The sequence below is a fragment of the Perca flavescens genome, chromosome 7 (assembly GCF_004354835.1).
Source record: "Perca flavescens isolate YP-PL-M2 chromosome 7, PFLA_1.0, whole genome shotgun sequence".
NCBI classification, from domain to species: Eukaryota; Metazoa; Chordata; class Actinopteri; order Perciformes; family Percidae; genus Perca; species Perca flavescens.
The window spans coordinates 14,647,729-14,718,127 of record NC_041337.1 but is presented as its reverse complement, the minus strand read 5'-3'; the positions used below and the strand labels follow the sequence as shown (position 1 = coordinate 14,718,127).

Genomic DNA, 70,399 nt, shown 5'->3' with positions numbered 1-70,399 from the left:
AAGTTCTGACATAAGATGAGCCCAGTTCTGTTCAGCTATATTGGGTATAAACACTTGTCTTTATTTAGTAAGGGCAGCACTCATAGGGCTCTGTTAACAGATGACAGGCTGGGCTGATAATAGTCATTTTCTCCAGTCAGCCATCTTGACAGGATGCTCAAAGAGGCTGCATTCTCTCTCATCCAACAGGGGGTACAGGCAATTGTAGCCTCCTGTTGCTTTCTTAATGCATTTGAATATAATGATTTTTCAGCTTGTCACTTTGAGTTTCTCTCCGCACAATGTCATTAATGTGACTACAATTTTAAAAGAAAATCAGTATTTCATGCATTACAGTTTATCGAACTCAAAATTGGGGTTCAGAATTGGGGTTCAGATACAGATACAAACTGTATCAGTATAATATTATCTAAATAATACTTTATATTATTTATATCATATTTTGGTGGGATAGAGGCTCCCATAATTTGAAACAGAGCTGAGACTATCAATTAATCAATTAGTTGATCAACATTAAATTAAGCGGCTACAATTTTGATAATTATCATTAAAGTCATTTTCTATGCAAAAATACCAAAAACTCACAGCTTCTCAAATGTAAATGCATGCTGGTTCTCTCTCTTCTATGATAGTCAATTGAATACCTTCAGATTTTGGACTGTAAGTTGGACAAAATAAGCGCGCTCTGGGAAATTGCAACGAACATTTTTCACCAGAAGAGAAACAATTAATTGATTAATCGATAATGAAAATAATCATTAGTTGAAGCCATAGATAAGTTTTCCATAAGCTTAAAACACAGAAGAGCTGTTAAGGAAAGTGTTTTTGCAGCCAGATAAAATACAAAAAAAATGCTGTATGAGACTGAATATTCAGTGACATACTTGGACTTGAACTTTAAAGCTTACTTGTTTCCTTTTATAATAAGCTCTCCTCATGTGAAGAGGCAGATTCGGGAGAAAAGTTCTTCACTTCAAATAACCCTGACTTGCAAACCTGGCCTAAGGCTCGGTGCCAACCTCTACAGCCACAGCATAGAATAGAACAAGTATAGAGAAGCTGAGGGGCAGCAATCAGAGACGTTCCTTTCCCTCTCGCCCTCCACCCCACTGATTATGTAAATTGGTTCACAAAAACCTCAGCAAAATAGATCTTTACACTGCACTGAACACTAGACCACTCAGTGTCACAGGCTGTTTTACTGAAAATCAGACACAAGTGACAAGATTGCTTTCCTTTCTTTGAGTGTTTACTTCTTAAACACCAATCAGGTTTTCTCTATTTCACCCGCTAACTTACAAAAATAAAAGGAGGTTCAGGCCGCAGATACCAAGTCCTACTGTATCGTTAATTCTAACTGTAATACTAGCATGGAGATTTCCTTTAAGGAATACGAATATAGCTGTTAAAAATGTGGAGCACCTGATGTTGTTCAAGGTTGTGTCTGCAGCAGCAGCAGCAGCACAGAGCTCATTGTGCCACACTTTGAATCCCAGACACTAATTTCCAAGGGCAGCGATGATGGAGGGCAAAGCAAAAACATATTAAATTGGCATGAAGACCATGATAAATTCATCTCAAAGTAATTTTAGATTCATTTAGGTGGGTTTGTCACCATGAATTAATGAAATAATGTAGATTATGTAAACTAGACTACCTTTAACACAACATAATGTACCCCGTTACCACTGTGCAAGTCAGCACTATATCTTACGCAAAGTGGCTGTAATCAATATATTTTATATTAATAATATATCACACATTACTTACTAAATTGTATTTAAAAGGTGTCTTTGTGTGCATCTTTCAGCTCATTGTTAAGATTTTCCAGCCATACATGAACTGTTTTGGTTCACTCTCACTGCTTTATCAGCTGTTTTCAGTGGAAAAACCTTTAAAACGGCATAGAGACAAAGTTAGCGACTAGCATAGTGGAGCATTTAGCAGATAAAGAGACAAAACTTTATCTGAGGATAAGTGGAAACCAAAACAGCTAAAAAGAGAGTGACACATGGCCAGAAACACAACTTGAAATGAATGCTAATGTTGCTAACAAGTTTGTCATCTCAACTTTATAAAGCGAAGATATGTTACTGTTATTTACAGTGGCCAAAACATAAATGAATGCCGGTTTAATATTTGAATATCACCACATGTTTGATGTTGTTTCAGGTGCATCAGTATTATAACGCCTTACCAGAAGAGAAGGTCCCCTATATAAACAGCCCTGGAGAGAAATGTCGTATCAAACAACTGCTTCACCAGTTGCCACCACATGACAATGAGGTAAAACAGTTTTAACAGCAAATTTTTACACGTTTACTTTGTTATGACTTTGAGTAGTTAGCATTTTAGTTTGTATGATGATGCCTGATGATGAATCGTGTTATCAGATGCGTTATTGCAACTCGTTGGACGAGGAGGAGAAGCGAGAGCTTAAGCTCTTTAGCAACCAACGGAAGAAGGACAGCTTGGGCAGAGGCAACGTCCGTCCTTTCCCCCTCACCATCAATGGGGCGATCTGTGAAAAGGTAAAATCAGCAACTAGCCCGTTGTTCTCCATTTCACTTATTGAAGATATCAATGGACAACCCAACAACTTTTTAAGGCTTCTTTCTGTCTAAAGAAATTGCATGATGTAATATATCTGTATACTTCAGCCCATTTCTCAAATTATACTCTCGGTTGTGCTGGCTTGTGCTTCTTTTTAATGTTTCATCATATGGATGAAAGAGATATAAAAACAGGAAACATTTAAATCTTTAAAAGATCACAAGTTATTTCAAATATCATCTTCTTACCCTCCCTCTCCACATCTTACAGTTTGTACTAAATGCTGCCTCTTGTCCCACACCTACTTTAACCTTTTCCTTTCTTTACCTTTAAAGTTGTTGTGTTCTCTCCTTTTCTCTCCTCTCCTCTCCTATTTTTTCCTCCCCTCTCATCTCTCCTTCCCATTCCTTTTCTCTCCTCTCTCCCTTTCTCTTTTTTCCTCTTCTCTGCTTTACTTTCCTCTCTACTCCTCTCCTCTTGTCTCCTTTCCTCTCCGCTTTCTCCTCTCCTACAGTGTGGTGGTCAAATAAATGGAGGGGACATTGTGGTTTTTGCTGCAAGGGCAGGTCATGGAAAATGCTGGCACCCAAATTGCTTCGTCTGCAGCATGTGTGAGGAATTGTTGGTGGATCTCATCTACTTCTACCATGATGGCAAGATCTTCTGTGGCCGGCATCATGCCGAGAGGCTGAAACCCCGCTGCTGTGCTTGTGATGAGGTGCGCCTGTCTGGGCCTAGAGCCCTTCAGCCCAGAGACTTGGATGTGGTTAAAAACTGGCCTGGAGACAAAAGATCTTTCAGTATTCTTGCCATGTCTCAGAAAGTCTGCTTGTTTTCTAACTGGAATGTGTGGAAATCTGGCCTGAGATGATAATAATAATAATAATAATAATAATAATAATAATAATAATAAAAACTCTGGCCACAGTGCTCTGCACTAATTAAAGACTGGTCAGGTTTGTTTTGGGATTTTTAGTTGATACAAATTATTTGATTTTCCTTACTCATAAAAAGTTCTGTAGGACTGAGATCACTAACCCTAACCCTTTATTAACAATAGTTTGGGATTACATGTCATAAAATACATTTAGGAGTAATGTGTAGATCATCATTGTTATTGGATTAATTATTAGGGTAGGATATGTCAGATTTTCTAAAGTTATCCAAATAAAACAATGAGAGGGGGGAAATAATTTGGTGGAATTGCAAACAACTCACTGACATATGCAACGTGTAACCAGGAGTTGCTCTTAAAAGTTAAGAGCCACTTTTATGTTACAGGGGTAACATAAAAATATTATGAAAATAGTAATGAGCCAAGGATGGAGCCCTGAACATCATCACCACCCAAGATGAATTTGCTTCTTCAGCAGCGATAATAGTCATCTTTGAAATAAGTGTAATGGAAACTAGTTTAAAGCCAGTTAAAATCTTCATTGAATCTCTGTGTAGAATATTCTCGCTGATGAATGTAATGTCTTGATCATGCAGATAATCTTTGCTGATGAGTGCACTGAAGCAGAGGGCAGGCACTGGCACATGAAGCACTTCTGTTGCTATGAGTGTGAGACCACCCTCGGCGGCCAACGCTACATCATGAAGGACGGACGGCCACACTGCTGCAACTGCTTCGAGTCCCTTTATGCAGAGTACTGTGACGCATGTGGAGAACACATAGGTATAGCACATGTTTTACTGCAGCTTTAAATCCTCTAACATATATGAACTGTTACCAAAACACATGGACATGGTTTTAATCATAGAAAACCTCTAACAGGCATTTATTGTAAGTGTGGGTGTTGTCAGCTAAGTGAGCCTTGTGTGCCACAGCTGTGTGGAGGCGGAGTCAGTGCAGTGAGATGTGGATGGTTATTATCATCCCAAGCTCCAGTAACAGTGAAAGAGTGTGTTTCAGAGGATGCTCCCATGTTGAATCCAGATGGGAGCTTTGGAAGATGATTCCCCAGCTGGGGAGCAGGGCTGGTGAAATGTATCTTTCATATCAAGCGATCATGTATGGGCACAGAATCACAAATGTTTTTGTGGAGGAAAAAAATATTTTTATACTTTTACTCCATTTCAGCACTAAGTGACATAACCTACTGACTAATGGCTAAAACAGAATGTGGACTGTTCATTAACCACACAGACTTTGTAGAATAAGTATAAGCAGTATAAGAGATAGCTGCCATCACAACATTATAATTTTTAAGCAGTTAAAGCTAGACCACTTGTGTATTCACTAATTAACTTGCTTCTGGTATGTCATGTTATAAGATGATGCTTGTTTTTCCCATTTTACCAAAGGCAATGACCAAGGCCAGATGACGTATGATGGACAGCACTGGCACGCAACCGAGGAGTGTTTTTGCTGTGCCCGTTGCAAGCGCTCTCTGCTGGGCCGCCCCTTCTTGCCAAAGCAGGGGCAGATCTTCTGCTCACGGTCCTGCAGCGCTGGACAGGTGGGTCACCAAAATTATGACTTATTTTTATATTTTTAAAAAGTGACCTGTAATGGTAATTTACATTTGTCTGGTTTAATTAAAACAGTTTGTCTACATATCCACAGTTTAATAATTGTACTAATCTGTTTTATTTGAACCGTCAGGATCCAGATGAGTCTGACTCCTCAGACTCGGCATTCCAAAGTGCCCGTTCCCGTGAATCCCGCCACAGCACCAAGATTGGCAAAAAGGAGCGCAGGAACGCTGAGCAGGAGCGGCGGAGTGCCGAAGCCCGCCAGACAGCTCCTCCGCCCATGCCTGACCGTCTGTCTGCTGAAATTGATCCTCTCTCTGTTCAGATGGACCGGTTAAGCCTCTCATCTAGCCAGACCCCGAGCAGGACACCAAACCGCACTCCGAGCCGCACTCCGAGCCGTGCCCCGAGCCTTAACCAGGTGTGGATGAGCCGGGATGACCCCTACGTCCCTGCAGTGTATGAGGGCCCCCAGGGTGAACCCTCCCCCACACCAGCACCTATACATCTGCTAGGTCAGTGTAACCCCAGGCAGGGCTACAATCCCAACGCAAACGCTCACCCTCCAGCTCAGACTGCTGCCAACCCAGGGAAGAGGCCTGACTCCTGGGGGAAGGAACAAGGCAATGCCAAGAGGACCCCTATGGCTGCTCTGAGGGGCCACTCCTTTAATGAAAACTGGACCCACCAAAGCCAGGATGAATTCAGGCCCAACAAGCTACGCACCCAGATGAGTTTCAATGAGATGTCTAGCCAGAACCAGGGATTCTCTGACAAGAGGAGCATTAGCCTGCATGGATTCCAGAGAGACGGCAGACCCCCGCTGACCAGGAGGAATCCCATCAATGCCATGAGCTTCAATGAGCCCCTCACTCCTCTAGAACAGACTCCTCGTGGATCCATGGATTCCCTCACTATGTCCAACGCTACAGGTGCAGTGATGTAAATGATACAGTATGGTATGATAAGATATAATAAGATATAATGCCAAATTACATGAAAATGTGACATGTGATTTATGGTTTCAACAGGTAACTCTTTGGACGGCGTCAGTAAGCGTCAGGAGCATTTGTCTAGGTTCTCCATGCCCGACCTGAGTAAAGACTCAGGTGTGAATGTGTCTGAAAAGAGCAACATGGGCACCCTCAGCTCATCCGTCCAGTTCCACAGCACAGAGTCGCTGTCCTCCTCTCGCCCCTACACCAATAACATGTATGCTCCACTGAGAGTCGGCTACCCGCTGCAGTACTGGGATGGCCCGCAGCCACTGGGTTTTGACGGCAAAGGTCGTGTCGGGGTGATGGGCAGCAGTGGAAACCTGCGGATGGCTCCAATGAGCGACAGAATGCCCCGCCGACGCATAAATGGACAGGAACCGGTGTCGCAGCAACAGCAGCCACAACCAAGGCGCCGCAAACACCACCGTGGAAACCACAGTAACAGTCAACACCGCAGTGGCCGCCACCACAAACGCTCTCGCCGCTCCCGCTCTGACAATGCCCTGCACCTGGTGGCGGACCGGCCCGCTCAAATGGTAGAGCTGCCCTACCGTCGCGTCCAGGAGGATTACGATCGCTTCCCCTCCGGTAATGCTGCTCGGGAGTTGTTTGGTCTTGAGCCAGGTGGGTACAGACAGCAGCCCCAACGGCCCTGCCCCCGCACCACTTCTGATCTCACCCTGCAGAATGCTGGCTGGCAACCTGTTGGGCTGGGTGGGCCATGCTGGGGCGATGGGTACATGGAGGCTGCTGACCCTTGGTGCTCCAGCTGCTCCTCTTCTTCTGAGTCTGAGGGAGATGAGGGTTATTTCCTGGGTGAACCAATCCCTCGGCCCGTGCAGCTTTGCTACATCAACAACGAAGAGCTGCGCCATCGCTACAGCCCCTCTGGGATAGCTGCCCATCACGGACCTCTGCACGGACCTCTGCACGGACCGATTCATGGCCAGCTGCACACCCGCCAAAGGAGGAAGAGCAAAAACTGTATACTTTCATAGATATAGAGCAAAGATATGGTAAGGGATGAACAGGAGAGTGAAAGAGATGAGAGGGAGAGAGGTAAGGAGACCGTTAAAGCAACAGAGAGGTGGAACAGAGGGAGTGGGAAGGTGAGAGTGAGACAGTTGACAGTGTGTGTGTGTGTGTGTGTGTGTGTGTGTGTGTGTGTGTGTGTGTGTGTGTGTGTGTGTGTGTGTGTGTGTGTGTTTGTGTGTTGGATTTGAAGAAAGAAAAGGCCTATTTTGTGTGCTTGTAAGCTTACACAACTCTACACCGGGTAGTGTTTGTGTACACCTACACAAAATGATCTAATCATAAGAGGAAGCTCAGCTGGCTTACACAACAGTAATGTTTACAATGATAGAGATCAACTCATCTGATGGTACCAGGAAGCACGATGATAAATTTGACAACTAAATATACCAAGGTCAAGGTAAATACCATGATGTATGTATGTGTATGTGTGTGAATCCATGTTACAAAGAGATTGAACCATTCCTTTACAGTTTCAAAAAGGAAGGTAAAACTGGTCGAATTGCAGCAATCTGACTGTTCATGTCGCAGCTCAGTGATTCAAGCCCTGGGCTGTAAAACTTATTCTATATGGACAAACCAGAAATTGTGTTGGGATAGTGAAAGTTACGTGCTAGATTCCAAGCTATGTCATTGTTTACCTCAGTGGAATTCAAACGCTGCTGGAATATAGTGTTGGCTCGCTAGCCCTGTTATCACTTGTACAAATAGTCTGTTGAACTTTGTGCTCTACATAGTCAGCTCTCCATGCTTTACCAAGGACAGAGCGCTGGACAGCCTCTGCTCCTTGAACCATTCAGGCACAGTAACGTCAGGTATGGTCCCGTTTTCTCTTCTGCAACATGCTTGTTTTTTGAGTTACCCGTAGATGATTAAGAATGATAAAAAATAATAATGCTTACAATAATAATAATAATAATAATAATAATAATGAAAAAATAATTATGAGAATATTAAAGAATAATACCTGTTAAATGTATATATAGTAATAAACTTAATAAACTAATGGATGTAGTAATGTAAATGTTCTGTACATATGGTCTTAAATATTTATATATTTTGTAACTAAAGAATCATTATTTGTATAACATGATGTAGAGATAGGGAGACTTGCATGTTGATTTGTTGTTGTTGTCTCATACTGAAAATAAAGTGTACTTCAATGAACAACCAGCAAGTTGTATCTATAAGTCATTCTGATTGGTCAGCTTGAGTGACACATTTGCTGTTCCACAGATCCATACTGCATACTATTTCTAAGCAGGTTTTGTAAATGCTCACATTGGAAAAAAGAAAATACTTTGTACACTGTAGACTTTTTTTACGGTAGACATTTTGACTTGTCATAGCAGGGAAAGCACAGATCAAACAAATTTCCTCAACACTCACTTCCATGAGGTGTCCCAGTGAGACAGCATGCACAATACCAGGACCCTGGAACTGGCTCACCTAAATGGAATGCAGTCATTTTTGATTTGATCAATTACACCTGCTGCTTTTCTTTCCATGACATGCCAAAATGTATGCTGTAAAAAAGGTCTATTGTCCCACAATTCAATGCTCAAGGGAAATGGAGGAGCTGCTTACAGGTGCAAAAAAAGCAATAACCACTAAGTACAGCTGAGGATGATGGGAATGTCATTACTTTTGCAGGTATTTGGCCTTAAACCAAAGATAGTAGGATTCATCCTCTAGTTACTATCGATATCTGTACCAAATTTCATGGCAATCCATTCAATAGTTGTTGAGAAAAACACAATGTCTTACAATTCCCATAATGCAACTGGATAGCATCATTTATTAAACCCTCAATGACCAACTGACCTTCAAGTGCCACTTTAATAATTGTGACCAAGATATGTACAGAGTAGAAGATTGTACGTTGAAAAATAAAGTTGTCCATCTGGTGTGTTCCTGAATAACTTCAAAAATATCTTTGGTATTTCTGTGCTGCAATTTTTTATCGGTTGACATTTATAACGATATATATAAATTGTTTTTTATGATGAGGCAATATTGGCCATGCTGATGTATCTGTCGGGCTTTAGGCCGAATATCAAAAAAAGACTTAAGCCTAAACATGTGGCCTACTTTACCTACTGATGCATTAAAATATGCTTCCTCTAGGCAATATTATTAGGAAACAATATTAACTTTCACTGTTATGCAGATGATGTATTGCTCTGCACCCACCGCAGACCAGGCCCTCTCCCAGTTACAACTTGTTTTTAACACGCTTCAACAGAATCTTTATGATTTAAAACTCTCTTCAATCCTCACTTCCCAGGGTACAAAAATGTAATGTGTTTCTAAGTACAGATATCTTGGTATTTATTTGATGAATCTCTTTCTGTTACCCTTCATATTCAGCAGCTAGCAAAAAGATTAAAACTTAGGCTAGGATTTTATTTCAGAATCAAATCAAAGAGGCTGGTCGCTGCCACTTTTATTTCTGTACTTGACTTTGGTGATGTTTTATACATGCATGCTTCATCTCAAAGTTTACATGCACTGGACACTGTATACCATGGAGCTCTGAGGTTCATCACTGGTATGAAAGCCCTGACTCACCATTGTGAACTGTATGAACGTGTTGGATGGCCTTCTCTATCAACACGGAGACTTCAACATAGGCATACCTTCATATACAAGGCTATTTTAGGTCTCCTTCCATCCTACCTTCTGACCTATATCATTGTAAATAGTACCGGGACTTACAATCTTCGTTCCCAGGATCTTTTCCTTCTGTCTGTCCCAAATGTTAGAACTGAGCTGGGATAAAAAGGCCTTTAAGTTTGCTGTTCCCTCTGCCTGGAACAAGTTACAGAAATCCATGAAACTTCCTGAGCTGGTCTCATTGGTCGCTTTTAAGAGGATGTTGATTGACTTGGAGGCAGCCACATCTGGCTGCAGATGTTTTGCCTGATGTGTTTAGGATTGTGGTCGACTTTGAAAGATTTGCTGTGTCAGTTGTTTTATGTTTTTGGTGTTTTTGTAACTACTGTATATATATATATATATATATATATATATATATACAGCCCCACTGTAAGAAATCTCAGAGTTATCTTTGTTCAGGATTTATCTCTAAACGCCCACACAGAGGTGTCAAAAGTATTCACATTCATTACTCAAGTATAAGTATAGATACTAGGGTTTGAAAAGACTTCTGTAGAAGTTGAAGTATCAACTCAACCTTTTTACTCAAGTAAAAGTGTAAAGGTACTGGTTTCAAAACTACTTAAAGTATAAAAGTAAAAGTAATGTAAGGGGAAAAAAAACCATTAAAGACAAAAGCTTAGCCTGCCCCAAAGGGGCCTATAGTGCACTACCCCACCTCCACAAAAAAAGGAAGCACCTTGTTCAATTGTCTGTTCTGTATGTTAAAAAATATAAAATAATAAAAAGGTGATCCAAAAAAAAAGAACAGCTTGTGTATTGCTAAGGCCACAGGTTCAAAATTAAATGATTTATTAAAAATGTAATAACAATAACTTATTTCAGACTGAGTCTGTGTTTTTCAGACAACGGCAGCTACAATCTGGTGTTACAATCCTCTACAGTGAAATACAGACACTCTTTTACACCGTTAGCTGTCAGCATTTTAACTGTGTTTACTCCAGCTGCTAGCTAACGGTAGGCTAACGTTACCTGCTGTCGAGTGTAGTGTAAACTAGCGTCCCGTGCGGCGATGTTTCAGTTCCCTCTAACGTCCGTTTTCGGAGCATCAGAGAGAAGTGCAGATACACCAGGTCTGTACAGGTGCGATGGATCGCGAAAAACCAATAGGGTCGGAATGGTATACTGTATGTTTATACTTCTCATCCAACCACAATCAAATTCACTCTACCCGGATGGCGCGATTTATCTGGATATGTTGGTTTTCTTTGTGTGTTTTTTTGAACGATGACAAGCCGGAATGAAAACACACCTGAAATAGGAGTAATGAGGCTATTTTTTTAAAATGTAGTAGAAAGTACAGATCATTGAGTGAAAATGTAAGGAGTAGAAGTAAAAACTCTGCTGTAAAATTACTCCAGTAAAATATAGATACCCGAAATTCTACTTAAGTAAGGTAACAAAGTATTTGTACGTTACTTGACACCTCGGCGCCCACATAAAACAAACTTCAAGGACTGCCTTTCACCTGTACGATATTGCAAAAATTAGGCACATCCTATCTCAAAACAATGCAGAAAAACTAGTCATGCATTTGTTACTTCGAGGCTGGACAATTGTAATTCCTTATATCAGGTTTTTCAAATAAGTCTCTTAAGACTCTTCAGTTGATCCAAAATGCTGCAACACGTGTACTTACAAGAACAAGGAAAATAGATCATATTTCTCCTGTATTAGCATCTCTGCATTGGCTTCCTGTAAAATCCAGAATTTAATTTAAATTCTGACCTACAAAGCACCTAATGGTCAGGCACCATCATATCTTAAAGAGCACATAGTACACAATTGCCCCACTAGAACACTGTGCTCCCAGAATGCATAATTACTTGTGTTTCCCAGAGTCTCCAAAGAGAATGGGAGCCAGAGCCTTCATCTATCAGGCTCCTCTCCAATGGAACCAGCTCCTAGTTTTGGTTCGGGAGGCAGACACCGTCCCCACATGTAGGAGTGACCCCAATTTTTCAAAAATGTTTGTCCTTTGCCACATCCATACCACACCAGGAGTGTCTCAGAAGCAGAGCGTCTTGCCTGCCTGACTTGCAAAAAATGTAATATCTCTACAAGCACTTTACAGAACAATCACGTTTATTTAATTATCCATCCATCTTCGTCCGCTTATCCGGTATCGGGTCGCGGGGTGAGCAGCTCCAGCAGGGGACCCCAAACTTCCCTTTTCCGAGCAACATTAACCAGCTCCGACTGGGGGATCCCGAGGCGTTCCCAGGCCATGTTGGAGATATAATCCCTCCACCTAGTCCTGGGTCTTCCTGCCTCCTCCCAGCTTATTTAATTATAAGCTAGAATTTACCTTTCACTCCAAGCACTCCTGTAATTAAACTCCATGCCTTCTCTTTTCATGGAGTTGTCTTGATAAAATGGATTTGTGATGTCTATTATGTTTTTTCACCTCCAAGATGAATCTCTTGTTGTCCGTGCTGTTGTAGAGAAGACATATACGATATTGGGGTGTGTGTTGTGAAAATAGACCTAGCGCATATCTTTAGCGGAGCAGAGATCCGCCTCATGCACACTTCTGGAACGCGCCGTGAAGCGGGTGGTTGAATATCAAGCATTGACTTGAATGGAACCGCGCCCGGTGGAAAATAGGGGTAAGCTTAAAACTCTCCTCTTTGATAAAGCTCATAGTTAGGGCTGGCTCAGTTTTGCCTTGGATGAGCCATAGTTATGCTGTAGGTTTAGTTGCAGCTCCTGCCGTGATCCTGCTCGACGCCGTGCACGGCTACTATTATTATTAGCCATGGTTCTATTATCTTTATCTTCAATATTACTATAATTGCCACTGTTCGTGTCATTCCATTACACTCAGTCATATTTCTGTATCTCTCGCTTTCTCTCCCAATCGGTAGCGTAAGATGGCCGCCCACCTAGGGCCAGGTTCTGTCCGAGGTTTATTTAAGTTTTTCCTCGCCGCTGGTAATTGTCTAGGGAATTGTCTCTGTATAGTGTAGTTTAGACCTACTCTATCTGTAAAGTGTCCTGAGATAACTTCTGTTATGATTTAACGCTATAAATAAAATGTAATTGAATTAATGTATTTCCTGCTAGGACTTGATTTTATCTTGCCCATATAGCCATGAATAAATTAATGAACATATTTTGACCATGTATAATTTGATGTACACAATTAAATAATTAAAAAGCAAGTTCTAAAAAAAGAAAAAAAGACACGTCAGTTATAATTAAAATCAATATTTTTGACTTTTTGATAAGGACATTTAAACCAATGTATCCAGTGTATTATTTTTATCATAATCATTACATTCTCAACATTAGAAGCAGTATCACATGTCCAAGTCACAGTCAAGTTAACCTTTACATATACAAGAATGTGCGAATGTATTACTTCTACTGGCAAACAAAGAAGAAAAGCAGCATTCAATCACATGAAATACAATTATCAACAAAGCAGTAGGATTAATGCTAGGAGACTGTTTCTCTGATTAGTGAGACAGCTCCCTGGAGTCATAGTCCTCTATAAATTTCTCCATGCCCTCCACACAACGCTTGCCGATGTCCCTTAGGTTCTCCTGCAGCGCGGACTGGATGGGGCGCTCCAGGGTCGGATCCTTTGCTATCAGCATCTTTGCCACAAGGCCAAACATTTCACATTCCTGATGGTACACCTGCAAGACACACACACATCTGTGGTTTTAGGGCAAATGGTATTAGGAGGCAAAGAGTAAGAGTGAGTGGGAGAATAAACGAACAGAAGAGAAAAGTACAGAAAATCACAACAAATGAGCTAGTGGGATTACCAATCCACGGAAACGCACACATGCAAACTGTTCATTAGTATTGTGTGTGCCTGTATGCCGAGTTTTGTGGAAATGTTCTGCATCAGCTACCTGTTGCCAGAGTGCCTTTTCTCGCAATGCATCTATAATCTTGCAACCATGGAGATATGAAAAGCAAGAGGCCATGTTTCCCGTCAGGTGGGTGGAAACACACACACTCTCACACAAACACACCGCCAATGAGCAGTGCATCATGTGCTTCATTTTGCATTTTTGCCCAATTAGATAACTAAAACACCATCAATCATGTCAAACGATGAATAGGACCTTCCTTGTCGAGCTCAGCAAAGTGAAGACAATAATGACACTGTTGCCTCAGGCTCAGCATTTCAAAGTTGTCTCACGTCTCCCGGCGATCTTTTCCTCGGTCACTCATTCTCTAATCCCAGCTTCTGTTATCTGTGCTCTTCTTCTATCTGTTTCTAACACTTCTCCCAAGGTGTGTGTTTATGGAATGACTCTCCTCTACCTCATCTATCTCTCTCCTCTTCTTTTGGATGGCTCGGTCTCGTGTCGCCGTATGGCTCGCAGTTGAAGGGAGCTCCCGGTCTCGGCTTCGTTCTCGTTCTTTGCTTTTTGTCCCCCTGTGATCTCTCTCCCTGCTTTGGTTCCTGTCGTTCTGACAAACCTGCAACAGAGGTAATCAGAGACAGCTGGCCAAAAACATGATGATGGCTGAGCTGCTAATGGCCAGAAGATGACTTAAGTTCCACACGTCAACTTGTAACACTGCAGAGACTGAAATATTAATTCAGAATTTGTTCTGTATATATATGCAATGGCAAAACATGTACATTTCAAAAGGAGTGTTAAGGAACAAAAGTAAAAGTCATAAATAAATGAAGAAAAGTATAATAAATTGCAGCAGTTGGCTATATTAATATATTAATTACAAATCATTTGTTCAAAAGTATGTAGCCATAAATGTATTACTCACAACTCTATTAAAGCTGCTATAATGTTTACTTTTAAATTTAAAATGGATCAAATGTGTACATGTAATGTGAAGAGCATCGGGAAACAATGACTAACATGCTTTGAAGATTTAGTTGTCTAGTGTTAGTCCTTTTGTATTTAAAGACCTGTTAATAACACAAATTGTACCTTAATGTAAGCTGATGTTGTCAACAGCTCACATTTGTTAACACTGATTAGAAAACTGAAAATCTAAAAACAAGTCATTCTTGGATTCCTCTTCCTCTCTTCACTTTAACTTCACTGCAGCAGTGACCAGCAGTGATTCATCGTGTGTGGCTCCGCTCCTCGCTGGGATTAGGTCAGCCAAGAAATGCAGCACCTGGGCTGTTTGCATTATAGCCAAGTCATTCTCTGCTATGAGGTCATGTTTACGAACAAACAAAAACACCGTCTACGTGGATATATTATATATATATATATATATATATATATATATATATATATATATATATATATATATATATTAATCAAGTGATGCCCTACATCACATCCATATTTTGGAAGGAACATTTTTTATATTTGGTCATTTCTGAGGAATTGGTGGATCTTTTTATCTTTAGTCAACATGGTAAACCGGAAGCGGGGAAAGCAGAGAAGGTCTTTTTGCTAGTGAACTTACGATGTACTGCATGTCCTTGTCTCTGCTGGACGTTGATCTGGGTAAGAAAGGTCTGGTAGCTGGAAAACATACAAATCCCACGGTCAACACAATAACACAACAAGAGAGTAGAGAGATGGCCTGGCTTTTCTATTGACCACGCCTATAGGCACCTACAGCATCTACAGGTGTATCTTTAGACCACCATTGATGGTTAAAGCCCTCTAAGAACTCTCTCTCTCTCTTCAGCCTCCGGTTAGAAAAATGTGTGTTTTTTGCAAGTATCGGTATCTAAAAATCAATATATCTTTAAGCCAAATTTGCTAATATTTGCCAATTTTGCCTTGTAATACTGGACTGCAGTTATCCTATGTGAAGCAATAGTTTTGTTATGGCTCATTATATACTGCTGGCTAGTCTCTCCCTCTCTTATTCACACAAATCAGCGATGAGTCACCATCATCGCACCATCACTCAGGCACACAAAAAACCTGTTCCACACTCACACGAACACACACCTCCACAGTGCTGCAGTGTGCGCACAGATACAGTGCCTGGGTGCAAGAGAAGATAAAAACATACAGTACCAACAGCTCACTCAATACAAACAACACAACATACAGCTTTATACCAGGAGAAGATCAACAAAAACATTCACAGTTTGTGTTTAAACCAAGGAAACATGATCGTAACACATTTTAAACCCCTCATGTTTACTCCCACTGACAAATGATGAGGTAATTTGCAAGTATCTAATAAATCTACCTGTAACTAAATTAAACAGTTTACATTCTGAGACATATAATGACTAATGCATGGACTACTACATCACATCACTACATAATCCATCTACTGAGTCCAGGAAAAGCTTTTGAGTGGTCAGCATTATGTAACACTGGTTTGTTGCTACCAGAGTGTGACTACCTACCAACCACCAGATACCACAATGAGCAAAATACCCTCCAAATATTTGCAATACAAAGTGTCGATGAAAATGTGCATGTGTGTGTGTGTGTGTGTGTGTGTCTCTGCTTGGTTACACTGCCACCCAATGGTCAATTAATAAAGTGCACGATGATATTGTATAGCTTGTAAAGTACATTATTTAAATATACTGTATATGCATGTACAGGAGGCGGCAACAATCACATGAAGATTTTGCAGTTCATAATGTTTCTGTTAGGAGTGTGTCAGGGGGTTATTTGTTTATGTAACCCTATGACAATGTTTCAGGCTGTGGATTTTGTTGTGTTAAACTATATTAAACATAACCACTGTGTGTGTGTGTGTGTGTGTGAGAGAGAGAGAGAGAGAGAGAGAGAGAGAGAGAGAGAGAGAGAGAGAGAGAGAGAGAGAGAGAGAGAGAGAGAGAGAGAGAGAGAGAGTTCTTCTGTTTAGGCATTAGTCAGTGTTTTGTATGGAAATATACTCCATGCAACTCATAAATGTGCCCAAACACCATGTGACCAAAAGTATGTACACACCCAAACATCAACATCTCATTCCAAAAACATTAGCACTAAAGGAATAGTTCTACATTATGGGAAATGTGTCACTTTCTTGCTGAGAGTTAGATCAGAAGATTGACTATCTTGTCTGTACTGTGGATATGAAGGTTAGCTTAGCTTAACACGAAGACTAGAAACAGGGGAAACCGCTAGCCAGGCTTTGTCAAATGTTAGAAATCTACCTATCGGTATCTTTAAATCTCACTAATTCACTAGCTGTAGCTTGTTCATTTTAAAAGAGTAACGACAACAAGTATACAAGAGTTTATGTGCCAGACTATTTTATTGGGCCAGTCTAGTCACTTCCTGGAGTCACTGGTGGTTTCCTGGCAGCAAAATTACGAATCCCACTGTGGCCACATCAAGACCCGCCCAACAAAGCAGCTTGATTGGTTAGGGTAAGGCATTTCACCTCAAGTGGTTAAGGTTAGGATGGCCGATTGGTCAGGGGATAGGACCTGTACAAATCAGGTTACATTGCTTGGCATGGCCATAGTAGGAAAAAGAATATCGCTTCACTCTTCTGGGAAGGTTCTCCACAACATTTGGGAGCCTGGCTATGGGGATTGGTTACCATTTAGCAACAAAAGCATCAGTGGAAAAACTAGTGAAGCCAGTCCAGTCAGTGCACTTATGGCACTTACTTGGTTGCTTAACAAGCAGTTGGAACAGAGCTTCTCTTCTTAAATCTATCATAATTCCGTTTACATTTGTAAGTTAGAGTGTGTGTGTGTGTGTGTGTGTGTGTGTGTGTGTGTGTGTGTGTGTGTGTGTGTGTGTGTTACTGTAGGTAAAAGGGTAGGCTATTGTGGTAGGGGTGTGGGGTTGAACCAAAGTTATGACGAAATAATATCACAGTATTTTTTTCTTCATGCAGTTTAGCAAGAGGTCTTTTTCACAGCGGACATTTTGACATGTCACAGTAGGAAAAGCACAGGTGTTACTAATAACATTAAAGATGGAATTCAGCCATCATTCATTTCATTATTTATCTGCTGTGAAACCTTATCTGTAAAGTCTGTAAATCTATGTGTTCCTCCAACTCATTGGAGAAATCATTAGCCTGTAATATTCTTACAATATTCCAACAGTTTTAATGCCATTGTCTGTACCGCCACACTTTAATTTTTTTTAATTTTTTGGTTATAAGAGTCTTTACAATTGAATTTACCACATTAAAAGTCTGTAATAGCCTGGTTGGAACTTTCATTGTCTATAAAGTCCCAAACTCATACCTAAGTTCTTCCACATCCCTATCGGAAAACCATTTCTTTATGGATCTCACTTTGTGCATGGGGGGAGAGGTCACGTTAACAGGAAAAAGCTTTCCCCAAAAAGTTATCTTAAATATTACTGTATGTTGTAGCATTAATATTCCCTTCAATTGAAACTAAGGAGCACAGTCCAAACCATAAAAAAATAAAAATAAAAAATGTTGGTCCGGTAGCGAACATATTGTCTCTTCATTAAAAAGGTTCAAACGAGATGAAGGATTATCCTTGTTTTCACAGACTTTTGCAACAGACTTACAGATTACAAACTTACGTTTTGAATTTGAAGGTGAAGTTCTCTCAGCGCTTTCTCTGTGCTCGTACCGCTCCTTCTCCTTCTCCCGTTCCCTCTCCTTCAGTGCGATGTGGTGAGGTTTAGGCTGGAAATGATCTCTCTGGTGGAAGGAACCCCGTGGGTTGAAGTGGTGGTACCTCTGGTTGCCAAAGCCAGGTTTGTAGAATGAGTGGTCATCCTTTATAGAACTGCACCATTTGAGACGGGGAAAAAAGCTTTTAGGACAGCTAGAATCGCCCTCGACGTCGTCATCAATATTTTGCAGGTAACTCAGCAAAAAAGTCAATTGTTGCAAGGAAAACAAAATACAAAGTGCTCCATGTTCTCGACCAGTCTGTCTTACCGCGGTTTGTAGAATGGCCCTCCAAACTTCGGTTTGTAAGAATTGGACAGCCATGCCCTTGGTCTTGATGGACTTCGCACTCTTCTGATTAGCCTCTTCGTATCCTGTATCCACATGGGTAAACCAATGTATCACACTGTGGTGCTTTATAAAAGAGAGCAGAGCAATCACACAGTCTAAATGGGTAATTTTGAGCTGGACATCTGAGAACAGGATGTACCTGAGGGGGAGACGCAGAGCTGTCAGTGGGCCTCTTTTCGGGAGACTCATCGCTGTGTTCCCTGTGCCGCAACGTGGAGCCCTGAGGAAATAGCACCATGTAAATCACAGTTAATAAGGTTTTGCAGTGCAGGTAGTGTATGGTTATTGTTAAGAGGGGACAAAATTAGGTGATTAGAAAAATAATTGGCAACTTTTTTTGATGACGAATTAATCATTTTCACACATCCCCGTGTTCCAGCTTCACCAATGTGACAGTTTGTTAGTTTTCTTTGTCTTATGTGACAGTAAACGGTTAACCAGACAGAACAAGTAAGAGGTCACCTTGGACTCTGGGAGACTGTGATGGACATTTTCCACTATATTCTGACATTTTATAGGCTAAACTAATAATAGATGTAGTATCGCAAAAACCCTTGGGGACTGAAATCTAATTTACATATGGTTGTTGTAACTTCTAAGTAACACACAAATCCAAGATAACAACAGAGAGGAGAGTGATACCTATTTCCAAAAATAGCCAACTCACATTTTCTGTCATTGTGGAGGATATTGTGAGTCAAATTGTAGTAACATATAGTATCATTATTATTATCATCATCATCATTATTATTATTATTATTCAGTTTCTTGAAAATAAACACCATTGTATATTTCTACTGTGTGTGTGTGTGTGTGTGTGTGTGTGTGTGTGTGTGTGTGTGTGTGTGTGTGTCAGTGGTGAAGAGGGGGGTGTTATCAGAGCACATGACGAACTTGAGACAACGGGAAGCTCTTCACTCCCAGGAAATGTTTTTTTCCTTACCTTGTTTTGCTTGGTTTCCTGCGGTCGTACATTATCCATTCTGTCTGTCTGTAGCGTTGTTTGATCCGTGTGTGTGACTGACTGACTTTCTTTCTAGAGACTCCAACAAACCAGGAAGCGCGTGTGGCCAAATGATTCTCTTCGTTACATCTGGAAAGTGAAATATGTAGCCTACATTTCTGTATTCCTCGCGGTTGATTCGCCTATCTCATCGTGCTGACAAGTGTAAACGGGTTACCTTGTAGTTGAATAGCTCACTATGTCGACAAACCTGCGTTTTCTCTGGTATCTGCTGAAAAGTAAATTTACTTCCTTTTTCTACAGCCACCCAATCAGGTTAGGTCTGTAGTCATAAAAGCTTGTCAAAAACGAAAGCGGAGAACACGCACGCGCAGCCCACTTTATATGCTGACTTGTTGACAAGTGGTAACCATATAGTTATACTTTACACCTATGTTTTACACCCAGGCTGCGCGTGACTGCACGTATACGAGTGTACCCAGTGGTGGGAGACGTACTCCGATCTTTTACCACAAGTAGCTAGGCCTCTGTTACCTCTGTTACCAGTAAATGTCCTGCATTCAAAATGTTACTCAAGTAAAAGTACATTAGTATTAGCGTCATTATGCAGAATGTCTCATTTCAGAATAATAATAAATATTATATTTTAGGATTAAAATTATTGATAGGCCTACATTCATGTGTTCACTTTAATTTTGCAGCTGGCAATGTGGAGCAAATTTGAATTACTTTATATACTGCTGGGTAGCTTAATCTTTATAAATATATCATAATGTATTATTTGATTTATATTAAGTATAAATCTGCTAAATAGCTGCGAAGCTGTCATATAAATGTAGTGGAGTAAAAAGTATAATATTGGCTTCCAAAATGTAGTGGAGTAGAAGTATAAAGAAGCATGAAATGAAAATACTAATAATAATAATAATAATAATAATAATGATGCACAAGTTACTACAAATTCTACTTACGTACAGTATTTGAGTAAACGTACTTAGTTACTTTCCACCAAATGATGGCACACTACAATGGCAAGTGTGTACTGGAAACTAAAAATAATTTTGTCTATGTTCGGCACCCCACAAAATCTGATGTAGTCTGGTTGTTGAACTCTGAGTAATAAGTAATGTAGGCTAGTCCTACCTCAAACAGTCAACCTCATCATTCCTGCCATGACACAGTCTCTTGTTAGTGGAATTGTAGTGAAATAAAACTGATTATTATTACTCAGGACATCCTGAAGGACCTATGATGGTCCCCAGACCCCAGTTTGGGAATATACTTTAATTCCATGTTTTTTTTTTAGTGATACCCACAGTTCATGTTGTACAATTTGTTTTGTTTTTCAGCCAGGGTTCACATATATAGAATAGAAAAAGTAAACATCAATGACACATCAACACATTAAATCACAGCACTAGAGCAGGGAAATGGAAATTCATACAATGCATACATGTACAATAGTGCAGCCAGAGTGCTATTTGTTGCTAAGCATATCAATAGCACTTGGGATGAAGGAGACATGGAGTCTCTTAGTCCTCCTAACACTAACCCTGAAATGACATCATGAGGGCAAAAGCTTAAACTCCTTCAAATATATAAATAAGAAAAATACTGCAAATAGCCTAGAGAATGTATTTATTTTAATAAATGTTATATTAGAACATGTGTGCTCAAACATTCTGGTGTCCAGCTCACATGAACTAATATAAGACACTATTAATGTTGCTGCACTTGGAAAACATTTTTCAGACCATAACATTTCTTCTAACATATAAGATTCCATTGCAAACAAAGAATTTTGTTTTTATCATATACCGTACCTGATGCACTGAGACCATGTTTAATGGTGATTTTACACTTTAAATACAATTTGATTGATTGACTGATAATGAGCAATAAAACATGAAATGGATTTAATCTTCAATCATATAAAAAACAAATAGTTTTCATTTCAGGGAGATTATTAAACCTGCCTGTTTCTAGTGCTAATGGTAATGGACGTAGCTGAATTTAACAGTGACACTGCAGTTGTTATTTTATGAAACAAATATCTCCCAAACATCAACACACCATATTTCCTCGTACATCAGGAACAATTTGCACTAAGCAACAATTTGCACTGAGCATCATGAGTATCACACTGTAACCTATACGGTATATATATATATATATATATATATATATATATATATGAATGATACAAAACACAGATTTCCCCTCACTAATCCAGGGATGTCCATTCAAAATGTCCCACAGTTAAAGATCTTATCTCATGTTCACAAGACTGCTCCAAAGTTAAATCATCTTACAGGTGCATCTTTTCTGTATCATTTGAAGGTTCCCATCCATATCACCACTGATGCACATTGTTTAATTTAGAAGATTCAAACAACACTAAAGGATTTGAAAATACCATAAAGCAATATATAGTAAAGTCATAATGAAATTGATAAAGCAGGAATTCTGGCCCAAATCATCAAGTGTTGATCATTTAGGAGATGTAAAGTGATTAAACATGATGCAATTCATAGCTTTGTGCCGTTTAAACTCAATTTTGTATATGCCTACAGACTGATGCAACATGTCAGCAGGGACACTTTCAAAGACGTAACATAGATATGTGTTAAACGAGACACAAATGTCCACTGTTGGTAAAGTCAGCTCTTAAGTTTGAATACAAACAATCATGAGCTACAGTCTCACATGGCTTTAGTTACAGTGACATTTTGTTTCCCAAGTGCTTTGAATTTCCTTCTCAGAGGTTTAGTATTCCTCTCTCCACCCACTGTCTCCACCCATCACATTTCCTCCTCTCCTGAGAGAGAGAGAGAGAGAGAGAGAGAGAGACACACACACACACACACACACACAGGGTCAGAGAGAGAATAATTAAAACTAGACAACCTTAAGATGACTTGGAATAAAGTAGCCCTGTTCTTTTTTCTCTTCAACATTTAAGAGAGGCTCATTTGGAAAGGTAATCCTGAAAAAAAACATACTGAAGCTGTTGGGACTTTCTGTTTTGTACTTCTGCTGTCAGTGTTTGGGGTTAGGAACTTGTTGGAGCAGGTTTTCTTTCTCGTCGAGTCAGTTTTACTAATTGTGCCGTGTGAATGTTGGGTTGTGCTAGTTAGGTATGCCTTTCTACTATAATGTGGAGGAGAAGTATAGTTAGATAGGAATGTATAATATTATTGGTTTGACAGTAAAAAAGATGAACTCAGCTACCTCAGGGCATACATAAATGCAGTACATTTGTGAAATCACCTAACTTCATAATGTGTGATACAGCTGCTCTCATCTGCACAATTGTGTGTTGTAAGTGTTTTTCTCTGGTGTCACATACCTCTGTTCAGGAGGACAACATTTTAACAGCCAGGGGGAGGGGAAAGCAGGAGGTAGACTGTAGCTGAGACTGTTCTCAGCTATTCAGTTTCAGTTTGCCTCATCAATTGCTCATTGATTTATTGATTTAAATTTATAAAAGTGACTTTATGAGACATGATTTTGTATCTTTTTTACAGCTCCAACACTGAAATGATCCAGGCATCATTCAACATCCCAAGTTCCAGTTAAATTTCTATTTAAAGTACGAGGTTGACCGCAAGAAAAGACATGAGGTAAGGACAAAATTCCTTGTAGCATGCTGATAATATGCTTAAAGGATACCGCTGATAGTTTTCTATATTTTTGCTATTTTCAACATATCCTGTGAAAAGACCAAAACCAATAATGGGTAATTTCACCCCTTTATATCTTCTAATTACCCTGTCTTTGGCACTCAGCCTTGAGCTCATACTGAAGTTTTAACTTTTTTAAAGGTCATTAGTTTTAGCAATCTACCTAATAAACTGGCAACTGAGTGTCTACTTCCATTTAAAGAAAAGGCTAAATCATTTCCTAAAACAGCTGGGCACTGTGGATTTTAGAAAGTGTTCAAATGCATTCATTGGAGACTATTTTCAGATGCAAATTTGGTGCACTGGTGAGTATTTATGACAGCAGGATGGTGAATGTGGGATCACCTCAAATAAATACAGCACTCATGTTCATTTTAATGTAGTAACACGTCAGTAGGGCAATGCTGTGGCTTATTAATGTGTTTTTGATAACACAAATAAATAAGCTATAGGCTATCAAGATTGGGCCACACAGTGAAAACTTATTAGAATGAATTAATTGACAAAAAGAAAAATATAGAATAAAACCAAACTTATCCATATTTTCTGAGTGCATCAATGGTCTAAAAATGGTTTAATGTAACTCAATCATGTCTCACAGGGCGCAAACTTTCCCAAGGGCGCAAATTCTGCAGGAGTTAACTTTGCGATGCCAGGCACTCGCAGCCAATGACAACAGGGGCTTTAAACAGGAGTTTGAGGTAAATAGTATGTTTTATGTTTTTTTTTAATTAAACTTGGATTAGATTTTGTGAAGCTAAACGTGTTTGTCATGTGTGCTAATGTCTTTGGCTCTGTGAAGGAGCTAGATGAAGTTGGCAAAAACCTCCCCACCCGAGCAGGGGACTCAGAGGCCAACAGAGAAAAGAACAGATACCCCTACATACTGCCATGTAAGTGCAAGACTTGTACTAGAACAGGTTGCAGCAAGTATTTGTGGAAATGTATGAGACTTTTCTTTGTCTGCTTTCTATCTGGTTATAGATGACCATTGTCGCGTCAGGCTGTCAGTCCAAAACTCCCAACCACACACTGACTACATCAACGCAAATTTTGTGCCTGTAAGAACTCATTCACCCCGTCAACCAAATTTATTTTGTCATTTTCATTACTCTGTCTGCTTAACCACCTCTCTGTCTGTCTACATCTGTTAATGACTGTGGGTCTGTATTCAGGGTGGAGGATCAGAAAGAGACTTCATCTGCACTCAGGGTCCTTTGCACAACACCATTGCTGACTTCTGGAGGATGGTGTGGGAGCAAAACGTCAGGATAATCGTCATGGTGACAGCTCTGAGACACAAGGACATGGTGAGAAAGACAGTTTGTGTGTGTGTGTGTGTGTGTGTGTGTGTGTGTGTGTGTGTGTGTGTGTGTGTGTGTGTGTGTGTGTGTGTGTGTGTCATTATATCATTTTATTTTAAAGGAATTGTTAGACATTTTGGGGAGTTTCTATCTGTGCAGGTTCTGTGTGATAGGTATTGGCCTCTGGAACGAGGCACAGTTAATCATGGACTGATCCAAGTGATGACAGTGACCTGCAAACAAGGTCCAGACTATTTCATCACCACCATTAACCTCAGACAGGTGAGCAAAATAAACAGCCATCATCCCCTTTGGTACCTTTAAACTGCTGCTGTTGACTTCTTTGTGGACGGACGGTACCAGTAATCAATCAAAGAAGACGTCCTTGTGTTTGGATTGAAGGCAAGTGTTTGTGTTTCAGAGAGCTTGTTCTACAGTCAGGATCATCACACAGTACTACTACCCTGCCTGGCCGGACCGGGGCATCCCTAAAGACTCATCCTCACTCTGTGCCTTCACTGAGCATGTGCGGCAGGAATTGGAAGCTATTCCACAACTGGGGCCGGCTGTGGTGCACTGCAGGTGTGACCTCTGACCTCCAGCCCATAAACCTCTTCTTCAGGAAAACCCTTTACTCTATGTTAAAACAAATGTGCCCCTTTTAGTATTTTTCCTGTAGAGTTTTCAGAGGTTTATCATTCAGATGGTCCACAAGACAGTGTTTAAAGTCTATACGCTCTTTGTGTGTTTCAGTGCAGGTGTTGGGCGTTCAGGGACATTTGTGACGTTGTTGTGGCTGATGCAGCTGTGTGCGAGGGGCATCCGGCCTGATATCCGGGCTGCTGTGGAGGATCTACGGCTACATCGAATGTGGATGGTCCAAAATCTGGTCAGTCCAGTAATGACACTCACATGCAGTGTTGGAAGAAATATTGAGATATTTTACTTGAGTAAAGGAAGCAAAAACTAAGTTTTAAAAATGTACTCTGTTACCAGCAAATGTCCTGCGCTTAAAGTGTTACTCAAGTAAAAGTCCAAAAGTATTAGCAGCAAAATGCACTTAAAGTATCAAAACTCAAAGTACTCGTGTAGATAGGTAAAGCTAATTTTATATTTTATACATCTCTGGGTTGTTTAATCTATAGTATAACAACGCTTCATATTTTATAAGTTGATAATGTTTTCTATGTAGAATAATTTTAAAAAGTAACAAACTATAGCAGTTAGGTAAATCTAGTGGAATAAGTAGTACAATATTTTGCTCTAGTGGAGTATAAGAAATATAAAAGTACTCAGGTAATGTACAAGTATCTCAAAGTTGTAGTTAGTAAACATACTTACTACAGCTGCACACCTGGACAGGGTCATCAGACATTTGTAAAATTTCATGTTTACTAAACATTTTTTGTAACTAACTTTACTTAGTTGTAAAAGAATATTCAGAAGTATTTATACCACGATGAAAACATAGGCCTACTTTATTACAAAGAAAGGTCTTTGCATTGAAAATATTGCTTGAGTAAAGTAAGTAATATATCAGTGTTTGGTTGTTTTAAAGAGTAGTTTGATACTGTGAGTGGGATGCTTCTTTCTTGCGAAGAGTTGGATGACAAGATCATTACCCTCATACTAGGAGGGGAAATATAAAGCTGCAGCCAGCAGCCTTTAGCTTAGCTTAGCATTAAAGTCCTGAAACAGCTCTCCAGTCTTTATGCTAAGCATGCTCAGCCAAGCTGCTGGAAGTATGAAATATGAGAGTGGTATCAATCTTCTAATAAACTTACTGTATAACAATGCATCAAACTCATATGCTGATCGAGAGCTTATTCTTTTAATTTGGAAGGTAACTAAGTATAAATGTTATATAAATGTAGTTGAGTGGCCGGTTAGCTCAGTTGGCAGAGCGGGCGCACATGTAGCCTGTAGAGGTTTATTCCTTGATGCAGAAGGTCCAGGGTTTGAGTCTGACCTGTGATGGTTTTCCTGCATGTCTTCCCCCTCTCTCTCCCCTTTCATGTCTGAGCTGTCCTCTGTCATGAAAGGTGGAAATGCCCATAAAAACAATCATACAAGTTAATCATACAATCTTGTGAACTATATAGTAGCAGAAGTACAAAAACAGTACCTCAGAATTATACTTTAATCATTTTTCCACCACTGCTTGGTGTCATAATTGTGCTTATTTAAAACATAAAATGTACTAAATATTCAGTTAAATGGACTGTATAAACTGAAGTATTAAGTTAAATTACTGTGTAAATGCACACCTGTAATTCACTCACATGTATTCCATTGCTTTCTTACGATGCCACTGACATACTAAATCTTATCTCCATACTCATGAACACCGTGCTCTCCTGTTTCATCCCAAACATGAGATCTTCATTATCCGCTCATTCCTTTGTGTTTACTCAGGAGCAGTACATATTTGTTCATCACTGTCTGCTACACTGGCTCAGTGGAGGAACCTCAACAAGGTGAGAATACAGAAATAAGCTCCCAGTGAGCAATAACACACACCAAATTCTGTTTCAGCACATGCAGCGTATAATTAGTCACTGTAAAGTAACATGACGTTTTGTAATTAGGCGGCTTCTCTTTCCCCAGCAGGCCACCAGTTCAGGGAGCCAGTTCAAAAACGAACCACCACAGTCAAGATCAACCCCACAGCTCCCCGGGCCGTTCAGGGAAGAGGCATCGCCATCGTCGGCACACAGTTCCATCAGCCCAACCACAGAGCACATTGCAGCAGATTTTGAACCCTAGGATGCTACTGAGGAAATTACTGCCTTCCTCATCACCGTTTAATCCAGGCTCACATGCTTCCTGAACTTACAAACTGTAAAGCTGAGAATACAAAAACAATCAATACAAAAAATATTATGCATGTCCTCATACAGCACCTAAGGTAGGACACTGCAGAAATAATGCTGTGTGCGCTGTATGACAACATGCCCTGCAGGTGAAAAACTGGTTGGACATGCACATACATGCTGGTGAAGAAACCTCAGACAAAACAGAAAAATGAAGGAAGTAACCTGCCAGTCAGGTCAAACCTGTTCCTCTACTATGAATTACTTACCATGAGATTTATGAGAACGAGGTGCTGCTCCCTTTGCATACAGATACATATAAATACTGAGGGTATACATTTTTTTCTTTGTTTGCCTCCACTATTGAAGTGATGCCGCTAGATGACTTTTATTTAGTTTTTCTTTGTGTGAAAAAATCATTGTGAATCATTTAATATCACACACTTCTAAGGATGCATGTGCAGAATTGATAGCGTACTTGCTAGAAAGGCCGACACATGGTATAGTGGCTGTACAAAAAAGGTCATGTTTCAAAAACACACAGGCACTGCCATTCTCCTTAAATGACTGAAACCCATTACAGTACATGTAGGAGCTATGAGTTTTATACATTATAGAACATAAAGGGCTAACCCCACTTTTAAGAGTCTTTCATCGGTCATGTAATAAACATGTATTATACAATAGATCCCTCTTCGGGTGAGTTTTAGGGTTTGTGAAGACAGGAGAGAGAAAGGCGGATCCAGCAGCAGTCAGCATCCTCCGCCCTCCCTCTGCCATGTCTCCACCATGTGGCACGTACTAGTAGCTGCAGGGTGAGTGGCGTTGCTGTGTTGTAACAATGTCTGTGTCCTGACGGAATTTAATGCTGCTGAGACAGTCCAACAGCAAGCAAGTAGCAATAACTAACAAGCAACTCATCTCCAGAGTTCGGTGTATCCACGTGGGAGCTGAGCTCAAGACAGAAGAGTGAAATTCCAAAAAAAAGAAGAAGCAAAAACAGGAGAACTCACACAACTTGAAAATTAGCTTTTAGCCTACTTTAGGCTACTAAATGCAGTCATAGTACCACTGTGTTTACTGTGACACTTTACAGAGACCAAGGCAGATGAAGGGCGGTAGAGCAACAAAAAGGGATGTCTATGAAAAGCAGCATAGCGCAGGCTAACCCCAGTGAAAATATATAGGAAATATATTACAGATTAAAACAAAAAACGGGAAAGGAAAATTCCAGACAATTGGTAAGGAGAACCAACAGTTAAAACATTTAAATTAGAGTTCAGGTCCAATAAGAAGATTAGACACTACATCCTTTGGCCAAATAAAAAAAAGAAACCAAAACTTGGTGTTCAGGTTAAGAGATTGCCCTCAATAAGACAAATTATCTGTATTAGTTGTATGTACAGTCTATGAATAAGATATGCTGACACATAATGAATATAAACATATACATGCCACCCTTAAAGACCACAAGAGGGTGTGAGAGAATAGAAAACGACTGATTATGAGCAATCAAAGGCTGGGTGTAGAGAGGAAGAGTCTAGTCCATTTATTGTTCTCCTCCGGTCCAACTAGTGCACGCTCTCCGACATGTTAATGGATTCCTGGATTTCACGGATGACGAGGATGCGGGCGAGCATCTGCTCCAGCTGTTCTTTTGGGATTGGTTGAGTAGAGTACCAGATGGGGCTGTTCGGAGCCACCACGGGCTCAGGAGTCAGGTAGAAGGTGTCATTGCGACCTTTAGCGCTCTGCGGACTGAGAGACAACACACTGTTAGCACATTCTCAAGATGCGCTTATTTACCAGATTTTCCCCATCTCTGCCTATAATACAATTATGTTAAGTAGTCTTTGTCTGCAACTGAGAGGGAGAGAAATCAGTGGAAAAGTGTGCTGTCATATCAAATTTGTGTGGCCAGCATTTCCTGTAGTCGCCACCGTTCCATTTGTCCTATTGAGATTAGGGCTGCAACTAACAATTATTTCGATTATGGATTTGGCAATTATACTGTATACTCCATTGATAGTTTGTGTGTTGTGCCAATGTACACTATGCAAAAAAATAAGCTAGCAATAACTAGTAAATGGCTGGCATTTTTGTTTGAAAGGTTTACTGCAACAATGAATCGATTATCAAAAGTAGTTGATTCATTTTCTGTCAATTGTCACAAGTTGTGCAGGATGCTGACATTTTTGTAGACAGCTTAAACCAAAGAAGTTAGTTTCTCTGCAAATTGTTAAGAGGCAGAAACATGAAAAAAATCATAAGCCGTTGAGGAGAAAAATGAAGTTATTATAAAACATCAATGTTTTTGTCAGTTGCCTAGCAACAGTGTTTTCACATGTTAACCACTTGAGTGCAATGTGTAATCCACAACCCATGTCAATAGCAAACAAGAGTTTTATTTAGGCAGCAGCAGCAATTCAAAAGAGAAAATCTGTCTCATCATGAAATGATAATAATAACCCTAACACTTGTCAGAGTATAAAACACTACATGGTCGTACAAAAAAGCATTTTTACCAGTTACGATATGACAAATACCGTTTCATTATTGTTGATATATTGGATTAATATTTCATTACACAAAACCACGTTTACACCTAAAGTTAAGTTTCCTGATAAACACTTTACCATTTGAAGAGGTAGAAATCGTAGAGCTTGATGGGACATCGCAGTGGATTCTCTGGGTCCTCCAGCTGCTCAGAGTACATGTCATCTGTGACTAAACAAAGAAATATGTACAAACAGATTAAACAAGGTTATTTTTTTCATAAAATGAGATTCCATCTCAGACACGACAGCACAAATCCAAATCATGTGCACTAGGGGTGGGAATCACCAGAGGCCTTACGATACGATATCATCACGATACTTACGTCACGATACGATATTATTGCGATTTCAAACATATTGCAATATTCTGCGATATATTGCAATTTATTACCTTTTTTCCAACTTCAAATTTTTCCCAATTTCAAATGATGTCCCCAAAAGGAAACTTTGTCAACATCTGTTTTATCTAAAAAGATACATTTCTCTGTTTGTTCATCTCACTTCAATTGTATTGCTGCAAAATCAGATTGTCAAGCAGACAAACTGACCAACACATATATCATAAAAGATCGATACTTGGCGTCTGTGTATCGATACAGTATTGCCACAGAAAATATTGCGATACTATGCTGTATCGATTTTTTCCCCCACCCCTAATGTGCACTCTTACCTTTCTGTCCTATGAACCTCTCAGTTGACTTTAGGTATCGGATGCTGGTGCTCTTGTCTTTGGGGTTGTTGGGACTCTTCCTGGTGTGTCTCAGCACCTTAGAAAAGGCCACTTTTAGATGCTGATCCACTGTCTTCAGGTGGAAATACCTGTTAAAGATATACAGTATATACATTAACTGATTTGGTCAGTTAGTGTTGATTCACAGCTATATGGGGGCAGAGGGGAGACAGAACTATAGCAGGTGTCTTGTGTAGATTTGTATTTTGCAGAAATGTGGGTTGGAAATTATTGGTGTGCAAAACATTTGCTTTTATGTACAGAGGTATGTATCACACAATATGACTGCATGTCAACGAAACTGTATGTGATGACTGTAAACGCAGTTCAACTCACTTGGTGTTGAAGAACATTAGAGTTGTGAGCAGCGTAGAGGGAGAGTGAGCTCCCAGCTGTTTACCTTCCCACAGCATCTCCTCTGTTACGTGACTGGGGATAATGTAACCTGGTAGGGGAGTTCAAGAGCAGATTATGAAGACCTTTCTGCTAAAAAAAACTTCAAAGACTGACACTCATGGGCTACTATACATACCAAAACCATTAAAGGCAATATGGTCTTAGTATTTCCATGTTAGTCTGTGCTGTGATACACTTGCAATGTGCAGCTGTATTATTTAGGAAAATACAAATAGATAGGATGGGGGAGAAAGAGTGATTGGTGACAACCCTAACACGGTAGGTTTGTGTATTTACTATTTTCACTGTACCTAGGGTTGAGTATCATTTGGATATTTTTCCAATAACAGTGCTAAAATGATACCTTTAAAAACGGTGCCTGAACCGAATAACTAGCGTGACATGCAGGGGTGCTCCTGTTGCTTCGTCCGTTTTGGAGCATCAGAGAGCAGGGCAGGCATTAAAGTTGCACCAAAATGAGGCACCGAAATCTGCGTCGCTATTCGGTCCGGTAGAAACCCGTCGTTAAGGCACCGGTGCTGTATAAGCACCGGGGCTTGGTACCCAACCCTAACTGTATCTGAGATAATATCAGTTGATAAAACGTTAAGGTGATTACAGAGGAACACGCATTGCAGATCCACACTAAATATTTGGAAAACTACTTTTGTCCACACCTAGCGGATGAATAGATTGTCTCCAAGGCTCCAGGATCTGGTGCAGACTGTGAGCGAAGCGGGTGTAGTACTGATCTGAGAAAACGTCATCCACACGACCATTATCAAACAGATACTGCAGGGAAAATTGGAGAAAGATGACTGCGGTCAAACAGTGTTTCCACATCAAAACTAAGTACCAACAGAGATAGAATGGACGTTGAATGAAGTGTGTGTGTGAACTTACTTTTTGTATACACAGAAATACATAGTAGAGAACATCAGCCTCATAAGACTCCCCATCCAACCCACGAGCCTCTGTTGTCATCAAGGAGAGACCCATGCAGAGCTCGGCTACTGCACATGACACCAAGTCCTCCTGGAAACGCAGCGCCTGGCGTCCTAAAACACACACATAACACATAATTCAGTGATTGGTTTGACAGAGAAGAGACAATGGTTATACAAATGTGCATCAACAAAATATTGTACACTATAATAAACATTGTGTATATGTACTTACGGCCAATTGGGGCCAGTTTGTTTTTGTCTGATTTTTCCAACTCTGCGTTTTTCTGCTGAGCCCAAAGCCGCCACACCTCCAGCCCCTCCTCTGGCTTCAGAGTGGCAGGCAGCAGCAGCTCCTGCACATGCACTTGTTGCTGACCTTGTCCATCTACCTCTGCTACCACTGTCTGACCCTGTACAGAACAGAATACAAACACACCAACAATGTTACCTCATGCAATTAAGAAATACGTGTCAATATGCGTATCTGGCCACACAAAAAAAGCATGCAAAACATAGCAACACCTGTGTGAGCACCTGCAGCTGCTGTGCATCCTGCCCCGACAGCCCCTGTGTGTGCAGCACCTGCTGCTGTGGATCCCAGATAAGAGACTGTGTAGCATTGGAGTAGCCCTGTACTGCCACTGGGATGTGGATGTTTCCATTCATCAGCTGGGCAGGGAAGAGTGTGTTTGCTGCTAGTGTGTGCACCACTTCTTCCTGGCCTCCCATTCCCCCGGAACTTGTTATGCTGGAAACGGCCTGCACTGTCTGACTTTGACTTTTCAGCTTGTCATTTTCGACAGTAACTTGTGTTGGCATCGTAGTCATTGTTGTAGTGTTTGGCCCCGTAACCTGCACTGTTCCATAGGCCTCCTGGGGAATGGCAATGTGTGTGACCTGTTCACGGCCTCCGGAACCAGCAGGAGCAGAATAAACAGGGATTGTCCAGGTCTCCCCTGTGGGACTGGTGATAGTGCCTGTAGCACTGTAAAGGTGGGAGCTGTCCACAGTTAGGAGGTCCGGCCGCAAGGACACGTAACTTTGCTGCTGGCCCTGTCCCTGAGGAATAGCGAGGACTGTTGCTACTTGCTGGCCAGGCAGGGCATAGGATACAGTGATGGGCATGTCAACCTTACGCTTCTTGGCTGGCTGGAGGACACCCGCTCCCTGTGATGTGGCAACGGTGGTTCCCAGTACCCTCCTCTCAATATTGTCGTGCTGCTGGGTGGGAGAAAGGGCCCCCACTGTCTGGATTTGAATATGTTGTCCTCCTGCAACAGCTGCCACCAACTGGGCTTGTAGCTAAAACACATGAGAAGAAGATGATAACTGGTAAAAAATTTCAGACTAACTAATGACAAAATTTGCAATTCTGCCAGGATGTTGTGTGTGTGTGTGTGTGTACCTGTTGGTGCTGCTCCTCGGTGAGTTCCCCTGGCTGAATCAGCTGTGCAGTAGTCACACCTTGGAGCTGTTGATGGGAGCCAGAGGGTACTTGGAGGACCTGACCCAGCATCTGACCTTGCTGCTGACCTTGGATCTGCACCTAAAATAAAGATAATAGGCCAAATTTAGTGGACCAAGGATTAAAATTAACAGGGTATGTGTGATAAACACAACACAAAGGTACAATAAAAAGCTCAAACCTGCACTATCTGTTGCTCTGTATTCTGTTGTACAGACTGCTGCTGAGACTCCTGTATCTGTTGCTGCTGCGGCTGGACCTGCACCTGAACCTGCATTAGAAAAGTGTCTGTCAGAGAGCTTCATTTCAAGAACAGAGCTCTTTAACAAATTGCTTTGTGATTTAATGTGCTGATTTACCGGACAAGCCAGCTCCAACAATGACCCTGCCACTTCTGTGCTGTCTGTGTAGATGCAGTTAGCCTCTTGTTGGTATACCATAGTGGTGGTGGTAGCTGTAGTATCTCCACCCTGCTGGCTAAACTCCTGCAGGGCATCTGGGCCTTTGCTGGCCAAAGACTCTAGGAACTCCTTCATGCGATGCTGAGGGATGCTCCGAGCTTTCTGTCTCACAAGCTCCTCATAGGAGCCTGTACCATCCAGGGAGTTATTCATTGCTGCTGACAGAGTCTTCTTCTATAGTAGGGATCTGAAGGAAGGCATAATTCATTTTGGAGTGTTTTAAATTAGTTGCAGACGTCTGTACATTCTATATCACCAAAGACTGACTATGAATAACATTCCAATAGTCCTGTCAAAACGTGTACGACTAAAACGCACTTGAAAGGTGAGGAGACAGCGACATGGTTATTGATGTAACAATTAACGGACACAAACGCTGCGCTGACATCAGTTGGAACTTTACAGTGTTTACAAACTGACCAACAGATCAGTGGCCAGTGGCACCACAGACATATGGCAATACGAAAGGGTTAAATCTATCCGACTGTGTACGAGCAGGGACAAAAGCGCGGCCACTTTCCAAATCCGATGCAGTATTCGAAGCAGCGATGGAAAGTGCTGCATAATGACAACATGCTAGTTTTGCACAGCAATCCGGCTACGATTATGTGCATAGTGGAATTGCTCTAGAACAGCTAGTCTAACAGCTGATTACACAACAAGCTAGGTTAGCCAGGTGTACGGCTAACGTTAACCAGCCGCGATGTTTGCAAATAATATCTAGCTAGCTACAGCTGTTTTTGGCAAAGTGTAATAATGCGACCATGTGCACAAACAACAACACAATAGCTAGCTACGTAGCAGGTTGTACATAAACAGAAAGCAACGGAAACTGGCGACTCTCTTGTCCGTAACGGTACACAGACTACATTTTTCTGGTCTCTCCAAAGCTAGCAAGCTAACGTTAGCAGGCGCGTAAGCTAGCTACCTCTCTTCCTTAAACGGGCCGAGACTCGAGCCGCCCACAAGCGCTTCTCTGCCCTCAAAACGGTGCTCCTCTTCCAACGAGCAGAGACGCGAAGTGCTAATGGTGTTTCTCTATGGCTGAATTATTCTTTATTTTCGTTAGATGGTCGGCTGTAATTTTTCTTTTTCTCAAATACTCATATTTCGCTGGGCGCCATCTTACAAGAGTACCCAGTTCTGACCAATAGGCAAGCGATTTGTAACTCTGTCGTGCTATCGCGGTATTTCCATCTTATGATATCGCGGTAACTGGCGCTTGCAGGATGATCCGTTAAAGACGACACACACAGGCAAAGTAGCCGTCAGGATTAGGTAGATGTCGGTCCACCTTAAAACACAGTTTTGCCAGACAGACGCGCTTAGTGGTTCACTAGCTTCTGAATCTTTTAAGGTAGTTCCAAAGAGATGCGCTGAATATTTGGGTGGTGCTCAAGGAGCAGTTGAGGGTTAATTCCCACGCACTACATTTCAGCGTGTTCTGCATTTCCCCCACTGCTCTTGTTTGGACCAAATATCTGCTGGAGTATTTATTTTAACTTGCTATTGCTTATTGGAAAAAGCTGAAAACAGGTTACATCTTTCTCTTTTACAGATTATAATGCATATATAACAATATTAAAAAGACAATTCCATATAACATTAAATACACCTGTTGGACAGACCAGTGTGTAATCATTAGGAGACATTATCAGACTTTATGACAACATGATCGGTCTGTATTTCAACATTTTAACATTACTTTTAAACCGACTAAAACTAATACACTCTCTAATACTTGTAGAGATAGAATTCCACTGTTTTGCTGCTGTAATTGAAAAAGCAGTTACTTAACACAACTGCCAAATCAGCCACAGAAACTAATGTTGCAAAATATATTAATATCATGATTATTAGCTTGGGATTGTGTGTGTTTTATTATAGCATAATACAGCTCACATATCTTGTATTCTTGGTTACAGTTAAGCAACACTGTACTATTTACTAAAGTTATTAGACTTTTCTTAGTGAAATCAGTGATTACCTTCAGGTAATCAAAATACCTATTACGGTCATCCACCCCTAGTTTGAATATTGTGTGATCAATAACCATAACCAAAATATCATCATAAACAAAGTCAAACATTTGATTCTAATAGTAAAATATCATGATTTAAAATATCACTGGTAGGAGAATGTTAATATCAGCTTCAGAAACTTCAGATTATTAACAAAGAGACATTGCAGGTTTTTTATTTTATATTATTTATTCTTGTCACCTGTCAAAATGACACATGTTCACCCCTCTGAGTCTAAAAAACACATTATGGTTTGGCAAGGATCTACCACCTTTGTAAGAAAGTCATGCATGCCATTTGAGAGCATCTCCTGTGTAACACCAGTTTCGAGCCAACATTACAATAATATACATGCCATCCTTGTTGAACAATGATCAGAGATGCATCCATTCAACAAAGAAGAAACACTGTAAGTGAATATTATTGCAGCAGATATAGAAAAATTAGTCAAGAGGACTCTTACACTGAGTGACCAAAGTTGAGATTGTGAGAAGTGATACTGCAGTAATTTTGTTTTCGCAGCCGACAATTATATTTTCCCAATTTCAGCAACACAGATCCATGAAAGAGAACTGCAGTTTAGAAAAAAATATGGACATGTAATTATTACGGTATCTTATCTGAGTCAATCTCAACTCGATCAGTCTGTGCCCTTGCTGATGTTACACATTAATTGATGCAAACAATTTGGACATGTATCTGTGGGCTCATGTGAAGCGGCTTGATCTCTGTCAATTAGATCTTCCCAGGGTCTTCTTTGAGGGTGACTGTTCTGTTGAAGACGAGCTGCAGTGAAAGAAAGATTACAGTCACACTTCACGCTCATTACAAAATGTTTTTTAAACCAGAGTAGATATAATAATAATAATTTCTCCAATGAACTAAAATATTGTGAAAGCTTTCATCAATAAGCATTTGTAATATAAACACAACAGTTTCAAAGTTGTTCAATCTTACTGTACCTTGTCTGCAGTGCTGTCGGGGTCCAGGGAGAAGTAGCCGACTCTCTCAAACTGGAATTTGTCAAAAACCTTTGCTCCCTTTACTGAGGTATCAACTAAGGCACTGCTGATCACATGCAGGGAATTCTAAATGACAAAAAGAAAACACATTAAGCAATCACTAAGCCCATTGAAAAAGCTCACTTGATCTAAACAGGCCTGCTGTCACAGGAGTGCAGAGGTACTTACAGGATTGATGTCACTCAGGAAGCCATTGGGCACTTCAGACGGATCCTCTGGATGTTTGTGCAGGAATCTACGAAGACAGTGAGACGTTTTGGTTAAGTGAGTTTTCTACATGGAATATCGATTGTGAGTGACAGAGAGTGGTTTTTGTGACTTACAGTCTTTCATAAAGGCGCACTTCACACAACAATGGCTGGCTGACCCAGTGGATGAAGGCCTTTGGTTTCTCTGCATTCTCAGAATTGCAACAGCTCACCTCGAGTTCAACCACTTTACCCTGAGTGTCCTGAGAAACAAACGAGATTTCAGCTGGACCAGGAAGTACACACACACACACACAGACACACAGACACACACACACACACACACACACACTTACCTTGATGACCTTCTGGACAGAGATGACATACCCAGCGTGCCTTAGACCTACAGGCTGTTCCGGAGTCAAACGCTTGTAACCCTTTTCCAATACCTGCAAAAGGAGAGGAGTCCATCATTATCCTCCGTCTGCACAAAGAAAGTATGCTACTTATACTGTAAGGGTATTTGAGTTTTTCTCTCTGACCTCTCTGAAGTCACTCTGTTCAATGAAGATTGTGTGTGTAAATGGGACTGTGTGGCTGCCCTTGGCTTCGTTGGCAGGAAAGTCTGGCACTCGTACTTCTGACTGAGACAGAAGAGGACGAAAGCAGGAATATTCAGCACCGGTGATTTGAAATATCATGCAAAACACAGACTATACATGGTATTACAAGTCCTCAGGGAGCACATGTATGTGTAATGTCTGCATATGTAAGTCATGCACATACCTTTGAGTTCGCAGGTAGGTTAGTTATGGTGACTTTAAGTGGTTCCAACACAGCCATGGCTCTGGGTGCCGTGTCGTTCAACACGTCCCTCACACACGATTCCAGAAGGTGGGGCTCTGTCGTCGTCTGGGAAACTGTGACTCCGACCTGCCAACAGATGCAACATATCATTACAGCACCGTCCTCATGCATTTAATTACTTCATCCACCACCCAAACACTCATCCTTCCTTTTATTCTGCATACCCGTGCACAGAAGTTGTTAATTGCCTCTGCTGGGAAACCTCTTCTCCTCAGCGCAGTCAGAGTGAAGAGTCGGGGATCGTCCCAGTCTCTGGAATTAACAAAGATACCTTCTACAGTTACCAAACCGATTCTATGTAGCCGGAAGACAGCTGTTGTGATTAAATTGCTGCACACCAAATCACAGTGAGAAGTACATATGGTTTGAATTCCCTCATGATGTTTGACTTGTCTATCTGTTGCAAGACATTTGTGTTGTTATTACAAGAAGTGGTTATAGCTTTTAATACACTTAAGTCCTGTTCAGACATGGAATTCATAACATTGCTATTAAATTGGTCTTTGGACATTTACAGGAAGAGTCATGTGCTTGTGCGATAGTATTAAAATGATCTCTAGTTATAATATAGTTAGTAGGCCCTTTTGTATATGCTATTTTTAGTAGTTGATGTTTACCTCATATAAATTGTAAACCTAAACTGCTGCAAAATTAAATGATTTAAGGACGATGTCTACTCACTAGATTGTATGGATTATTTTATTTCAGTGGTTTATTCACTTCTCCCTAGTTATCCCAGAAGCCCTGACGTTTACATTAAAGAGTTGCATGTCTGAAAGGGGCTTTAGTGAAAAAGTAAATATAAAACAGGGTAGTACGTAGGTAGGGATACACAGACCCAACTTTTTCTCTACTGACAGCTCTCTTTTCCAAAATTTAAAATCTGTATTCCACACTGCATGGAACTCATTGTGATCATTTTTACATAGGGTAACATAAGACCGGGGGTTCCAGGCACACGTTTTATAATTGACAAATGTTGAACGGTCACTTTTGCCTGACACCTATTCCGCTTAATAAGTATCAGTATAGTATAGTATAGTATAGTATAGTAGTAGGGCAAATACTCATCCTCCTAACAATGTCATATAAATAGTTAAAATAAATAATTAACAGACTAGAAACAAATTGCTATTTTACCTGACAACACCAGCCTCCACCAGTCTGATGATTTTCCTCTTTGACACGACAGTGTAGGTGAGGTTCAAGCGGCCATATTCCCACTGAACTGGGCAGTATACATCCAGAGCATTACACAGCCAGTAATATGATGAACGCCTGTCACAAACACAAAAGGAAACCAAAACGGACAGTGAACATAACGATGCATTTGTGTTTCGAGCTACGACAGATCACCAAAGATCAGAAAGAAAAGTACCTGGCCTGAAACTCTTTGGTACAGAGGGAGTGTGTGATATTTTCAATGGAGTCACACAGACAGTGGGTGTAGTCATACGTGGGGTAGATGCACCTGCAGAGAAACCGAAGACACAAGAGTAAAATAAGAACACAGCTTGTTGCGTGAACAAATGTATTTAAATAAAAATACCTGGCTTAAAAAGTACAGCAGTTTGTGTTCTCATACCATTCATCCCCTGTCCGATGATGTGGCGTGTATTTGATTCGGTACGCCACGGGGTCCATCTTCCCGTCCTCCATGACCATCTTCATCCTGAGCGTAGCCTCTCCCTCAGCAAACAGACCCTTTTTCATCCTCTCAAACAACACCAGCGACTCCTCAATGGGTCGGTCTCTCCAGGGGGACGGAGGAGCGTTATGGCCCTTCAGTTCCTCCCCTTTCTGGTGGCACACGTACGCGTGACCCCTGAAGGCAGACAAAGAAAAGAATCAGACATCATCTACTGGCTTGTGCACATTTATCAACATGTACACATGGTTTGGACACCCACCTGCGAATTAAATCCACAGCGAGGTCGTAGAGTTGCTGAAAGTTGTCGGATGCATGCGTGACAGCATGAGGTTCGTAGCCTGTGGAATACAGTAATATTGATAAGAAACTTAATGAATGTGGAGCGTACCTGAAGCTTTCATCAGATCACAAAAGGCATCAATCAACAGAGTCAAACTCACCAAGCCACTCCACCATGTCCTTGATACCAGTGAAGTATTTCTCCTCCTCTTTCTCTGGATTTGTGTCATCATACCTCAAGAAACAAATTCCATTGTTTGCCTACAAGAAGAGACAAGGTTTAAAGAAATCTGCTGCATCAGAGAGGATTAAACTGCTTATGTGACGGAGGAGAAAAAGACACCTACCTTTGCATAACCAAAATTAAAGTTGATAGCTTTGGCGTGTCCAATGTGAAGGATACCGTTGGGCTCAGGAGGAAAACGAGAACGTATCTAAAAGGAATTTTGTAAATGGAAAGGGGACAAATCAATATACATAATCATTTTGAAGTTATCCAAAAGTAACACATATAAAGTTTGTACCTGTCCACCAGTGATCTCCATGTGCTTTTTAAGCAAGTCCATTGTTTTTGGTGTGACCACATAGCCCTCAGTTTTATAGTTCTCTCCTGTATGATGGAAAGTGAGGATGAAAGATCAACATGCTTAGTAAGTAAATCCTTTAAAATTGCTCTAAATTGAGTGTGAAGAAGTAAAAAAAGGTCGGCCAGCAGAAATGCAACTGCATCTAATTGTTCAGGTGGTTCCTTCTTACCTGGTTTATGGAACTTCAGAGCTTCTCCTCTGAGCTGCTCCATAAGTGACTTTCCCTCCCCAGTCATCGCCTCGCCTAAACAACCAACAGCCTCAGTTAAAAACAAACAAACAAACCAACTACCTGTCACTTCAACCTTCTGTCTACTTCGTCTGCCGCTTACCATTCACTGCCGCCACCTCCTCTTTCTTTGCCTTTACCTCATTCTCTGTGACTTTAGCTTTCTGGGGCTGCAAAACAACTGGACATTAACCACAGATGAAACCAAAAGATTAAGTGCAGTGATTTGAGGAATAGTTAGACATTTTGGAAGATAAAAAAAGTTATTTGCTTTCTTGCAGAGAGTTAAATGAGAAGGTCAATAACACCGTCATATCTGCATGATAAATGTGAAGACAGAACCAGCAGCCAGTTAGCTTAGCTTAGCATACAGACTAAGGAAGCAAGGGGAAACAGCTAGCCTGGCTCTGTCCAAACAGGGAAGGTTATGTGTCGGACCATTTCTTGGCTGGGCACAGGAAGAAAAGGAATAAGCATATTTTCCAAAACGTCAAACTAATTCCTTTAAAATAATGTGCGTTACCTTAGGTTTCTTTTCCAGGTCAGCCTCTGTCTTGGGTCCTAAGAGGTGTAGGACCTTTAAGACAAAAGTCAGAGTTAGTTACAGTACACAGTGAGAGTAACCAAACAACCTCAGATGCAAATATATAATAATAATGACACACACACTACTTCTAACAATATTCTCTATGTCAAAACACACCTGCATGTCCACCTCATTTTTGACGACCTTTCCATCAGCCCATTTAAGGGCAGAGCGTGCCTCTCCTGAAACGGACACAAAAGCTCAGTGCGACATTCTGTCTGTCTGTTAAGCTTTAATGGTTTCAAACATATTTTACTAGGCATCATACCCATCAGCAGTCCCATGTTGAAGTGGTACCTCTCCTTTAACAGCTGTTCCTTGTGCTTCTTGATCACCGATTCAACCTGCACAACATTCCACTGTCACTGAACACACCAGTAAAGCTGGTAATAAAGACACACTTCTGGGCAACGTAAGCTCATGCACTTACTCCATCCTCAATTTGCTCCGGTGTTATGACAACGCCCACTCCACATGCTTCTTCAAACTCCCTCTGGTTGATGGGGTCCTGAGGATGACTCTTCACAAATTCAAGTGCAGCTGCAAAAAAAGAGGGAGGAGACATTGATGGAGCAGGAAGGCACATAAGTCAGCAGCCGGGGGCAGTGACAAAAAGCCGCGGTCAAGTCGGACAGTTTACAGCCGTTTACAGCAGCTTTCAGGCTGAACAGGAAGGCCCAGAAACACATCCAGTTAGGTCTGATTCCGAGTTAATAAAATCTTATCAGACCCATATATCAGTCTCCAGTGGTTTTTAGTATGACAGAGTAGCTGTTAAAATGCTCTACATGCAATCTGTTGCTGATGTTAATAAACAACAGACTGTAGATGATCCATAATCTGAACATATTTAGTCTCTCTGACTTCTAAACTCACTATCAGCCACACTAACGTTATACGTGTTCTGTACAGAATAAACCTTTAAATCAAACAAACAGTAATTAAAATCCCTCCAATTCAAACCCCAAATCCCAGGATGCCCTGGGTCCGCCTGGGTCTTGCAGTCGTTGAAAAGCAACTGCGCTGCCTGCGTCTCAAACCTGCGGCCGTCTTGATCTCGTGAGGTTATCGTTTCCCATGTGTGCATGACGTCAGAGCAAGTCAGGATCAAGTCGGACACAAATCTAACCGGCATGCATTGGGCGGCGATCGCCGTGATCGATTCTGCACAGACCTGGCCCATCTCGAACAGGCCTATTTTCTCCAGTCATTCATGTCCACAAACCTATCTCATTCATTTAGACAGTCCATATAGTCAAGGCTGGCATTCATCCATTCTGCTTTCTCCTATGCTCTCAATGCTTTCCTAGCCTCCTTCAGAGGCTGTGGGATCCTGACATTTTTTTACTGCACATTTTATATTCATCAAATGTATTGTATCCCAGACTTTGTTGGCACACTGCCAAATTGAATTGCATATCATGTTGAAATAATGATTTAAACCTTGTGTCCTGGCTGAATGTGGGTATTCAGTATTTTGTGTGTGGGTAGTGGCGGGTGAATAAATGCCATGGACTTCTTAAAATGTCTTTCTTATGTCAGGGAACATTGTGGAAAATTACTGAAAGATTAATGTTAAAATATGTCATGTTTACATTTTGGTTATAATCTAGTGAAATAAGTAATTGTGCAATAGTGTGTATTTTTTATAATTAATATTGTACAGTGTGTATTATTTTATGCTGCTCCTTTAATTGCCTTTCTTTGTGCAGTTGAGTCTGAGAGATATGCACAATTATTCCAATTTATGTGTACTGTCCTGTACCTGTGCAAATGTCAATACATTTCATGAACTTGATCTGTCAGCTTGCAACATGTCAAAGATGTCAGAACTTACCTGCCAGCTGTAGCTCTGTGGTGATTTTGCACTGAACTATGCAGTCTGAAAGGAATGCCAGGCGTTTGGTGTCTTTAAGGCGAGATGCCATACTGTACAGCAATGTGCCCATGGCTTTGTCCACCCCTGATGCCCCACGGACTCGCTGGGCCTTTTGAAAGCAACGAGAAAAGCCCATAATTAATCGTTTTGTCCTTTAAAATGTGTGTATGTCAATAGCTAATGAACGGTGTTACAGTCAGACAGGGAAGTGTTACTATTTTCCTTATCTTAACCGTGGGCCGATTGTCTGCAAACAGCCTTTGGCATGTGAAAATGAAAGTATAGTGGCCCAGCCTGTCACAACTACTCAAAAGTTATGAGAAACGTATCCAAAAAGTAGGTAACGTTACCTCTGACCCCATATTTAGAGCTCACTTAAAGTAAAGAAGAAATAAGGGTGGATACAAGTGAGTTTCAAGATAGTGAATATCAGTCACATTTCTGATTTCACAGCTGTCCCTCCAGGAACTTGAGCTCCCCCATATCATACGTTGGGTCGTACCTGAACAATTGCGTCCTTCAAGGCGGAACTCAGCGCTTCATTTTTCAGCGTTTCTTTCGCTTTCTGCTCACTGAGCCCAATGGAAGTGAAAAGTGCCACCGTATCTGCCATTTTTCCACCGATCGGAACCACTCAGACACGCCACCGCCACACACAAGTTTTCTTCTCGGAGAGAGAGCGAGGAGGGGACGACTTCCTGTACACCTCAAAGAAAAAAAGAGTACAAAAATATTAGCCAATAGAAAATCGCGGGCACGGATGGCATTGACCAATCGTGAATGAGCTTGATTGAAGTCACCGCCCACTAAGAGCAAGAGAGCCAATCAGCAGTTGTGTTGACATCAGTACTGGAGGGGCTACCGGAATCTGAGAAATGTTGCATCAGATTGACATTACAGTGATTTGGGCTAAAAATTAACATGAAGTTAGGACTATAACCACATTTTATTTGTACGAAATAACATTTCGAATTACAAATATCTAAACTTTGCACTTTTTCTTTTCAAATATGCGCAGCTTTGCATCACGGTGTAAGGTCTTTGTTGTCCATCATCATTATCGACGTTAGCTAAAACAACTCCGCGAAAGATATTTACTCTGGCTGTTGTAAACATGAACTCATAGCATGAACTGTACTTAGAAGTTGTAGCTTCCCGTTTACATTAAGGTGTAGGGTTTGTTTTACGCTGCAACATCTACTCTAATCACACTAAGATTAGTTTTATAATGTCGGGACACTGTGGTTGGTCAGTGTAACGTTACGCTTGTTTTAGCTAACCTCTGAACAGTCAGCAGAGTAACTGTTAGCATCAAAACAGGTAAGTTATGGCCAAACATGCGGTACTGTCATCGGGGTCAAAAATGTGGAGATCTCTGGCCTGTGCAAAGTCGGAGCTGAGTCTTGATCTCACTCTTGCATGTGGACAATCTTTCCGGTAGGTTGGTCTAGCTCAGATGTAACGTTAGTCTCATGATCAACAGGAGAGTTGCTGGACATAACTAATACAATTTAAATCGTGTATGTGTCTTTGTATAAACGCATTTCAACCCACAGATGGAGAGAAACCGCAGAAGGCCACTGGACCGGAGTGATGGGAGGACGAGTTTGGACACTGACTCAAACAGGTGACATTCTTTGGTACCACGTTTACAAAAACCATGAAAAAAACAGGCAGGTGGGTGGAAGTGAGAGGGCTGGTGTTTCTCTACAAATGGAAAACAAGTCAGAGAAGAGGTTCAAAGGAGCTTTGAAGAAGGAAGAGGAGGAGCCGGTGGCCTTGACTTCAGTGCAGGACACTGAGGAGGAAGAAGAGATGCTGAGAGACTACTTCCAGCTGAATGTGAAGCTGCTGGATCTCTACAATGAATGGGGAGTAGCAGACCCTCACTTTAAGTGCATTGCAGACATCTTCACAGGTCAGTGTGTGTGTGTGTGTGTGTGTGTGTGTGTGTGTGTGTGTGTGTGTGTGTGTGTGTGTGTGCGTGCGCATGCATGCTACCACTTATTAATACATTACTGTAAGTAATGACTAAGCCAATATTTGTTGGTGTCTTAAATATATTGTTTGGTCTCTCCCCAGGAGTGCGCATGCTGCGCCAGGACCCCACTGAATGCCTGTTTTCCTCCATTTGCACCTCCAACAACCACATATCTCGTATCCAGGGCATGGTGGAGAGGCTGTGTCAGGCTCTGGGCGCCCCGCTGTGCCAACTGGATGAAACCTCCTACTACAACTTTCCTTCCCTGTCTGCGCTTGCAGGTACAATATTCTTTCTTTGACAAATGAAATCATCTGCATCATCAAGCAAAGCCTAGGGCTGAAACGCGTCCTTTTGGTCTCCTGCTGTGCATTATTAAAAGCATGGTATACTTATTTGTGAGTGCTTATGACTTTATTTGCCTGTTTTATGATTTTTGGGTCGGCACCCATTAGACTCTAAAGATAGTTGAGTTGAGCACAGCAGTTCTTTTGTTTAAACTACATTCCTTCACCACAGACCTATACCACTGTTTTAAAATCTTTTCTTTGTATCAGTGGTTCAGGGTAGAGCTGGGCGATATGAAGAAAAACAGATCTCACGATATCTTTGACCAAATACATCAATGGCGATATTGCAGCGATATGGTAGAGTTGACAATTTGTGCTTTCAGATTTTTGATAAATAATCATCAGTAATATGGATATAATAAGTGGAGCTAAGTGGGTACAGGCAAATAATAGAACAGATATAACAGTCAATCACTTTACTGTGATGCAGCCTTTAAAACCAGGAAAAGAAAACACTTGTCATTTTACAATATTCAACATTTAGGGCCATATCTAGTCTCATATATCGATATAATATCTATATATGTATTGCACAGCCCTAGTTTAGGGTTTACAACTGCATCAGATCTCTTGGGTCCTCAATTATATTATTCCCCCTCCACTTTTGCTATAGCCAGGAGGCCTTGACCTTTACTCTGGCCAATGCAACAATATTTTCAACCTAAGTCATGTTGCAGAATAGAAATAAATGTCCTCACAACCATTGCCTATCATTGCAAATCCACATTTTACAGGGGTTTGATGACTATCCAGCAGTAAGTAAGATAATAAGATCAGTGCTTTGGTTGATAGCTGAGTGGTACATAAATCTCGATGCAGGTTCTATGACAAATATGTTATTACTCTGTCTTTTTTTTGTGTTTATTTCTTCCTTCAAGTGCCTACATTTTCCATGATGTATGCATGCTGAGAATCATGTTCACTAACCATTGTCATCATAATTGTGTTGTTTTTCTACATTGCACTTGACAGACAACAGCGTAGAGGCGTGTCTCAGGGATCTCGGTTTTGGATACAGGGCTCGGTTCCTTCAGCAGAGCGCAAAGCAGATTTTGGACACCCATGGGCTCCATTGGCTTGAAGGTCTACGCCGTGTCCCATATCTGCTGGCCCGTGATGCTCTGCGTACTCTCCCTGGTGTAGGCACCAAGGTAGAGTAGGAAAATAACCTGTTAGCCTCTTATATTTTTCATGAACTTGTTACAGAAACATGTAATCAAGGCTATGTGTCTCGCTGTAGGTGGCAGACTGTGTATGCCTGATGTCCCTGGATAAGGCAGAGGCCGTACCCATAGACACACATGTGTGGCAGATTGCTAAACGTGACTACAACTATGCTTCTGGCAACGGACAAAAGAGCATCACAGCTAAACTTCACCAAGATATTGGTTAGTATTCACCCACCTTATCAGTAGTATGTTCGTTCTGATTGTAAACACTGACTAGTGGTTCTATTTAATCCTAAACACAATCCGATGTCCAATGTAATATTGTTTCACAGGGGATTTTTTCAGAAAACTGTGGGGTCCTTATGCTGGTTGGGCACAGTCGGTGAGTGTTATCCGTCAGTGTCTGTCTGTGAGTTTCTGTCATGTCTCTTCCAATCTGTCTGCTATAACCACTGTGTGGTCTTTATCTGTTTTAGGTGTTGTTTTGTGCTGATCTCAAGAAGTTCCAAAAGCTGAAAGAAATGCCACATCTGAAACGGCCGAAGAAAGAGGAAAATGATAAAGAAGAACTGAGGATGGCATGCAAGAAAACAAAAATTAAGACAGAAGAAAATGGAACTGTGAAGAACATGAAAACCAAGTCAGCACATCACAAGAAAGCAAAGACTTCTGAATGAGAGAGTTATATAAGGTAAACAAGCTTCTTACATCAGGACTCACATCAGATCACAATACCACATTTTTTTCACACACTTTGGCTAGCCTCATTTTAAAAAACCTATTGGAATGAAATATATAAACTGTATTTTTGTCATGGTATAAAACAAATTATTGTAAGAAGGTTCTTAGGGTTTTCATTTACATGTTTTTTACCGTGACCTCTTGTCATGTTTACTTTCTTATGAGTCCACTACGACAGTACAAATACAGCACACTGGTGGCCTTTGTTTTGGTTTTTACAATAAAGACAAAATAACTTATGTGCTAATGTTTTGTGTACAGTATGTACTGTATTTTAAAAGAAGCTCTCATTCCTGATAAATGTTGCCAGACGAGGCCCCTAGGTGGCAGTATGCATTGAAAGATATTGCTCTGCAAGATAATATCTCATAGTGGGCCATTTGCTATATATATATATATATATATATATATATATATATATATATATATATATATATATATATATATATATATATATAAAAATTCAGATAATGTATACAAATTTCACTATTTCCCTGGGTGAATACTTTCTGCCAAGCCCCATGGTTCCTGTTACACCATGCACCAACACGTCATGGCATCTGTATGCATGTCTGAAAAGGTCATAGGACACCAAAATGGTGTGTTGTGTTTCTTCTGTGCATTCCCTGCATCAAAATAGTGTGTCTGTTGGATCGTATATAGCTGTTTGGTTGGGTGTCAATCTATAGACATTGGTTGCCAGCTGGTCTTTTTATAGCAGGGATTGCAGTTATCTGCTGTCAATGCTTGGGGCTTGTGTGACTGTCTCTTGTGACAACATGAACATGTCTCAAGGGGTGTTTGACCTATTACTGTCCCTGTGCAATGACCGAGCAAAATGTTTGTTTCTAAATATACATAGAGAAATCATTCTAAAATGTGGCATCTGTGTACAGCCACAGGCCTAGCAAACCTCTTTCTTATCCTTAGTTAAAAAAAACTTTTGGCATGTTGCCGTAAGTGAGCAGGTGCATCATGCATGTACTTGCATCTGTGTGTGGCTGAACGTGCATGTCTTACATCCATAGACAACATTTATTTGTGGAAGTGTGTGCAGCCATGCGTGTTAATAAATATGTCAGCTTTCATCCCCACTCTCAATTGAGTCGGACAGAAGCTAGGGCCCAGCTTCAGGGCAGTGTCCCAGTGAAGAAGAAGAAAAGCAGAGTAAAAATAGAGTTGAGACAAAGAAATATATATATTTTTGAAAAAGGCAGGGAGAGGTGAAAGTGTGCTTGAGGTGGGGACATGAATCTTAAAGAAAAAGCCATGTGTGTACGCAAGCTGACACGCAAAGACTCAAACAACACAACAGTGGCCTGCACATTATGTAAGAGATGGGCCTCAGCTTGTGTCATCCCCCTCTGGAATTATTCAGTGGAAAGGACATCTCTCGTCATGTCTACTTGATCTAAGAGGGCTTCATTACTTCCTGCTAGCACTAGGGGGCACCACTTTTGGAGTGTGTGTCAAAATCCAGGGCTCTTGGAGTGGATGATATGAATACAATCTCTAACCCCTATGTACTAGACATATATTATGATATTGTAAAATCATTAGAAAAACAGATAAAACAACTAGTTGGTTATTTCTGTTTTTGACTAATCCAGCTAATTAAATGCCTGACAAATCATCACACTGATGCATAAAATTATGTAAAATCCAGTATTTCCATAAAGCAGTCCAGCTCATTAATTTGCAACATTGCCTGTAATGGCCAAATAATAAATGGATAGCTACCATGATATAAATAGAGAGAGAGATTCTACCTTTACAAAGTTCATAATGTTACATTTTTTGTTTACAGTTTCTGAAATATGTAGTTAAATGCTTATTATTGACGTCAAAGTTAAAGGTGGTGTACTAGAGTCGACTACATAATATTGAGAGGCTTATTTTAATTGTTAAGTACGTGAGGGGGCAGAACATTAGAAACCCGGTATAATGCAGTTCAGTAGAACACCACCACTAACCTCAGTACTGGAACCTAAAATTGATGTGACTGTTACAAAAGGTAATAAAGTAGACTTCATGACAGAACAGTTGTATTGAATTGCATAAGATTGTGAGATTTAAAAGTATGTAAAATATAGGAATCTATGTTTGATTGGATACTAATAATTATTATTAATAATAATACAAATTCACAGTAAATCTCTCGACAACATATTTTTTATGGTATATTAATGTTGCCATTTATGTTAAAGCTAACCATATCTGTCAAAGGGATACATTTTTGAAAAATGTTATTGATATTATTATATAATTGGTATTATCAATTTATTAAATAAGAATTTGATCCTGTTTTGAATATTCAGGCTCTGTGTAGATTTGAACCAAAAATGGTCTCTTGGCACATCCACACTTTAAAACGATAGATGTTATTATTCCTGAATAGTAACAGATGTATTATATAACAGTATCTGATATAATCCCTAAGATGGATAAAATGTAAAGAGCATTGTGTTGATTTACCTTAGACATGTGGTGAAACCCAATGCTGCTGCTGTAGGCAGCCTTGAGGGGAGCCTGAGGGACGGGGGGAGGCTGTCCCCACATTGAAGTCTGTCTTTGGGGCCCAGAGTTGGGAAGATTATTCTTTGGTGTCTAGACAACCATAGGGTGAAGGGAAAGCCACAGAGAGAAAGTCTGAGAGCACAGAGCTGGCAGAGGTATTTTAGAGCTTTTCTGCCTCATATGTGTGCGGGTGGACGTTAGCATATGAAAGTCTTTGCTGCTCTTAATGAAAGAGGCTTATTTTTTTGGAGAAAATTAATCCTTTTTAACATCTGATCGGATCCCCACTGTGCTGGCTATGTTTAACGTTCAATGCCTTTATAGATTGGGAGGAAGAAACAGTTCCGTCTGCTCCGGAGTTAAATTTCAGAGCCCCTAATAGGATCAATTCAAATGACTAGATGGAATGTATTCCCTACATTCCTCGACAAAGATGGTATAGAAACACTATCCACAGTATATATGGGTGAGGGGTAGCATGATTCCCATGTGTGGTTTTGGTGTATGTCAGTGCAGCTAACTCACTCCTTTTTAAGAATTTGTTCATTTAGCTAAATTTAAATACTGCTCTCTTCTCACTTTATTTAAAGCCCGCTACAAATCCCCTATATCAAGAGCTGTCGGTCAAAGGCAATAAACGTATGGGTAAGTTACCGGGTTGACCTGCTTTGATTTAAGATAAGTGGGACATCAATCAATCAAGCTTTATTTATATAGCAATTAAAAGTGCTGTACAGTGATTGTGACATGTAAACATATGGGTTATGTTATTCTTGCTTGTACATTTTCTTTTTTATGATTTACTTGAAATTGAGAAAACAGATGACCTAATTGATGGTTATTGAAAATTAAGTGAAAAAAAAAAATCTAAATAATTAATAAAATAATAATCAAATGAAAGATTGATGTGAGACACTTGAGGAGGACCACGCCTGGTGAAGCTTCTCTGTGTCATAATGTACAGTCACCCACTATATAATGCTCACTTGCCTTAAGACTTAGTTAGAAAACTGTTGAAAAGTTGGGCAGGAGGATAAAGTTGCCTCATGTCAGGGCATTCATTTTTAAAGAAAGGGCTAATTTTACTTAGTGAAGCAACATGGGATCACCAAAGTAAGCAAATATTTCACTATCTCTTGTGGATTGTTTGGACACTGCTGAGCTCCCCCTTAATTTAAACAATGAGTAGAAGGCACCTGTGCACGAGAAAAGACTCATCTGGGTCTTTTTATATAGTTTGAGAATGGCAGATGAATCAGATCCCCCTCTGGTACATCAGATTACAGTAATCTTATTAACATAACTGGATAACAATCAATTCATAAACATACACACACATTCAATGTCGTGCTAATGATTTAAATTACATGACATCTCTTGTAAAAACTTACATCCATTCCATATTCTGCTCTATTTGGTGGGTCTATAAATATGTAGGATTTGATAATGTATCCCCTACCTATAGATTATTAGTCATAATCCATGTGCAATAATGTGATTACCATAAGGTGAAGTGTCCCTGCTCCTCCTGTCCCAACCCTTCAGTGTCTCTCCTGCTTGCTCAGTAGTAATGTAATGGCATTAGGACAATCCTCTGAGCTGCACAGGTTATTTTAGGACTGTGCAGTGCAGCCAATCTAATGAGAGTGACGAATGAGAAATAATGATACAGAGTGAGATGGTTGCTGCTGATATGAGAGTTATAGGCCTAGTTAATGTTCTGCATTTTGGCTCAATCGGGTCAGAGCTGCAGTCTCAAGAGCATGTCCAAACTTGAGTGTTGTGTTTGTGTAAGACAGATAGACCATCAGCTGGGGGATGAAGGAGAGGAGGCACCGAGCCAAGGTGCTGTGCCGCATCAGAAAACAGTATCATCTTGGCTCTGGCAGGCTTGCTCCCCCTCTAAACACTCTGGCTGGAGGACAGGAGAGGCGCGGGAGCTAGAGTTGCATGCACAGCTCTGTTCCCAGCTCATTGTCCTCCCTGCTGCTGCACCACCCTTCCAGAAATGTCAGGTGCCTCCTCACCTGTCTTGTCCACATGACACTCCTTTCACACCACCCAGACACTTTAACAACCCAGTTTAGATCTTATAAAAAAAAAAAAAAAAAAAAAAAACAGAACCTGGATAGTGGCACTGAATGCTATGTGATGATGTCAATGCCAGTGTCGTCATATTTCCACTGGGCACTGTCAGAGCAGGCTGCTTTCTAAATGAAGGGTGCTCAGTCTGAAACTGCGTGCCGGACTGCCGTTGTGTAACAGACGTGCCAGTCGGTAAGGTTGGTAGGTAGGCAATCGTGTTTATCCGCTTGTGGGGAGAAAAAAGAAATGAGAGGGAGGGAGCGATGTGGAAAGAGATGGAACGATCGGAGGGGGCGTTCATCTGCTCACTAGCTCATGGGTAGAGAGCTGGCAGTGGTACAAGGCTGCTGAACCTCTCTGTATGTCGATAAAGGACTGTTTTGCTGTTTTCAGTTGTAACCAGCGGCTAATTAGCGGTGGACCTGGACTAAAACGCTAGCTACACGTTTCCTTTGGCTAACTCGGTACGTCCTAGTCCTTATATTCTGCCGCAGAGGACGCCATCGGAGAGGAGCCGCACAGAACCTGCAGGTATGTTTGTCGGTAACGAATGGACTTGTAATAAGATAACAGTTGTGGAGTGGCTGCTATGCGGCGATACTTTGCGCAGTGATCCACGCGCGATGTTGACTCTTGTAGCAGTGGTCGGTTCGGGTGTACTTTAACACACGTCGTACGTTCACATTTTAGCTACCTGTACCGTTGTACTTACTTTGTGTGCATTGTTGAGAGCTTACGTCCCCATCGCGAGGAGTGCAGCACAAAGCGACAGTTTGGGTGAATTTGGTCACTTGAAGCCATCACGGTGGCGCTGCCTGCCTTTAGGACAGTAACCATATATATGACAGTAACGTCGCCTACGCAGTAACGCCGTTACTGCTCTTCGTGACCAACGGTGAATAACGTCAGCGAGTGATTGATCATGATTTATTGAGCCTAAAAACTCCCTAGACCTTTACAGTAGCCAAGTTTACACAAACAAACACGTTATAGCTAACGTGTATCAACGTTACTAACTTACTAAGTTAGCTTAACGTTACTTAAGCAAATGTTAGGTTATAAATTGGCTACCTACGGATAGGCTATTATCTACCTATTTCAGTGTGTAACGTAGAATATGATGAGAGTCAAGGACCCACCTTAAACGGCAAATACTCAATAATGGATTCATTTAGTCGTATTTTACGTAAAAATAGATCATTTGATTCAGTTCCTTAACGAACCCATCACTAGTAATAGCTTTACAATTATAGTTTGTGTGACATAAAGGCCGTGCGATTCAACCAGCTTCTCCTGTTTCATTAATTTGCATGTCAAACCGGTCAAACCTAGCTAAATGCCCAAATATCCCAGGGAATTGAAAAGGCTTGGCTGTCCAGAAAGTGGAAATAACTTTTGTGATACCGGTCTTGTAATACATCATGGGTGAAACAACAACAAGTGGGTACTATTTCGCCACTGCTGGCAGGTGCGCAAAGTGTTGTCTGTGTGCGTGTGTGTTTACAGTGTATTTACGAGGCTTGTCCAACCTCAACATGTAGCGATAGGCAGGGCTGTGGCACTTATATTAGACGATCTGGATCAGTGTTTGAAAGGATCCAGAAGGGGGGAGGCAAAAGAAGGCTACCGCGCCAATGCCCCTCTCACTGAGAGCGCACAGGCAGAGCTGCTTCAAAGTGCTACTGGATGTAACGCAGAGCCCTGCCATACGACTCCAATTCAAAAGAAAAACAGCACACCCTGATCCACTGACGAGAAAAAAGGGCACTATCCAAGAAAAAAGGGCACTATCCAACTGTTAAACAGAGAGAGAGAGAGAGAGAGAGAGAGAGAGAGAGAGAGATTCACTAGCTGCTTTGATTGAGTCTGTTTACAGAGAAGAGGGGTTTTGAAAGAGTGTAAGAGGACAGAGGATGATCCATGACTGTATGCATCAGTATTGAGTAGCCTATAAATGGCTTACTTTAATGGCTTAAAAGTTATTAATCACCCATATTTTTGAGCCAGATGCTTTTAAACTGGCTGTGCAGTTATTCCTTTCCTTTCAGTTAGCAGCAGACATGAGACACTTCCCAGAGCATTAAGCCCTACTAAACTAAACTACCAGAATAGCAGAAAATAAAGCATAAACCAAGACAATGTAATAAATTAAGGGCAGACCCACTAAGTAAGCACTAGATATGATCTGTTCCTAACCCTTTATGGCACTGGATCTTTTTGGCTGTGGGTATACAAAGTAGCCTAGATGCATCATTACATTTTTATAAAATTGTAAATATGCATAGGACATCTTATGTAAGATAATATACAGTCTGTTTGCAAATTCAGTGATTAATTTGCCCCACAACACACCACTTAACACAGCAGTCATTTTATAGCATCCAGCTGTAACATAGTGAGAGTTTCTGGTTGAAGTGGAGCTGTGGTAAACTCCCTGTAGCAGGCAAGCTGTTTATGCCTGTAATCTCTTGTTTTTGATGCTGTTGGTGCGGCTATTCAATTTATTCTTAACTCCTGTCTTGCCACCGGCACTGTTCCTACATGTTTCAAGCATGCGGTTGTCCAGCCTATGCTAAAGAAACATAACCTAGATGCAAAGTGTCATAATAACTTCCAGCCTATATCTAAACTGCCATTTATCTCAACATTTTTGTAGAAGGTGGTGTTAACGCAGCTGCTTCCATACCTCAACTCCACAGAGATCCTAGAGCCATTTCAATCTGGGTTCATAATGCCATTCTGGTCTTGTTGGATCTTAGCGCTGCATTTGACACTGTAGGCCATGGTACACTACTAGAGCGTCTCAAACAGTGGGTTGGCATTAAGGGTACAGCTCTAAGCTGGTTTCACTCTTACCTCTACCAAAGATCTTTCTCAGTATCCATAGGCCAGTACTCCTCATCCCTTGCCCCTGTGTCTTATGGTGTCCCTCAGGGATCCATTCTGGGTCCAGTACTCTTCAGCCTTTATATGCTCCCCTTAGGTAACATCATCAGAAAATTTAATATCTCATTCCATTTCTATGCAGATGACTCCCAATTGTACATCCCACTTAAATCCAGCAACTCCATGCAGCCTCTTTTAGACTGTTGGAACGAAATTAAAATCTGGATGGCTAACAATTTCCTTCAGTTAAATGATAACAAAACTGAAGTTATTGTCTTTGGTCCTTCAAAATCCAAAACTGCCATCCCTGCCGACCTTGGTCACCTTGTCCCCTATGTTAAACCCCATGCACGTAACTTGGGTGTTATTTTAGACTCCCATCTTAACCTGCAAACAAATATCTTCTGTTGTAAAGTCCATTTTTTACCAACTAAGAATAATTTCTAAACTCAAATCTGTTCTGTCATACAATGATCTGGAAAAAGTTATCCATGCCTTCATAACCTCCCGCTTAGACTACTGTAACTCTCTCTACTTTGGTCTCCCTCTGACTCTGGTGGCACGGCTTCAGATGGTTCAAAATGCAGCGGCTAGGCTGCTCACGAATACAAAAAAGCGTGAACACATTACACCTGTCCTAGCCTCCTTGCACTGGCTTCCAGTCCAGTCAAGGATACAATTTAAAATACTGTTGATGGTTTTTAAAGCACTTCACGCCCTGGCCCCCAGCTACATAGCTGATATTATTCATCTTCACGTAGCCCCCAGGTCCCTCAGATCCTCCAGCCAAGGCCTCCTCCATGTCCCACGGTCCCGGCTTAAGCAAAAAGGTGACAGAGCCTTTTCTGTTGCTGGTCCTCAGCTGTGGAACCGACTGCCACCTGACATCAGAAATGCCCCTTCAATTGTGATATTCAAAGCCATGCTCAAAACTCATCTTTTTACATTGGCCTTTCCGGCATCTTAATTGTCTTATCCTGCTATGTTTGTAATTAAGTGTTTGTCTTTCGATGTACTTTTTAGCCTAAATCACTGATTTATACATGTTTTATTTTATTTTTCTTATTTTCTTATTTTATTTTATTACCCTGTGGCTAATGCGCTATGTACAGCACTTTGGTCAGCGCAAGCTGTTTTTTAAATGTGCTATAGAAATAAACTTTACTTACTTACTTACTTACTTTTGTGTCTTGACACGGTTTAGCAGCGGTTTCAATCCAGACTTGCTATCTCTCAGGTTATGTTTCTGGGAATGGGTGAGTGCTCATTTGAAGTTCTGAATATACTCAATTCACAGTTATTTCCTGAATCTGTGCAGACAATGTACGTTTAAGAAGGTAAACTCTTTCCATGGTCACCTATCATATGTCAATATATATTTGTAGCCTGTGTTTATACCTTCTCAAGGTATTAGAGGTGTGTGTGTGTGTGTGTGTGTGTGTGTGTGTGTGTGTGTGTGTGTGTGTGTGTGTGTGTGTGTGTGTGTGTGTGTGTGTGTGTGTGTGTGTGTGTGTGTGTGTGTGTGTGTGTGTGGTCACAGTGCAGTAAAAGTGCCTCACCCTTTTAATGCTGAACTTCAGCCTTTGATCTGTTGTTCGCATGAAGGCGGAACATCAGTCAAAGATGTTGTGGGGGTCAGCACTTTTAAGTTGGACATCCACTTCAACTGGGGATCAAAAGCATCCGCGATTGGTTCTGGAGCCTCCTCTCTTCCTTTAGCATGACCCCGCTGTGTGGTCGGTTGCTCCAATGCAGTTTTGACAGCCCCTGAGGCAGTGGAGCGCCACAAGAGAGGCATCTTTAACAGGCGTTGGTTTGTGTTAGGAGCTAAATGGACCGCTTTAGTCTAAGGCTGAGGTCTAGAAATTGGGTGACCGCCTGGAAAACGTCCTGGAGAATATATAATGCATGTAGAGCTCGTATATCTCCTCATATATAAATCAACTTCATTTAAAGAATAGCATTACTTTATTTTAATGTGGTAGCTATAATTGAAATAAGCAAGAGAATATTGTGGGAGCTGTTTGCAATCCATATGTTATTTCAAGGTGTGGAATTTTTAACGGTCAAATCAGCTACCTCCCCCACTACCCGCATACCAACATAACCGCACATACTCCCTCTCCCATTTCACTCTTTTTCTCTCTCTGTCTCACATACACACAAATTCGCATACATACACTGCTTCACAGTCTCACATTTCTCCCTCTACATAGCACAGTACAAACAAGTTACACATCTGTATGGCAAGTCATAGTTGGACTGAGGAGCCGTTGCAGTGTAGTGGTCCACAGTGACACGCAGCTCTCAGCTGGTTTATTCCAGTCTCTTTTTCTTTCTGCCCATCTTTACTATTGCTGTCACTGCAGAAGCCCTACTACTGTACCTCTCTCCTTGTAATGTGATTCTTCCTATCATTTATATTTTTAATTTTTTTTAGAAAGATTTGTATCTTTTCTTATTCTCTCCTGCCCCACTCATGTTCTTCCCTATCATCCATTAACAAGATCTTCCCATCTCTGGCCATGGGTGACTTTGACTGTGAAGTCCTGATCATTTAAGAGCAACCTTGACATTGGATACTATGAGTCAACTCAGGTATTGGACACCTTGTGATCTCATGGCCTGAAACATAGCACAAGCATGTGTCCACACATATTCTGATGGAGACTATAGCTACTAACGGCGATAGCAATGCCAGTCAGTCAGTCCACCACTTTGGTGCAGCATGAAATATCTTAACAATTACTGGATGGAATGCTATTTTTTTTTTTTTACAGACATTCATGGTCCCCAAAGGATGAATCTTACAGACCTAGGTGATCGCCTGACATTTTATCTAGGCAAGTCAAATTTCTTATCAACTATTTTTTTAATAAGATTTCACGTCCCTCTCAGGATGAATTGTAACAACTCTGCTGATCTCTGACTTTCCATGAAGTGCCATCAGCAGGTATAAATGTATTTTGTCCAATACTTGCAAAACTAATAACATTCCCATCAGCCTGAGCTGTACTTTGTGTTTAGTGCTAATTAGTAAATGTTAGCATTCTAACATGCTAAACTAATATGGTAAACATGGTAAACATTACCTGTATCAGTATGCATTAAGCATAGTTATTGTGGGCATTAGCATGCTAATGTTAGCATTTGGCTTAAAGCACCGCTGGCTGTGTCTAAATACAGCCTCGCAGAGCTGCTGGCATGACTGTAGTCCAGTTTCAATACTTGTGCTAATGTTATTACCTGAGTTTTGTTAGCAAGGCCAAGACCGTACTTATTTGGATACCTTTCTTTGAGGAATATGAACATGTTTTATTACAAAACCCTTTATTTCATATAACAAATGAAACCATAGTTCTCAAATGTCTATGGAAATGAATGGAAAGGTTGCACTGCCAGGCTGTCTGGAATCAGGCTGTCTGGAATCTGGCAGAGAAGAGAGAGAGAACACTTGCAAGAAAGAGGGAGATTCTCCAAAACTTCACTCCCTCTGCCTGGTTCCTTATGTAAAGTACGGACATTAGCTTGTCATATTAATACATCAGTGTAGACATGACATCAGTATTGCAACGATTAACTGATTAGTAACAGCTGCTGTTGTACTGACTTATGTGATTGTATAACCAGCAGGTCTATACTGTGGGCAACAAGTTTATACTAATCTTCAGATTGTTGCTGGCTGGCCACTGTACTATTGGATAATACACATGGCCATTTCCTGCTCTGGATAAAGAACGTATTGTGCAGGAGAAAATGACGACATCTATACAACATGCACACCCCAGTGCAAATAACATGCAGAGCGATACGTCTTTCTGCCCCGAGGGTCAGAAAATAAAAAAATAAAAAAAATAGCATCTGCCTTCCTCCCATGAACAGTCACAGAGGGACTAGCTGTCTTATTTGTGTGTGTGTGTGTGTGTGTGTGTGTGTGTGTGTGTGTGTGTGTGTGTGTGTGTGTGTGTGTGTGTGTGTGTGTGTGTGTGTGTGTGTGTGTGTGTGTGTGTGTGTGTGTGTCCTAAAATCCAACAACACACATGGTTGTCTGTTCCTGGCCTGTAATTCAGTCTGCTTAGATTAACTGCCAATCAGCCTACATTTACTAAATTTGTATTACTTCAATGGAAACTTGTAGTCAAATTGTTTAAAAAATATATTTTGGGGAACCACTGCTGTGTGTGTGGGCTTATGGCCCATGTGTGGAGATGAGATTAATAATGCTGACAGTGTTTCAAATAAAGCAGCAGTGTTTCTCTCCTCCAGCTAAAGCTTATTTGGCAAAATGTCTTTTGAGATTTACTAATCTCTTCCACCTACCTTCAAACACGTACACATAGGCTGACGCATGTTGGGGTATGTTTTCTAAAAGCAATTTCTCAATAGTCAGGTTGTTTATCTCTGGCTACGCACCTGCCAGTTAACCTCAGAGGAAAGGTGTAGCAGGCTCAGTTTCTCCGCATGCCTTCGTGGACAGACTGCCATATCTGCGCTTGTACCATAACAAACCTGTTAATCCCCAAACATTGTTTCCTTGTGACTCTTCCTCTTTGCTTCACATATTTTGCTTCTTAGTTTCTGTCAGTTTATCAACCAGCTATCTCTAAATACAAAGCCCTTACCACTTCTCTCAGTCTCAATTTTGTCACAGATCCCATTAATCCTTGCCCCCTCCATTCGCTGTACCCTCCACTGTCAGCTTCATCACCGTCACCATGCCTCCTCCATCTTCTCCGTTCCTATCATCCACCTTATCTCCCTATCTGCAGGGCCCTCTTTCAACCCTCACCTGCTGTAGGACTGTGTTGAAACCACTCCAGCTAAATGGGGGATAAAGGAAAAGAAAGAAAGGGGAAAAACAGGAATTAATCAGAGGTTGGATTGGCCAACAGCCAACTAGACAGAGAAGAAGAGGTGGCTGAGACAGGAAGGAAAATAAACACAAGACTACTGTGAGTGGGTGGAGATTGAGATATACTACCACTTATATTACTATACTCATTGCCAGTTTTTCTCTCCAGCTGCTTTTGTGTAACACTTAGTAAAGAGGGAGACAAAATGCTGATTGACAAGCTCAAAAGCTAACTGAGATTGCACCGGTCTACATTTTCTCACATACCTACAATATGCTCTGTGACTTCCTGCTTGGTACACACACAAACACACACACACACACACACACACACACACACACACACACACACACACCTTTTCCATATACTCACCCAGATTACTCCCATTTTACATGAGTACGAACTGCACATGCCAACCGTGGTGTGCAGCTGCAGTATTTTCTCAGAGAACTATACACTACAGCTGTGCATGGACCCTAGGTGAGTCATAAACAGTAGAATGAATTCTGCCATAGGCACTGATTTCTATTTTCTGTTCTTTTCCTCCTAATGTTTCAGCTGAAGTTTCAGTATGATCCGAACTGCTCCCCCAGGCTATCTCCCACTGTGAGTCATAGGCAGACTAGTTTGAACAAGAGAGGTTTATGTATGTCAGTGGCTGACATAGTAAAAGAAAAGGGGGTTTGTATAAGAAGTGCAGCTGTTTAGCTAGATGAGTCGTAGGATTGTGTAATCCTCAAGGGCCCGGGGGTCTCTCCGTGTCACTGGGCTCCCTGAGCTTCACCACTAGGTGCTACAGCTGTCAGCTCCTGGCATCCATGACTCAAACAGAACTGGCAGAAAAGTGGAGCAGAGTCCTGTTCCTTGGAACAAAACAACTGAAGACTTTGGAGGAGAAAGAAACTGATGTTCATCCAAAGAACATTTTATGGCAGGGATCGTAAGTGAATATGTCCATCTGCCACGGAATCAAACCATCTGTAACTCCTTTTTTTTGGCTTAATAATTTTGATGGTGCAACGTGTTATATAACTTTGAGGTTAACTCTTGCCTTTGTCTGTGTCTGTGTGCATCGGCACATGGGCCATGTATTCTGAAACCATACACCTTACCACACCCTGTGTGTCCGTCGGTGTCATGCTGCTAAAACCTTGTGGGAGTTTCATTGACCGGTCCTCTGAAACAGCATAGCAAGACAGCAACATGCACTCCTCAAATTAGCCATCATCACAAATTCTTATTGATTTACACTGTTTCATGAATGAAATTAGCTATGGAGCTACTATATAGACAAGAAATCTGCAAAAGGTGAATTAGGTATCTTATTGTCTACATGCTTTTTGTGCTTGTTTTATTTCATGAAATGTAAAAGTGACCTGTTTTTCTCTGTCAACAGCAACACAGTTAAAGGATGGTGTGACACATAGACAGACAGCCAGAGGGACCAGTGCTCACCAGTCAGAGGCAGACCATGGCTCCCATGCCTCTCCTTTTCCTGGGCATCATCCTCTCCTTCCTCCATCCTTCAGATTCCCAGACCCTCATTGGCTCCTCCTCCTCATTCTTTCCTCTGGACTTGCTCTCTCCACCTCAACCAACCAAGCAGACTACTAGATTCTGGCCTTCTCTGCCTCCCAGAGGGCGTAGTGATGTGCCAATAAGAGCTACAGTCCGGGATAAACTGACAACTACGAATGCAGTGCAACAGGGGCGAGAAATGTCCACTCCTATTATATCTGCCCTTTCTACGCAGAATCTCAGCAGCGGGCCAATTTTAACTCAACCAACAGCCTCCAGGCCCAGGACAGACACAGCTAGTTTAGCATCCAGCAAGACTGTAAAGGGAGATGCTATTACAAAAACGCCACCTCTGCCCACTTTGCCCTCTGGTGCTGTTGCTGAGTCTGCGGGTGATAAACCAGTGACAGCAGGGAATCCAGAGGAGAAAGAGACCGAGGATGATGATTTGCATGGGTTGGGATCAGGTAGTATTCCAACAGTGATGCCTGTGAAGGAGGAATCTCCTGTTCCTCAGTCAACAGTTGGTGATGAAATGGCACAGTATCAGCCACAGGCACAGACGGCGATATCCAAAGTTTCTGAAAATACACTACTGGTAAAAACACCACCACCGGACGGTCAGACTGCGAAGCCTCACCTGTTTATGCTTACAACAGCTGGTAAAATCTCTATGACCCCACAAACTGAGACAAGAGCCACACCGTCCCCCGTGGTAACACAGGCGACACCTCGGACTGTAGTATTAACAGGTGAGAAATCAATTATCTGATAGATTGCTGTTGATTTTATTTCTTTTATTTATTTAACCTTTATTTAACCAGGAAAAGTCCCATTGAGTTACAATAACTCTTCTTCCAGGGAGCCCTGGCCAAGACAGGCGGCAATAAGTTTCAAAATGCATAAAAGACAGGACAATGGTTACATACTACACCACAAATATCTATACATACTAGAACACAAACAAGACATTACACTTAACTTAAGCTAATGCAGACATACAACTTAAAGGGCACCTACGTCAAAGTCTTTACACTATGTCATGTCACAAATGTTTCTATTCCACCATTCTTTAGGTGAACTGACAGAGAACACTCCTTCCACCGTCAGAGACACTCCAAAGCAGGACTCTGCTGCTGTGACATTACCCCAACCCACGACTACCACCACTGGCTCTAACTATAAACAGTCACAGACTGCAGAAGAACCATTAAACACCAAGACACAGCAAGTGACAACCACATCTCCAACTAGTGTGCTTACTACTACACAGGAGGCTGTTAGAACCTCCTCCAAAACAACAAATCAACCCAACGGAACAGCACAACTAGGAAGAAATACAGCTAGCACAACTGTACAGTCATCAAGGCCAGGTAAGAAATGGGGGTCTTTTGCTCTATAGTTAGTCTGGCTCGACGGATGTACATTGTTAGGATAAAGCCTGACATCCAGCGTGTCTCTCACATGCTGGATGTCCCTCCCCTTCCGCTACCTCCACTATCTATTTTGCAAGGGCACCATCGCTGCATCCCGGGCTTAGCGCCACCAGGGATGGTTGTGATTGGTTTAAAGAAACATAAACAAGCCAGAGTGTTCTTTTTCCGTATCCCAGAATAGATTAGTGGTGTAACTAGACCATACTCCAGCACTGACACAGCGCTGTGGAGATAGGTCTGGCAATGCAAGACTACTCTGTAGTTGACTAGTGTCCTTTATCCTTTGAAAATTTAAAATGGAATTATTTGTGCAGCTGGAACTGTTTTTACTGGAAGAATCTGGAAATGGCTTCAAAGGAGGGAAAAAGCAGAGGCACTTTTCCATGGAAAGTGGGGTGGTAGTTGTGTGGGGTAGACACAGCGAGGGAAGAAAGTATGAGCAGGAGGTTAGAGGGAGGGTTGAAGAGGAGGCGGGTAGAATCGCAGCTATGCAAAGAGATAGACAAGAGGAAAGTAGGGTCTGAAAAAGAGACAGTTGGGAATACAGATGAGAGAGTAGATGGGGTGGGTAAAAGTGTGATGAAAGAAAGGTACAGGCATGGGAGTGGGGATGGTAATGTAAACCAGATGCACAGAAAAGGGATGTAGGGAATGAACTTGAGAAAAATGGAAAAGGAAAAAGCATGACACATGGGGTGCATGAGCCAGTCTCTTAGATACCACGAGAACAACATATTCATGACTTTTAAACACTCAGGCTCCCATGAGCACATTTAAAGTATTTAGTAGATTCCTTGGCAGGTCATTGAAATTAATAATGTTGCATCCATAGCATTACCAGGTTGTACTGTATGTATATATCTGTCTACATTTGTATCAGGGTCATACACATATTATTGTGTGAAAAGGATATTATAGATCATTACAACATGTGGACATATAAAGCTGTGTGTGTGTGCGTGTGTGTGTGCGTGCGTGTGTGTGCGTGTGAGAGCGTGCGTGTGAGCGTGTGTTAAAGAGAAAACTCAAGGGTAGGGGTAAATGTATCCAGCTGTGAAATGTGATTAGCACATCTGGAATGTGTCTGGATCTTGCTCCTGTAAGACAGAAAAAAGGAGTTTGAGGGAAGGAAGTAAAACACACCTTTATATAAATAAAGGCGTGTGTCTGTGATATGTATGCAGTGCTCGCCTATGTGAGTCTGAAAGTAAAAAGTGTGTGTGTGAAAGGAGGGATGGAGCGAGGGAGGGAGTCAGGAAGTGAAACACATGTTGGAGTGAGTCATAAGTCAGTGTGTCAGCTTTATGGGTGGCTTCCACACGGTGAGAACGGGCCTAACGTCCTCCAAGTGGCTGATGGTTTGAGTATTTTACCATGGATCATGTTGTTCCATCATCCATCACGTTTAAAAGTTCAATGTTGTATTAGAAATCATTCCAGATAGATAACCTTTAGCTACCACTGTCACAGTCACAGAGTCATTATACTTTGTGTTTACTGTCTTCCTATAAAATACTTAGACATAATTACATTTTGTAGTGTTATTATTCACAGTTCATGGTGTGTTATCTTTACATCTGAGTTGTTCTCAAAGTGCTCAGTGATGAATGGCCCCATGAGTATAATGCTGTTGGGTATTTCCTGCATTTTGCAGGAGCCCTTGAACAAACAGAAGTATGTGTGCAGGCATTAAATGAAAGAGAGATAGACATAATGAGATGCCACATTGTCAAGTTGTTGTCTTGTCCCATGAGGTAGTACTTAAGTATTATATAACACTACAAATTTGAACAGAGAGTTTTCGTGTCACTGTGGTGTTACGTTATGTAGATGTTCTTGTTAATTATATAATGTAATCCAATTAAGCCACACAATTACTATTCGGTTATCCCGAGAAGTTTTGGTCAGCATAAATGTCTTACAAATGTATGAATACAAAGTGGGTGATGCGGTGGCATAGTATTTAAATAAAGATTAATAGCCTCTTATGATTGCTATTAAACGACCTTCCCTACATAATTTTCTTTTTTTTAATACTCGAAAATACATAATTGGACTTTGGCTCGAATTCTTCTGACCCTGCATGTTGCTATTAGCTAATACATTGTGCCTTGTTTTTGGATTACATTTGCAGTTGTCTGTGCCTTATTGAGTACATTCGTGAGTTATATTCTGTACAGTTTTGCTCACAAAAAAAGGCACTGTCTGTGGTTAAGGTGTGTTATTTCCATACTAAGCCATGTTTTGGGATACAATGGGACAGCTGATGGGTAGCAACACACTAACCTGATACTTGCAGAGAGGAGAGAAGTGATGCATATTTAATAAGATTTCAAAAATAGAAGTTATTGAGACTGTACAAGTTGGGTAATTTCTTGTCTTCATATTTGTAATATAGACCTAGGACAATGTGTCCGTGCAGAACCGATTAAGTTCCAATGAAGAACTGAGAGATGGTTCTAGCTCATGACTTTGATGGTGAGCTACACCCCTCTAGTGGCTCTGAATAGTATTTCATCTACTTTTAAACTATTGCTCTGCTTTTCCAATAAATGGTGTTTAGAAGTAATACTTTTAACATTTTGTTTTCATATATTAAAAAAAACTGAAACCAAGATCTGTTTCTCTTTTTGTAGGGACCTCTTCCTTCCTTGCCACCGGTATCGTACCTGTTACCCGAACAAGGTTAAGCCCCACATATCAGGCTGGTCTTGGTCAGAGGAACCGCTCCATTCTCCTAGGACATCCTCACCAAGCTCCCCACTCTACTTCTAATCCAACCCACTCTCCCAGCGACGGCCCCTCCTCTAATGGCACACGTCTCTACTGGGGGGACCTGAGCCGGACGCTGTCTTTCGCCTGGGAGCTGCATGTATACGGCTCAGCGAGCCTCTTCCTCGTCCTGTTTGCTGGAGCTGCTCTTGGCCTCACCCTGTCCCCTGGAGCAAACTGTCCTCATCGCGGGGCTCTTGCACTTGCCAATGCTCTATTGTTTCTGGCCGGAGGCCTTAGGGCAGCTCTCTTTATAATAGACCCCTACGGCACACGGAAATTCCTCCCTCGCCCTGCAGTCATGGTCCTCTACAACTTGCCTCTACACTTGCTGGTGTGGACACAGGCTGCCCTAGCACTGCTGGCATTGAGGGTGGCAGGAGTAAGTGTGTTACCTTCCACTTTGGAGCGTCCTCCTCTGGTGGCTGCATTGGCTGTGTTGCAGTGTACCCTGCTGCTGGCGGCTGATCTGCTTTCCCCAGCCCTGTCCCCTGTGGTGCCCGTCACCCTACAGGTCCTGTCCTTATGCTGGGGCCTGGCACTCTGTCTGGGCTTCCTCTGCTATGTGTTTCCACGTATACGCAGCCCCTCCATTCCCCACCCCGGAGTCCCTGAAGAGGCCAGGAGGAAGGCTTGGACAGGGAGCAGGAGGACAGGGGTGATCCTGGGGAGAGTGTTGGCAGTCTGTGCCGTTCTGGGGGCACTGTGCTGTGGGCTACATGTTCATGCCACCCTATGGCTCTATGGACTGCTAGGGAACTGGATGCGCTTCAACTGGGGATGGTGGCTGGTGCATTTCTGGGCCCGGCTCTTGGAGCTGGCCTGGGGGTTCTCCCTCCTGCTCCTGGGTTCCTGGGTGTTCTGGAGGCCTCAAGGTTGCAGTGGAAGGGAGGAGGGTGGACCAGATGGCAGAGCAGCAGGAGACCTGCCGTCCCCTGGCCAATCTACGGGCTCCACTCAAAGACATACCTGCTGGTCCAAGATAGTCCAGAGCCTGAGGGGGAAGCCCTGTAGAAAGTCTGATAGTAATGGGGTGGGAGGAGGAGGAGGAGGAGGAGGAGGAGGAGGAGGACCAGGGGAGTTGCCTAACAACTGGGCTGGCCAGGAGCGTCCTGGAGCTGACATCAGCAAGAGCCTGATCAGGAACCAGAACCACGAGCAGGCCACCGCCCAGCCACGTTGCGTCAAAGACAGCAACCGGGGACGCAACCATAGAGGCCACTCTGCAGAACGAGGCGTATCTGACGGCTCCACAGGCTCCCTGCTGAGACTGCAAGCGCTGGGCCGACCTCCACAGCGCTCAGTGAGTGGCAGTCTGGATCAGGATAGGGACACTTCACTGTCTCTTTATGAATTCGATCTGCGGCCCCCATCTCCCATTGACCTGACCCGCAGCATTGACGAGGCCCTGCACAGGGAACACCTGCTCGGAGGAGGAAGTTTCTTTCATCCTTTTAACCAAACTTCGCAGTCCCCGTCGCCGGGATCAGGGGTCAGCCAGGGGCCCTGGCTCCGCAGAAACAGTGATCCTCAGATGCTTTCTGAGAGCAGCGATGCACCGACAGAGTCTTCCATGCCGCTGGGGGGCAGTGTTCTCAGCAGTGTGCCCAGCAGGCAGGTGACTGCTCCCCCCACGCCCTCTCACCAGGGTCACAGGTGGGCCGGGGACGTGGTAGGAAGCGTCCCCTCATCAGTGTCCTGCCCTGTGTCATTTCGTCCCTCCAGAACATCAACGGGGCATCTAGGGGAGGATGGAGTGGACGACACGCGGCCGTTCATCACCCCAGACTCAGAGAGGGTGCGGGGGAGGGCTGGGAAGCCGGCGGGGTCACGGAGTTACCTGGAGGTCAGCCGACATGACGACTCTGCCAGTGTCAGCAGTGAAATTATTGATCTATGAACCAAACCTTGGACATGAGGACCAATTACCACACATCAAACACACCCTTTTAACAAAAAAATATGTGAACATTTGATCATTGAGCTGCCTAAAAATTAATTATTTTTCAGACAAGGGTGATGACCTTAAAGGATATCACCTAGTTGCCTATTATCTTGGTAAAGGGTTTAACAACTGTGTTTGTGGAACAGATATGGTATGCATTTTACTCTGGGAGTAAAACTGGGAGATATAGCACAGATAAACATAAACAACACAGCACACTCATATTCCAACTCTTTCTCACTCAAACATTATTGCCCTCTCTTTCTTGTCTTGTTTTATCTCAAAAACAGACCTGCATAACACTGGTGTCACTTCAAATACACTGGGACCATACATACATTTCAACAAGTCCTAATAATGGCTCTTTAGCATGTCTGGGAACAACACCACCGAGAGTTTCAATACTTTTGAAAAGACAAATGTGGCTCCAAGCATCTGTAAGTCCCATTTCTATTGTTTCTGTGAAAAGAAATGTCTGCATATCAACAATTGTGAATGTCATTGCTTTCATAGAGTTTATTTGCTGTGTTCCATATTTCAATTTGCTTTGTGATGTAAACATGTGCCATACATAACCTTGTTTGGTTCCGTGATATTTGTATGGTTCTATAAATCCATTATTTGGGTTAACTCTCTATAGCGTCTTAACAGTATCATAGTGACTCAGTTACGGATTACTACTTCTAAGCTCTTAACGTGCTGCTACTGCTATTGTTGTTGTCCAGTCTGCCTTGTATGTTAATGTCAACCTGGTTGCATAAAGACACGGGCAGTAAACAACGGCCAGAGACATGCAGACGCATGCTTGTACTTCTGAAACGCTGAGGCTTTTAGCTGGAGCTCAACTTCACAATGAGATTCAAGCATTCACAACGCATTTCATCTTGTTATTTCGCTGTAGGACAAAGCTTTTGCAATCAATAATTATGTATGATTTAAGCCTCTGACTGCATTTTTACAGGATTTGACGAAGAATATTAAACATTATCATAATCCATTCAGTCGCATTGAATCAATTCAGACAGTTGTATATGTTATGTTAAATGCTACACAGCTTTGCAGGGCGGCACCACCTGAGACTTGCTTGGCATGAACCTCAGATCTCTTATAATAGACCTAAATCAACAGAGCACTTAACTGTAAGCCGGAGCACTAGACTGAAGTATTTTACTACTCAAGAGGAAAATATCTTTCAAATATATGATGTATAAGCAACAATGTAAATAATGTTATTTTTGATGTTCTTGAATAAAGGTGTATTTGAAACATAGTTGTAGTGGTTACTGTGAAAGACAATCTAAAGTGCTTATGTGTGTGAGCTGTGCAGACAGTTTTTTCAACATCAGTGTCCAGTATAGGACATGCTGTGACAGTTAATACTTCACTGCAGAGGTTGTTACAAGATGTGCTCAGGATTATATTGACGCAGAGATTGCGAAATAAATAATGAACGGACTACGGTCTGCAGGATTTTAATTTTTTTATTCTGTCATTAAATGACGACAAAGGTATCGGAAAGAAACACAAAACACTTCACATGTAACCATATTTAGTTGATTAATTAACTTGAATCTGTTTGGTGATCCTGGTCCAGTGGTTTCCTCCTTACATTTGAAAAGTTTTGTTCCAACATGATATATCAAGTATTCTGTTTTTTTAAGAACTGAGCCTTGTTCTAACAAAATGATTACACACATGTTATTGTTGTTCCTGATGAGAGCCATACCATGACTTTTTTTCTGTTACCACAGGGTGACTTCCAGTACCTCCCAGTGATTTGAGATGCTTGACTTGGTTAGTATTTACAGTACAATGGCCTTGTGTTGTTGTCGACATTCCAATGAACCGTAAGATTTCACTGTATCAGTACTTGCTGTTTCCTCTTTTACTTCATGACCAGCGTGGTACCTCCAGCTCCCATAGTGTTGTCCCCTCCATAAACGCAGTACGTGCCATAGAAAATCAATCAATCAATGTGCCGCCTCTAGTCTGTAGTCACAGTGCAGAAGTACAGTGTTAGATTCATTAGTTTACTTTGCTCATTGACCTTTTGTTCTTGTATTCCTTGCTGCATTTCATGTATGGATTCAAATAAAAATGAGAAAACGTATTATTATTATTGCTGTTTATTATTAGTGTATTCATTTTTATGTAGGCTATTTCACATAGCTAATACAGTGCCCGTTCAAAACACGCCTGTCCGTAGCGGATGGAGTGTTTTTGGGACCCGAACAGCTATACATTTAATATGTTTAGATAGCCTTTGAAAAATATTGAATTATGTTACTCATTGTATCTTGAAATAACTAAAAATATGATATTGTTAAACGTTCAGATACCATGATGATGATAAATGCACCAATTGTTATTAAAGAGGCTGTACATATTCAGAACATGAATATAGCAATAAACAAATATTTGCCATGAAAAGATATGGTGGAGTTAATGGCGTCCTGACCAGAGAATAAAGTAACACTCCCTTTGTGTGTGTTTTAATCTGAGTTTCTCTGTTATTATGCCGTTCTGGCCTCATGTGCATGTCAGTGAATGTGGCCATAAAAAAAAAAAATTATGTATTTCAAGTATTGGGAAACGATATGTGAGAGCTGTGTGGAGGCATCCTTGCCCGCTATTTTTTTTTCTTCTCAGTATTTCAGGTACAGCTCCTTCAATTTATTGCACACTCCCTGGCACACAGCCTTTACATACTGTATAATATACAATACAACAGAATGACATGTAAATCCATGTGAACAATTTAGTTTATTGATTTAAGTAAAAGACTGAGAATTACCACCACGTCATAAAAGGGTTTGCATGTTTGTGACGTATGTATGGTGAGTATATAATAGTTAATTCAACCTGGCTGCAGAGAGGATTGTGGAAT

General features: G+C 41.4%; 6 protein-coding genes across 8 annotated transcripts in view; 3 read left to right on the top strand and 3 right to left on the bottom strand.

Annotated features, from left to right (window-relative positions):
• Positions 1–7,100, top strand: part of LOC114559151 (prickle-like protein 2) — a 9,289-nt gene extending 2,189 nt beyond the window's left edge. Inside the window, exons 2-8 of the mRNA XM_028583637.1 lie at positions 2,173–2,286; positions 2,394–2,531; positions 3,068–3,271; positions 4,045–4,231; positions 4,861–5,015; positions 5,162–5,963; positions 6,063–7,100. Coding sequence (XP_028439438.1) covers positions 2,173–2,286; positions 2,394–2,531; positions 3,068–3,271; positions 4,045–4,231; positions 4,861–5,015; positions 5,162–5,963; positions 6,063–7,027 — 2,565 coding nt within the window. The 3' untranslated portion in view covers positions 7,028–7,100. The remainder of the gene's footprint in view (positions 1–2,172; positions 2,287–2,393; positions 2,532–3,067; positions 3,272–4,044; positions 4,232–4,860; positions 5,016–5,161; positions 5,964–6,062) is intronic.
• Positions 7,101–12,989: 5,889 nt separating this feature from the next.
• Positions 12,990–20,072, bottom strand: LOC114558958 (periphilin-1). Of its 2 annotated transcripts, XM_028583289.1 has the most exons (8): positions 19,811–20,072; positions 19,573–19,722; positions 18,769–18,849; positions 18,549–18,652; positions 18,185–18,393; positions 15,153–15,211; positions 14,025–14,183; positions 12,990–13,384 (listed from the first exon to the last, which is right to left on the bottom strand). In XM_028583289.1, exons 2-8 carry the CDS (start codon positions 19,609–19,611, stop codon positions 13,202–13,204), a joined length of 834 nt encoding a protein of 277 aa, XP_028439090.1. In that variant the 5' UTR covers positions 19,612–19,722; positions 19,811–20,072; the 3' UTR covers positions 12,990–13,201. The 2 variants fall into 2 exon arrangements, with proteins under 2 accessions (XP_028439090.1, XP_028439089.1); XM_028583288.1 differs by having other exon boundaries at positions 19,573–20,072.
• Positions 20,073–28,024: 7,952 nt separating this feature from the next.
• Positions 28,025–35,192, bottom strand: LOC114559279 (glutamine-rich protein 1). 2 transcript variants are annotated; one of them, XM_028583860.1, is made up of 12 exons: positions 34,879–35,192; positions 33,849–34,137; positions 33,671–33,760; positions 33,430–33,570; positions 32,559–33,326; positions 32,257–32,434; positions 31,981–32,135; positions 31,755–31,869; positions 31,018–31,126; positions 30,622–30,770; positions 30,030–30,120; positions 28,025–29,151 (listed from the first exon to the last, which is right to left on the bottom strand). In XM_028583860.1, exons 2-12 carry the CDS (start codon positions 34,101–34,103, stop codon positions 28,965–28,967), a joined length of 2,238 nt encoding a protein of 745 aa, XP_028439661.1. In that variant the 5' UTR covers positions 34,104–34,137; positions 34,879–35,192; the 3' UTR covers positions 28,025–28,964. The 2 variants fall into 2 exon arrangements, with proteins under 2 accessions (XP_028439661.1, XP_028439660.1); XM_028583859.1 differs by having other exon boundaries at positions 32,547–33,326; positions 34,879–35,191.
• A 947-nt stretch (positions 35,193–36,139) lies between these two features.
• qars1 (glutaminyl-tRNA synthetase 1) lies at positions 36,140–43,965 on the bottom strand. Its single transcript, XM_028581814.1, has 23 exons — positions 43,762–43,965; positions 43,218–43,368; positions 41,811–41,920; positions 41,649–41,724; positions 41,498–41,562; positions 41,318–41,371; positions 40,898–40,964; positions 40,735–40,809; positions 40,503–40,588; positions 40,326–40,412; positions 40,140–40,239; positions 39,959–40,037; positions 39,634–39,873; positions 39,427–39,519; positions 39,189–39,326; positions 38,213–38,300; positions 37,968–38,114; positions 37,724–37,825; positions 37,538–37,630; positions 37,317–37,444; positions 37,162–37,228; positions 36,934–37,059; positions 36,140–36,757 (listed from the first exon to the last, which is right to left on the bottom strand). Exons 1-23 carry the CDS (start codon positions 43,870–43,872, stop codon positions 36,707–36,709), a joined length of 2,334 nt encoding a protein of 777 aa, XP_028437615.1. The 5' UTR covers positions 43,873–43,965; the 3' UTR covers positions 36,140–36,706.
• A 161-nt stretch (positions 43,966–44,126) lies between these two features.
• ogg1 (8-oxoguanine DNA glycosylase) lies at positions 44,127–47,741 on the top strand. The gene is made up of 7 exons (XM_028581815.1): positions 44,127–44,696; positions 44,816–45,177; positions 45,342–45,521; positions 46,563–46,741; positions 46,831–46,978; positions 47,092–47,141; positions 47,236–47,741. Exons 1-7 carry the CDS (start codon positions 44,587–44,589, stop codon positions 47,434–47,436), a joined length of 1,230 nt encoding a protein of 409 aa, XP_028437616.1. The 5' UTR covers positions 44,127–44,586; the 3' UTR covers positions 47,437–47,741.
• Positions 47,742–60,566: 12,825 nt separating this feature from the next.
• Positions 60,567–67,467, top strand: LOC114558509 (proline-rich transmembrane protein 3). The gene is made up of 4 exons (XM_028582569.1): positions 60,567–60,781; positions 61,238–62,111; positions 62,436–62,732; positions 65,432–67,467. The coding sequence occupies exons 2-4, from the start codon at positions 61,313–61,315 to the stop codon at positions 67,465–67,467; spliced, it is 3,132 nt and encodes a 1,043-aa protein (XP_028438370.1). The 5' UTR covers positions 60,567–60,781; positions 61,238–61,312.
• The last annotated feature ends 2,932 nt before the right edge of the window (positions 67,468–70,399 follow it).

Bases quoted from the DNA above. Each gene is read 5' to 3' on its own strand.
- LOC114558958 (XM_028583288.1), bottom strand. From the start codon at position 19,611: ATGGATAATGTACGACCGCAGGAAACCAAGCAAAACAAG. The intron at 18,850-19,572 runs GTAAGGAAAAAA...CTATTTCCTCAG, and splicing joins AGGAAACCAAGCAAAACAAG to GGCTCCACGTTGCGGCACAG. The intron at 14,184-15,152 runs GTAAGTTCACTA...CCTCTGTTGCAG, and splicing joins ACAAGGACATGCAGTACATC to GTTTGTCAGAACGACAGGAA.
- LOC114559279 (XM_028583859.1), bottom strand. From the start codon at position 34,103: ATGAATAACTCCCTGGATGGTACAGGCTCCTATGAGGAGCTTGTGAGA. The intron at 31,870-31,980 runs GTAAGTTCACAC...TTTTCCCTGCAG, and splicing joins TATTTCTGTGTATACAAAAA to TATCTGTTTGATAATGGTCG. The intron at 30,771-31,017 runs GTGAGTTGAACT...TATCTTTAACAG, and splicing joins CTAATGTTCTTCAACACCAA to GTATTTCCACCTGAAGACAG.
- qars1 (XM_028581814.1), bottom strand. From the start codon at position 43,872: ATGGCAGATACGGTGGCACTTTTCACTTCCATTGGGCTCAGTGAGCAG. The intron at 40,810-40,897 runs GTAAGCGGCAGA...TTGGTTGTTTAG, and splicing joins GGAGGTGGCGGCAGTGAATG to GCGAGGCGATGACTGGGGAG. The intron at 37,631-37,723 runs GTCAGAGAGAAA...CTCCTTTTGCAG, and splicing joins AACAGAGTGACTTCAGAGAG to GTATTGGAAAAGGGTTACAA.
- ogg1 (XM_028581815.1), top strand. From the start codon at position 44,587: ATGGCCAAACATGCGGTACTGTCATCGGGGTCAAAAATGTGGAGATCT. The intron at 45,178-45,341 runs GTCAGTGTGTGT...GTCTCTCCCCAG, and splicing joins CATTGCAGACATCTTCACAG to GAGTGCGCATGCTGCGCCAG. The intron at 46,979-47,091 runs GTTAGTATTCAC...ATTGTTTCACAG, and splicing joins TAAACTTCACCAAGATATTG to GGGATTTTTTCAGAAAACTG.
- LOC114558509 (XM_028582569.1), top strand. From the start codon at position 61,313: ATGGCTCCCATGCCTCTCCTTTTCCTGGGCATCATCCTCTCCTTCCTC. The intron at 62,112-62,435 runs GTGAGAAATCAA...ACCATTCTTTAG, and splicing joins TCGGACTGTAGTATTAACAG to GTGAACTGACAGAGAACACT. The intron at 62,733-65,431 runs GTAAGAAATGGG...CTCTTTTTGTAG, and splicing joins TGTACAGTCATCAAGGCCAG to GGACCTCTTCCTTCCTTGCC.